We start from the raw sequence: 72,089 nt of genomic DNA, 5'->3' as shown, positions 1-72,089 counted from the left end.
GTACTTTGGCTATAAATTTTTATTAATCTAATGAAATTCTAGTTTATTTTTTAATTTAATTACAAATTTTCAGTAAATATTTATATTTTATTCCAGTCATTTGAACTCAATTCTTTCTAATATTTCTTATTAATTTTGACTTGTTAGGACGCTCCTTATGTTTCTTGTAATTTTTCTGGTTTACTTTATTAAGTAAACTCCAACAAATAGTTATTACAAATCAAATATAATATATCATATTACTTAAATATGCTTCAAAATGCATTCCATCAGCATCTATGTACTTTTCAGTACTTTCAGAAATTTAAAATCGGATATCTAACAAATGTATTAATGCTAACTTTAAAACATTAGGTATTAACGCGGTCTACTGGGTTTAGGTCAGGTGATCTTGACGGCCAACAAATTGACCTAGTTCGCCCGATCCAACGATTTGGAATAGATGTTCCTTTATACCTACACCAATATATGCTGTAGCATCATCATGCTGAATATACCTTTTTTCGTAAATTTACGTGGTCATCTAACAGAAAATCAAAGAAAAGATTTCGTAAAAAAAAGCGATTAAAGAATTATTAATAAGGCCATACCTAATATTGATGTTAATTATTGTTGGGAATAACCCTGGTTAATTTTAGATGTGAAGAGACATTCATTTTATTTATTAAAACTACCAGAACCATATCGCGAAAATTGAGCGAAAATTGAGCATCCTCCTATGACTAGAGTCATTTTTAAATGTTTTAATTTTATCCAGTATTCTTTTAAGCTCTTCAGGCATCTAAAATCATTTTAAGTGATACATATCGTAATTAAAATGCAGTTAAGTATTAACCCAATCCCAGACGAGTCATCTCACTATTACCAACCCTAGAGAAGCGCAATAAAATTAGACTAGACCATAATTAAATATTCGATTTTTAGAACATGTTCTGATGAGTGTAAACGTGGGGTGTGGCATTATCGGAATGAAAATTATTGGTCCTTATTTTTTTGATGGCACATTAACCGGTAATGTTTTTTTTTTGCATTTTTTAACAAATTCCTTGCCTATTTTATTGGAAGTAAGACGGATCATGTATTTCCAATTGGACGGGTGCCCAGCACATTTTTCCCGTTTGGTGCGGCATCATATAAATAATTACTTTCAAGGGCGCTGGATCGGAAGGGGGAGTCTATATCCTTGGCCGGCGAGGTCACCCGATTTAACATGCCTAGACTTTTACTACTAAAAGATATGGTGTACCAAACTCCACCTACAACAAGACAGGATATGAAAAACTGAATCCGTGGTGCAATAAATGAAATATCAGCTGCTGAAATCGAAACACCAGTTTCTATCCACGCAAAGAAGATTGGAAGCTTGTTTGGAATGTGATGAAAGGCAGTTTGAACACCTATCGAGGCATCAAATACCAAATATGATTGGTTTTAAAATCGGTCCTTTTCAGGACCATAATTTAAATATAAAAAGAAATTCGTTAATAAAATTATTCGCCTTAAGAAAGTCACATAAACTTCCAGTTATTCTGTGATACATAGGTATTATTAATTTATTATTTATCAATGGTCTCCATCTCACTACCACTAGTAAGTATTAAAATTTAATGTAAAATTCTCTTTACGTCTTCCGAGTTCAAAAAAGACTAATTTTTTTTAAATCTTGTCTCAACTTTGGAGTATATTTCAAAATTACAGACTACTCGTATTTCTTAAAAAAAAAAAAAAAAAAAAAAAAATTTGTAATGTGATCTGCGTAATGTATGTCTAGCCTTGATGATACTTCGATAGAAGCGAAACACTTGCAACTTGCAGCTTTTAAGGAAATTTTATATACATATGTTTAATGAGACCCTGACTGGGAGTTTTTTAGTTTTGGTCTATTGGAAAAAGAATTGATAATATGTTTCAACTAAGAAATAAATAACTAATTTTAATTTTATTTTTACAATTTCTTTAGTGCATTAAATTTTTCAACAAACCCAATTACTAAACACAGCAGGAAATTATTAGTCCAAGCGCCCAGATCAACAATTTCGATATCAAATTGCTTCTCGTCTTGATTTATGAATCCGTTTCTCGGTTTGATCAGTTAAGCTCTTTATGGACAAGATAATTAAATATAAAAATTACTTGTGTCTCCTTTATGGGTTTTTGATTTTACAAAATTAATTTAATCCAGCTCGACTATTAATCCGGTTTTTTTTTCTCGGTCTTTAACAAGAGCCAATTTTTCATATAAAAAGATTAGCAATGAGGCAGGTCGCCGGATATTTTACAAAATCCACACGAGATCGTGTGATTAGCCGCAACTCGGTCTACGCGATAAAAATCTTAAGAACGGCACGGACTAATTAGAAAGAAAAAATATTTACTTGTTAAATTAGTGTATCAGGTCCGCTATTACATATTTTAACTTATTTCGGGTAATTAATAAAAATAAAATATATTTTACGATGTGTGTTTTTAATAAAATAAAAAGGGCCTTTTATGGGATACTATTTTTGCCGTAAATCAAATTCTCACTGCTGCCCCATAAAATCTGTTAAATTCAGAGCGTAATGTATGCAAATGATATTCGACTGGAACGATAAAATTGCACAAAATGAGACGTAAAACGGTTTTATCATAAAAGTTCTTTTTCGCTTGAATATCAAATGAAATTATCAGATTTATATTTGATACGGACCGCGCAAATTGTTATGTAACTTCATCCAACTATTTTTTTCGTCACTATTGTAAGAAAATTATATGCTTTTTTATGTCTAAAGAATGTAGAAAAATTCGTTTTTTACAATTGATTTATAGCGACAAGGGTTTTTATTAGATACTTATAAAGGAGATCAGAAAAATTTAATTAGGTTATTTAGAACAGTTTGGAAGTATCCTTACACTATCCTGGAAAAAGCTTGTGTCATCAAACAGGTATTTTTGGCCATATTCCTCAAATGGTCTTTAATAGTACTGTTTAGTCTTGGGATAAAACTTTAGCTGACTTAATGAAGCTTTTAAAAGCCTTAAAATACTAAGTCAAATGCAACGTCTTTCTTCAGATGAATTTGGATAGAAAAATGTAAAAATTACACAGAACTGACATTGGAATTTTTAATCCTTTAGATCATGGTCAATAAATTAGATCAACATCCTGAAGTAATATATATATATATATATATATATATATATATATATATAACATAAACGATATTAATAGAAAGGTACCTAGCTTTTATGAAAACAAATTTTAATTATTATTATATCTTATTAGACTTTCACGCATTAAACATTTTTTAAAAATTCAGTACATATTGAACAATTACAATTTCATAATCAAAATAATTATCCATCAAATTTTATTTTTTATTAAGTAGATTGTTAAAGTACTTAATATTATATGGTAGATTAGAATCGCAGCCACTAGAATAGACGATATTAGTATTCTCTCCCTAAGATTATGGTTCCTTATAAAAACGTAATACCTTTGACTCTGGGTTTAAAAAAGGCCACCATTGCAGTACGATCCTGTCTAGTAACAGTAGATCTTTAAGATTTTAGCAAGGCGTTTAATACTTTCAGTGATAAAGTTTTATTAGTTATTTAACCTAATGTTATATAATAAGTAATGCTGTACAACTATTATATAAATTTCCTTAAGAGAGAAGTCTTGAATTGCTTTTCTTTCCTAGCACTACTAAACAGGTCGTGGCAGCACTTCATTTTAACTTGATAATATTTCTAACAAAGCAAAAATTCACAATCTCATAATTTATCCTACAAAATCGTAAAAAAAAATATTTTTGGTACATTTAGAGTATTTCTATTGCAGTTTATCTAATTACACATGAAAACACTTGTTTTATAACAATTCTTCGTTTATTTTTTAACTTCGTCCAGGATATAGGTCTTAGGAGGCCAAAATCTCGACTTATTGGCTGGTTTTTCAGACAAATCCTAGTCTTGATTCTTTAATATTCTCGGTATAAGATTTTCTATTGCAGTTGGTCCATTTATATATGAAGACACTCAGTTTATTATAACGTGGCGCTTATTTTTAAACTGCGTCAAGGATATAGGTCTTAGAAGGCCAAAATCTCAACACGAATCTGCGGTATCAGTACAATTGTGTTTTTCTATTCCAGTTTATTCAACTACGTATGAAAACACTCATGTTATAATAATTCTTTAATTACTTTTAAACTGTGTCTAGGATATAAGTCTTAGGAGAGACAATATCTCGACTTTCTGATCGATTTTTCGGACATATTCCTGTCTTAATTCCTTAATATCTTCGGTATTAATTTACAATTATGCTTTTCTATTGCAGTTGGTCCATTTACATATGAAAACACTCATTGTATAATAATTTTTCGCTTATTTTTCAACTACGTCCAGGATATAGGCGTTTCTGATTTATAGATGTCTTCGTTTTTTAAAAAAAATTCAAAATTTTAATAGGTCAGCTTGGAACCAAGAACAGTTAGGAAGAACTAAGGCCTTTGTATGAATCATAAACTTCGCTTTGTTGATCATGTAAATTAGTTCTTATAAAAATCATATATAAATCTTAAAGTTACTTCATCAACAACGACTTGTTTCAACAAAAACATTTTGTTATAAAATTCTTTAATATTATCCCATTTGACGATCATATTTGATCGTCTAAAATCCCCTTATAATTGCAGCGGTATTGAAGAGAATATAAAAACTGCAAATATCAGTCATGGTGATTGCCTCGGAACATGTGATTTGTTTATATTATAATGTGATATTGCTTAAATCTCCACCGAATTTATATATAAAAATTATTTTCAACCGATATATAACAGTTTATGGCATCGCCTGAAGGCTGCATTGACATGGCCTTTTATTATTCATGTTCTATTAGTATTTTCCTTATATATTATTGTAAATTTGAAAAATAATAAATTTTGTTTATTATTATTATTATTATTATTATTATTATATTCATAATATAAATAAAATATTTAAGGCTAAGCTAATAATCCAAGTGCATACTACTTTCCTGTTCGACCGATCCATTTCAAATCTTATTGTTAAATGTCTAAATAATTTTCCTGCAGTTGTACTTGCTATATCTTCGTTTTAATTAAAAGAAAAATGTAAGATGTATGGACATTTAAGACAGCTTATAAATGGCATCTTCAATTTTGCATATTTTCTTTTGGTTTTATTGTATAATAAGAATTAATTAAATGAAAGGATGTTAACGTAAGAATAATGAGAAGTTTTTACGAGCTAACAACCTGAACCTACCTTTTAATCTTGGGTTGACAATCTGCAATCTAAAATCTATGATTCTAAACTGTCCCAATAGAGATTATATTAATTATTTTATAGGATGAAGTGTATGTATAGTGTGACATTTTCTCCATTTTCGATTAATGTAGTTTAATTGATGTGATGGACAATTTGTGCTACTGCACCATGACGTTTTTTGACCTTCCTGTGATATGCTGAATGAATTCTGATGTTCTATTTTCAATCTTCAAGTGAAATAACATGTTTCGCAGATGACTGTAACTGGTCCGTCCACATTTAGTGACTAGCTACTTTTAGTGATACTAGCTACTTTTAGTGATTAAACCCGAATTAGAAGACCCAGAGCAGGCCTGCTGAAGCCGGATACAGACACCAGGATCTTTAAGGGCTGGTTTTCGACCTTTCCACTTTTAATTACAAAAATACAGTCCACTTTAAATCTCTCACTGAATTGTCTAAATCCACCTTGTGCTTAAATAAAAATATAAGTAACAATTTTAATTAAAAAAAAAAGAAAAGAAAATTTTTTCTTACTAGAACAGCCACATTGTCGTCCTTCGAGCCGGATTCGAACCAGCGACCTATGGAATGTAAAATAGGAGCGGTCCACCATTAAGAACAATTTACTCGTTCGGAAGGTAGCATCTGTTTGTCTGCAGACGGAACGTAAAACCAAGAACAAACATCCGTGTTTTCTTGTATGAGAGCAACTCGGTTACTTACAAATGTTTGCCATTTGTGCGGGGAAGATTTAAGCCAACTAAGAGCTATAGTGGAATCTGTATGGCAAAAAACTTGAGAAATGTTAAGTTTGCCAGAAAAGACTTTTAAAACAAAGGCTGAAAGCTGAGCGGTTAAAACTGCGGCACAATGTTCAGGTCGCGGTAAGGAAATTTTCTTTAATGGAGCAATTTTGGACTTAGAACAGACAAAATAAATAAAAATTTGAGTATTAGGGGAAAAACAACGAAAATACACAGCACGACAGAATCCCTTTTCACTCGCGTCGCCAAAACGATGAAGCTCACATCGAGAAGATTGCGATAAAACCATAGAACGACAAAGATTAAAATTATTTAAACTAGCAAGATCGGTAGCAAATTTATCCCAAAGCCGAAGAACGCCAGCAGGCGGTTCCTGATCCCAATGAAGTTTTAATGTCCAGATTCGTTGAATTATATGTTTAAGGAAAAATGTAACCGCGGACAAAAGACTTAAAGGATCAAAGAGTCGTGCCAAGTGAGATAAAAGATTTCGCTTGGTACAGTTTCTGTCAAAAATGTTAACTTTAAATTGAAAATTATCTGTTACAGTATTCCATTGCAATCCTAGGACCTTCAAAGATGCTTCATTTGCATTACAAAAATCAAAATTTACCGGATTTATGGCTACCTGATGAGGTAATAAATCATTAAGAAGTTCCGGGCAATTAGAAGACCATTTTTAAAGTTCAAACCCTCCCTTTAGCAACAAAGCTGTAAGTTCAGTTTTAAGGAGCAGCGCATATTCAAGCGATGACGTGGTCCTTCGAGCCGGATTTGTTGTTGTTAAGACATTAAATAAAATGGTTATAATAAAAGGAGAAAATTAAATTAAAATGAAATGGTAGTTTTAATTTGGAGAGAAAAGCAAATAAGTATTATAAAATGAAAAAAAAAATGGACGTTCACAAACTAAATGTGGACAAACCAGTAACATTTTGTACAAAGGAACAACTTGGAAAATTGTGAAAAAAAAGCAGAATATGACCAAATAAACGTTTTCAAGTGGTTTAGCCAACAAAACCTGAAGTTATTTTGAGAAAACTTTTCTTATGCTATTTGGATGCTACACCGATTCCTCGCCTGATTATAAAGCAATTAGTGTTATTTCTCCTAATAAATGAATTAACATTAACTTCACTAAAATAATTAAATATCTAGGAGTTCTACTTGATCCGCATTGAAATTAACATACTCATGTTAAGAATAAGGTTAGATCATGAAAGAACTAAGAAAGTACTTTAACTTCTCATATTTAAAAATACTATAACTAGCACTTATACAACTATATTAAACATACGCTATTTTGGTAAGGGGTGGTGCTTTAAAAACACACATCAAGCAACTAGAGATTGTGCAAAAATGGTTATTGAGGATAATCTTTGGTAAAAAACATACTTTTTCCTGCGGAAGAACTTGCAGCTATTCTACTTTGTTCAAATTATTACTCTGTATACTCATAAATTCCTGATAAGGCCTAACGTTTTGTGGGTCATTTGTTTATTTAGACATTTTTATTTTAAACTTTTTTTTACTATATTAGCTTGCCTAAACTTATTATTATTTTACTAATATTAAAACTGCATTATGTGGTCATTATTTTATAGGTTTTTATAGGCGCTAGTGCTGCTGCTGCTGCTGTTTCTGCTGCCGCTATGGGGGAAGTTAAAATCGACTACACAAGTCAGGGGGGGGCGCGAAGGGTAAAAACACGGACGATCGGGTGGATGTTTTGCAGGAAAATCGACAGCAACGGAGAAAGAAAAAAAATAGCAAAGAGGCAATTGGTATGCAGGACAGATCGGTCGGGGAGCGTAGAGAATAGAGGACCGGATCCGGATCAATACCACGCAAGAAGCCGGGGATACTACGGACAAAACAGACCCGAGGAATTTTTCTTTTGTGCTTTTGCTGATTGGGTCTTATTTTTTTTTTTTGTAAAAATGTTATTTTTTTTTAAAGGTTTGGATCGAGTTTTTTTTTTTTTAAAGCTGAACATTTATTATATATTTGGCATGTTATGAGCTTATTTTTTCCACTTTACCGTTTGGTTTATTTCAGTATTTTAATTTGTCCAGGGATTAGTTTTAAAGGTAATAATTTTTTGCCTAGTGACCTTAAAGAATCATGACTCCTAATGTCAAAAACTTTTGACACAATTCTCGTAAGGTAAAAAGCATGCTATTAGTCCACGCATGATAAATAAATGTCCAAGTATTAGTTTTGAAGATAATAATTTATTTGTCCAGTGACGTCCAAAAGTTCATTTTTCATATTCAAGGTAATTACTTACTTTAGGTCTGAAAATATCAGAGGCGGATGGGACAACCGTCATAAATTAAAAAACATTTTATTAGTGAAAGAATGCTTGACAAATGTTGATTTAGGTCCAAATCAATCCAAGCATTAGTTTTGAAGATAATGAACTTTTGGCTAAGTGATCTCCGAGAATTATTTATCATTTTCAAGGTAATCATTCACTTTGAAGTCGAATATCTAAGAAACTACTGGGACAATTGATAAGAAATAAAAAGCATGGTATTACTCAAATTATGGTTAATAAATGTAAGGTTGGGTTAAAATTAATCTAAACAGTAGTTTTGAAGGCAATGAACTTTTTGTCCAGTGACCTCCAAGAACTATTATTTATCATCTTCAATGCGATCATTTACTTTCAAGTCGAATAACTAAGAAACAATTAAAACAATTCGTAGAAAATAAAAAGCATGATATTAGGAGAAGCATGGCTAATAAATATTACGTTGTGTCTAAATTAGTTCAGACAGTAGCTTTGCAGACAATGCACTTTTGGTCCAGTGACCTCCACGAATTATTTATTATCTTTAAGGAATTCCCTCACTTTGAAATCAAATATCTAAGAAACTATTGAGACAATTCGTAGAAAATAAAAAGTATGATATTAAGAGGAGCAGGGCTAACAAATATTACATTGGGTCAAAACTAGTTGAAACAGCAGTTTTGCAGATAATGCACTTTTGGTCCAATGACCTCCATGAATTATTTATTATCTTTAAAGTAATCACTCACTTCGAAGTCGAATATCTAAGAAACTATTGAGACAATTAGTAGAAAATAAAAAGCACGATATTAACGACAGCATGATAATAGATATTACATTGAGTCCAAATTAGTTGAAACAGTAGTTTTGCAGACAATGCATTTTTGGTTCATTAAAGTCCATGAATTATTTATCATCTTCAAGGTAATCATTCACTTTGAAGTCGAATATCTAAGAAACTACAGGGACAATTTATAAGAAATAAAAATCACGATATTAATAAAAGTATGGCTAATAAATGTCACATTCGGTTCAAATTAGTCCAAGCAGTAGTTTTCAAAATTATGAATTATTTGTTCAGTGCCTCCCTGAATTTTTTTTTTAAAACATTAAAATAATTTTTTTATTTTTTTTAAGTCAAATAATAAATTTTTTATAAATAATTATAAGAATCATTAGTTAATAAGATAATTGTATTTTTTCTTATAATCTTAATATCTGTTACTGATTTAAAATTTTCAGTTTTTCTCGGGATATTGACAGAAATTCACAAGGATTTTGTTTGATATTTCTGGTGTTTTAGTTAACAATTTCTCACTGGATTATCCGAATTGAGTACCACATTTTAAATTAATTTACGATAAGACCTCATAAATAGCTATAACTCGATTATCACTCACAATATTAACGTATTTTTGAATACCCTACTTTAGTTCCAAAATTCCTCACACAAGGTTTAACGTCCCTTCTCCCAAAAGACAACCATAGAAAATTCAGCTAAATATAGTTAATTATACATAATATATAGATAATAACACCTATCAACATTGTGAAAATAATAATCTGCATGAAAGATAACCAAGGATGTAACTGTTAATCGATTCCACTATTACTGATACTTTTTTTGAATTTTTGTAGAAATTTGACTTAATTAAAAATTGGTAAAAATTACAATTATATATTTTTTTTATGTTGATTGATATTTTATTTTAATTTCTTGTAACTTGTCCCATAAAAGAACAAAACGTTGCTGAACAAGTACCATCCCCTTTCCCAATATAACCTTCACAATTTTATAAAAACAAGGATGCTACTGCAGAAAAATCAATATCTACGTAAAAAAAAATGAAAATCGTTCAATCGTTCAACCCCCCTTTCGGTCACGTACCGCAACGGGGATTTAAATTTCCCCGTAAAAAAAAAGAAAAAACTGAGGGTGCAATAAAACCTACGACCGCAACATATACCAGAAAAATGAAATCTTTTTAAGCCACCCTCATATTGCTTTTTACACTTCGTTTCGATTGCCCCATTGGGGCGGGGGAGGGAAATCCATTCGTGGAAATATGTGTTGATGCATTTTCCTACGTATAATGCAAACTTTTAAACAAACGATCTTAAGATGATTTAATAAAACTCCGGAAAATACAAAAAAAAAAAGTCGAAGGGTCATAAATGACCAGAGTCCAGGGAGTGTCAACGAGAGTGTAAACACTACCGGGGGGATGATTTTCAAGATGTTTGGGGTGATCGGAAAGGAATTTCTTACATCGGTTTATTACCCCGAGACTGACCCTCTCTTATTTCCGGATTTATCGACAATCATTCCTTAATGATGTTAGGAGACTTAAGTTTATTGAATTGGATAAGGAAGAGCAGTAAAGGGAGTTAGAGAATAAATTTTATTTTTATAGAATTTATATTTAAGAATTTTCGTAAATAATTTCTAATGGTTCAATTTGTGTCCTTATTATTAGACCTAAAAAACAATCTTTAAATGTCCCTTCATGTCGTACAGAACAATCCTGATAAAAAATGACTTCGTACCCCCAAATAACTTTTTTACGTCCAGATCTATCGCTTCTAAGCTGTTGACCAGTCATAAACAAGGCGATATCACGTCATCAATCAAAAGAAAATACCCCCGGATCGACCACCGTTGGCGTCGAGGGGAAACCGTAACGATTCAGTCCAGAAGTCGATGCAATTACATAAATCAACTTTGATGTATCGAATACAGCACGTGATAGTTTGGGATTTTTGACTTATATGATGGTAAGAGGATTCATTTATCAAAAAAAAAATGAAATATCAAGCAATTTAGTGAGACATAAAAAATATAGTTAAATCCTTTGCTATTCTACCATAGAATTCGGCACTTCTATCAATAGTCCAGACAAACGAATACCAGACGAGCAGGCTGGATTTATTCTAAGGACAGAAACTCGTGAACAATTCCTGATCAGATCATTAAAAATCAGGGAGTTTCTTTATAAATGCTCATGTATTTCGTGGACCGTAGGAATGCTTTTGACAAGGTAAAATGGTCGAAATTTTAGAACATTCTTACCTAGCATTCGATGCATCTTTCATTTTATCCCTCATTCCCTACAATATATATAGAATTAAAATGATTCTTGAAAAGTGGTACAACTTATAGTATGCGGATAATACCGTAATAGTACCAAAGACAAGCATGAACTCATTAATATAATGCAGCAATAAATCAAAGGAGAACAACAAGTCTCGGTCTCAAAAAAAATCTTTAATTTGTTAGAGTGGTGACACGTGTTTTGCTCCTAAGAGCATGATCAGACCTAAAAAATAATGTAAACAAAACGAAATAAAATTACAAAAAGACCTTAAAGTAAAACAAAAAAGTATACCTCAAGAAAGTGTGTGTTGTTCTCCTTTGATTCACTTATATCGGGGTCTCTTTGAGAATATGGACGACTTCTTTCAATAATGCAGCAATTACATGAACACAGTATATGGTAAGCACTGAAAATCAATAATTCAAAGACTAAAATAATAAGGGTTCACCGTGCTAATAACAACGGCCCTGACATTACAAATGTCGGTGATTATCAAGTGGTCAATCACTTTGAATATCTTGGATCAGTCATCATCAATATTTGAGATTGTGAAACTCACTTATAGGAGAAAGGACACTTCCATCATAGTGAATACTAAACCCAGGCTCTTATTTTACCTATAGTGTGCTTTAGAAATGTAGTGATATAGACATTAACAATAAATCAATTCTAAGACAACTGCCAATCAAAACAAGACTATCCACTTATTATGAAGCAGCAATATTGCATATACTTGGACCTATTTCCAGGAGATGAGAGACAATGGAAAAGCTGATGATACAAGGAAAAATGGGTAGAGCAAACAAAAAACTTGACTTGTAAGATGCAATACACTATGTCCAAGCTAAAGAATTCTGGTGGCAAACGATTGATGCAGTATATTATGCTACTACATCATTTACGATTAATATTTCCAACATTCTTACTCTATTAGTATATCTGGTACGGTTTGCCAGTTCAACATAGCATTCAGCACTCTTTTCTAATTTGTTTAGTTGTCACTATTCGAATGATTTATTTGAATTCATATTAAAAATATATTTGTCTAAGGCTATTTAGGACGTAAGTGCCTGATCTTCAACACATAGTCTTAATTAAAATATTCAAAATTAGGTACCTTCTATATATCCAAAATTAATTATTTATTGTAGGAATTTAAAAAATTATGCCTTTACTATTTAGAATAAAAAAATCTATTGCATTTCGCCCTAGGACTCAGCACTTCTTTTAACAATTGCAATTTTTTGACTTATAAGTAGTGGATCTGACATAGATGGTCATTCTAACAACTTTTTTTAATAGTACTTATCTTTGAAAATAGTAACTGAAATATGTACCATAGAACCTAAGACTTAAAAGCAAAAATCTAATTAAGTGTTTTTTCTATATATTTTCTGTTTTTTTTTTCTTTTTTTAAATAATTGATTCATCGGTTCAGGCAATGCTGCCTTCAATTTTTTTGGCTGGCATAACAAAATGTAGTATCGGAGTTCACAAAAAACAACGTTCAAGTACCGTAAACAAAAACAATTCTATAACTATAAATCGGTTGCCATTCCGCCATAGAGGTCAGTACTGCTTCAAAAAAGCACCTTAAAAAAAGGAACTTACGTATATAATCTAAAGCCCAAATCATATATAAAAATACTCAAGAATCTAGGGTCTAAAGTCGGTATTTACTTTGGGTAGTTTTACTATTTATTTATTTCTGGAAATAAAAAAGCCTACTTTGAATATCAATCAACAAATCCAATATTCTGACCTTTATTGGTTGATCTGATACTTTTTAACAGTCTAGCATCATATTCAGCACCAAATTTTGATTTGTTAAAATCATTTTAAAAGTAGGTTAAGGAAATAATAAATTTATAAAATCGAAATTAATTTGTAGTGGGTTTCCTATTTCAGTTAATTTTTTTCAAATTTTTAGCAATTGGTCTATTTTCAGGCAATGGCTTTCATTAAAAAAGAAATCTATTGACGAAATTAAAAAAAAAAGGTTTAACAAACTAAAATTTAAAAAAATCGTACAACTCTGACCCTGTTGTCATTCTGCCCTGGAATCCAGCACTTCTATCAACAGTTCCAATATTATGACGTCTATTGGTGTATCTAATACGGTTTGCCATTCCAACATCGTATTTAGCACTATTTTTAAATAAGTCTGGATGCCACTGTTATGTTTTACTTTAAGTCATCTTAAAAATATAGTCGTTTTAAAGCTATTTTAATAATAATAATAAAAGTATTTATTTGTACGAAACATCATTAGTTTAAATAAAGTAAAAAGCATAAAAAGGCGAGTTTTAGTTTGGTAAATCTTCGAGACGAATCATCTATTTTGCTGACCTAAGTCCATTTAGTTTTACATGACATTTTTTGTTCTAAGAAATTAATTCATCTGTTTCCATGAAATAGATGCAAACATCATCATTTTTTTTAAAGGATTTATTTATGGAATTAAAAAAAGCATTTCTTGACCATCATGCTATAGAATTGAACACTCCAATTAACAAGTTCATCATTTTCTCCTCTATTGGTGGATCTGATACGGTTTGCCATTCCAACATCGTATTCAGCACCTTTTTTCAATTCAATTTCCTTATCTGAAAATGGAGACGTAGGTACGTAATAACTAACTCATAATCCTAAACAAAATATTCAAATATGGTTACTTTATTAAACCAATAATTAAGAGTGGATTTTCTTTTTATTTTCAAGGCCATTAGTCGTTTATTTTCAATCAATGATACCATCAGTTTTCTATCTACTATTTATATAATTAACGGAATTAAAAAATGCTTCGTTCAACTATCTGGAATTAAAAAAATTCTTTACTTCCGAATCCATTGCCATTCCACCATAGAACTCAGCATTTCTTTCAACAAATTGAATATTCTGACCACTATGTCGCTCACCTTTTCCAGCTGGACTTATAATTCGACACAATATAGAATATAGAACCCAAATCTTAAATAAAAACATCTTAATTACTAAAATCAAAATTAACTTTAAATGATTTTTTAAATTATTTTCCATTTTATTTCTATTTTTAATATTTGATTTATTTGTTTCAAGGTAATATATAAGGTAATAATATATCATTTTTTTTGCTTTTTCAAAGAATTTATTTATGAAATTAAAAAAAAGCTTGTTTTGAATCTTTTACTATTCTGGCATAGAATTCAGCACCTTAATGCCCATGATGGGATTTTTCATTTGAATTCATTTTTAAAATGAATTTATCCAAAGCTATTTAATCTTTATCTGACAATGAAGACATATGTACTAACATGTACGTAGCGTCGTGTAATTCATAATAAAATAAAATATTTGAATGGCGTAATTCGTATGGAGCCATCAGTACTTTGGTAGTAGCTTTTAGAAATTTTGATAGCTTTTAAAAATTATTTTTCTATGGTTACCCATAAAAAAATAATTTTTTAATACCTATAGAAGAAGCCTAGTTTAACTATTTTGAATAAAATAAATCCAGTACTTTTGAATCTGTTGCCAATCCACCATAGAATTCGGCACTTTTTGCAGGAATTCTAATATTCTGACCTCTATTTGATGAATTTCACACGGCTTGGCCATTTCAACATCGCATTCAGTACCTCTTTCCAATTTAACTTATGTTTAACAATAAAATTTAAGTATGTAATCTATGACCCAAATCTTAAATGAGGAAACCCAAAATTCTAGTGTCTAAAACTAAAATTTACTTTGATGTTTTTTTTCGTAATTTAAGCAATGGAGACATAATATTTTTTTTTGCTTATTGAAAGAAATGTATTCCTTGAATTGGACAAAGCGTACTCTATATAAATCTTCTATCAACAATTCCAATATTTTGACCTCTATTTAGTGGAACTGACACCGCTTGTCATTCCAGCACCTTTTTTCCGATTTGTCTAGCTACCAATGATTAAGTGTCTTAATCTAAGGCTATTTAACCTATATTTAAAAATCGGAATATAAGGACGTAATCTACAACCCATAATCTTAAACAAAAATATCCAAGTATAGTTTAGTTCCTAAAATTACCTTCGAAACCTATATATTTTCCCTCATAGCCTGACGCCCTATAATTTCATTCGTCCATAAATTTCGAAAGTTGCCATCAATCAACCTTTTCCATGGTCGTAAAGAATTTTCCACCGTTTTTACGACCATCGATAAGGCGAAACTATATAATTCAGGAAATATTTATGCATTTACAGATATAAATAGTAGATATTTTTGGGAACGTGGCTGTTTTGATTTGCTGCCAGCAAAAAATGTCGTTTCGTTCGGAAGTATTTATTAGTTAAACGGGAAAGGGAAAGTTGATAAATTATCAAAGTACCGGTTTTCTTAAAATTTCCACAATACAGCATTAAACCACAGTGAAGTGTCTGATACCTTGAAGCTCTGACTTCATACTTTCCTCAAAGGACATACACTGTTCTCTCTTCTTTCACATTGACTTACGCCCACGATTTATTGCAGCTAATAACTTTAAAGAAAAATACCGTTCTTCAGACAAGTTCAAATAAAAAAAAAATACTTTTCCAATACTTTGCCTGCCCTTAATTGACACCGCGACTAATAACTCCCTTTCACATTAGTCACTCCTCCCGATGGGGCTTTTGGGCGCAAGAAGACTTACGACATCCCAGACGGCTACTTAAAGAGGCGCCCCCTTCCTCAGGCTCGTCGTGGCATTTATTTAAAACGTCATTTTACGGTCACTTTGGCACCCCCATCCGAAAGTTCAATTTAAAAAAACGCGTCTCCGAGATGCCGTGTCAGGAGCAGTCGGGGGGGCATTATTTAACTGTAGTCGAGCTTGACTTAAGTGACGGACTTTTTGGGGGATGGCGAATGCGTCTGGGATGTTCTCGAGACAGAGTGAGGGTAGTGATGCTTATAGAGTAACATCACATAATAGTGCATGTAAGTTCTTTCATTCGTTTTAGGAACGTAACAAACGATCTGTCCAGGAATCTTTTTCACGTGATTTTCTTATGCTAGGTAATATTTCTTTGATGTTGAGTAGTTGTGATGAAAAAACTTTATACTTCAAAATATTTTGCCATTCCGCCATGGAATTCAGCACTTGATTCAATCATTCTAACACTATGAGCTCTATAGTGTATCTGATACGACTCGTCATTCCAATATCTTCAAATTAATACCTGTTTTTAAATTACCGTGGTGGCATTTTTCCAACCCTTATTTACGTATGCACTGTCAAAATCGACGAAGAATTTATGTATACTAACTTATTTGGTATATTTTGCCATTCCGTCATTGCATTCAGCACCTCTTTCCAATGATATATTTTTCCAGACTGTCTACGTGGCTGTGTAAGTAGTCTGGCAAATATCCAGTGTTCCAATATTACGTAATAATAGGAAATAGAACCTACTAACTTATTTTAGCAGATATTTGTCATTATATTCAACGATTCTTTGAAAAATTAAATTTTTTTTTTGGTATTTCAGGGTGGTAGTACATACCACGGTATAGCCCCTGGACTAAAAAACAAACTGTAATTAAACATAATTTACTTATAGCAATACATAAAAGGCACAAAGACATCCACACGGTATTCATCTTATTACAACACTAAATGCCACCCAAATAAAACAAAACAAAACCGCTTTCCAAATACGCATTCAACACTCAAATAACACAAAGTTCTCATCTACCAAAATTTAATAAAATCACATCGCATAATATACATTCCAGGCGAGTGAATCTAAGAAACCTTAAACCTATATCTGGGACAATTTGAAATAATAATACTAATCAATTGGTGAAGGCGCATATTTCAACACAACAAATCCGCACCTCAGTGCGATTTGAAATAATTCTTAATAATTGGCGAAAGCGCCGGTCATATTTCAAATATTTCAAATTGGCTCGGACCCCCGTTTAAGGAATCGCCGAGACTTATTTTACTCTAAAACCTGAATCTGTCGACAACGTTGCCAATAGAACCGCATTCATCAGTAATCCAATTATTTTTCACGGTATTACCAGTGTGTTTTTAAGAATTTTATATTAAAAGAGTGTAAGATGCGGCAACGTTGTATCGTTTCGCTTCATGGCGTTTATTCATCGAAGTTTATTATAATTATGAACTTATACCGGGTGGTGCGTCGCGTCGCCGAGTGGAATATAGGCAATCCCATGTAAATTTTAAGGGGATTAATTATTTTCAGGCTTCCCTGTACATTTTACAGAAAAAATGTAAGATAACTTTTTAAAGAGACCAATCTGGCAGCACTCTTAACCCTGGAATGCTACACTTATTACCGACTCTGCATCTGCTACACAGGGGTACAACCGTACCCAAAATAAAACACGTCGTATTTTAGAAAAACGAAAAATTTATTCACTTATAGAAAAATAATAACTTAAATCGAGTCTCTAAGAACACTTTTAACGCACATCCATAATAAAATGTTCATGCGGCACACACTGAGCATATTTTTTTTTGATGTTGCAAACACACGAAGTTTTTGCATACAGTACAGCTTACTCTCGATTTTCGACCCTCTCTTCTGGGACAAAGCACACACCTACCCACTGTTGTTGTAAGCCTAGTAGGTACTTAAGTACCTTACATCTGAAGTGGTTATTTTGAGGACCCTACATATAGTTTCACGGAGTTCGCACCTCAAAGTTGGAGCTTCCAAACGACTCATCATGTGCGGTCTGACCAGGTCAAGGGCAAGCTTCTTGAGGTATTCTCTCCTGTGCTTTACAATTTCTTTATTCACTTCACCAGAGCCACGCAAAAGAATCATTGAATTATATCCCAGAATATCCAACAAATTATAAAACAGACATAATGGCCAGCGACGTGTTTTTCTACCAGTAGAATAAGTGTGGCACATCTGGTCTAAAGTATCCACTCCTCCTTTTGTAGAATTATAAAACTGAATAATTTCTGGTAACTTGATCGTTAATGGCTCATCACCTTTTTCGTGCATTGTCGAAAGCATAATTACTGCTTTTTTAGTACTCTTGGTTGGACAGTATGATAACAGTGTCAGATGTCCACTGTAGCAAAACATGGCAGAATTTTGATTCCTTTCTTTAAGTTCCAAAAACGACTCAGAAATTTCTTTTTTATTTCTTCTCACAGTACCAACAATAGTAATTTTCCTCTCCAAAAGATGTTTCGCGGTCTCAATAGAAGTAAACCAGTTATCCATAGTCAAGTAGCTATTTGTTCCTTGAATAGAACTGGTTAGCTTATTACAGTAATACTGAGCTACAGAAACATCAGTTGGTGTGGAACCTTCTCCTATATAAATTTCAGCATCAAGTGCAAAAGCTGTTTTGGCATCACAGGACAATACAATTTTGATTCCGTATTTATTGGGCTTTGAAGGGATGTACATTTTAAAAGGATATCGCTCTCTAAAACCAACCAATTGTTCATCAATTGTAATATATTCTGAAGGAGTATATAGGTTTTGACGACGATTGACCTCTCAAATACCTCTCGAAAAGCTGCAAGCTTATCAGTTTCTTTTCTTTCAGCTCTGGACTGCTTATCATCAAAGCGAAGACAGTCTATCAAAAACCTGAAACGTGCCTCGGGCATGGTAGCACGGAATATTGGAATTCCTGTGTCTTTATCAAATAGTTCCTTGGTCAAAACTCCGGCCATTTTCATAACACCGGCATAATAAAATAGCCCGAAAAGTGCTTGGAGTTCAATGCTGTTACAGGTGCATCAGTATCTTAGTCATCGTTCTTATTTGAATATTTCAATCGTTGAACTTGGATCTCGTTATTAGTATATTGGGTAATTTTATCGAAATTTTCTTCAGTGAAACATAATTTCCAAGCTTCAGTTCCCGATGTTATATGTTTTGCTTCGTTTTTGTTTCCAGGTAAATGCAAAACCAGATTTCGTTTTGGTGTACGATGAATTGCGCCTTTCTTACCTGACCACATAAACCCATTTTTACCCCTTAATTCGGTAGACACTGGTAAAATTTCCACTTAATTATGACTATTTTTTCGTCGATTGAATAATTCATACTTGTTTTCAAATATCGACTGTCACTGATTTATTGACACTTTTCCTCACGTCAGTGACAATATTCATTTTACTGGTGCCTGTTTGGCTTTACCTGAAGCGAAAATTTGCTAATTTTGCAATTACATTTAATTGAATAATTCTAGATTCGCTTATTAAAATTTTTTGAAACTTTGCACAAGGGTTTGCCAGATTGGTCTCTTCAAAAAGTTATGCTACATTTTTTCTATAAAAGAAGCCAAATAAGGAAGCCAATAATTGACCCCCTTAAAATTTACATAGGTTTTCCTATGTTCCGCTCGGCGACGCACCACCCTAGTCAAAGTCTAAGTCAAAGACAGCTTTATTATCATAACATAGTTGCTGACAAAGCCACTTATTAGAGAAAAAAATTAGTGTAGATATAAGATATAAATTATAAGAGAAATCAAGAAATACGAAAAACTTGAGAAAGTATGAAATACTAAAAATACATTTAAATGTGGACATAAGATATAAATTATAATACATATATTAGGAACCAAAAAATACAAAACTTTTGAGAGAGTACAGGTTGTTAATATTGCAACAACAAAAATTTAAGGGCCTATTCTTTTGGTCAAAATATTAAAAAAAAAACTTCCTTTAAACCTATATCCGAAAATACCTTGCTGCGGAGATACAGGGCGCTGAAATTTTAATTTAATTTTCAATCTTCCTAAATAATTTGAAAGTAAACGAGAATAACCATATGAAATTAGGTATAGGGAGGTGCAATTTTTTTTTATAACACTAGTCACTAGTAGAGGGCGCTTTGTAATACAGTTTGAGTCTTTAAATACAAGAATGAAAACAACTGTTTTATTTTTTCAATTGATTTCTGATACAATCAAAGGTTTTTTACAAAATACAAAAGTGATTAACATGACGTAAAACACAAAAATACGACATTTTATTGCAACATCGTATATTCAGTACCTTTTTTCTAATTTATCAGGGGGGTGTGTTTCCAGGTATTCCAAATCTTACTTATTTACGTATGCACTGTCAAAATCAATGAATAATTGGTATATATTGCCATTTTGCCATTTCTTTCAGCACTGCCTTGGTGTTTAATTTTGAATTTAATACCACTGTGATAAAAACAGAAAATATGCATCCATTAACTGCCTGCTCAGAAAAGAAGGCCCAAAGTTTATTTAAAAAAATTACTTACATTTCTAGTTAATCTATATACTCAATTATTTCTAGTTTTATATACAGGGTGTAAATAAATAGATGCGAAAAAATTCAGAGGCTAATTCTTGGGTAAATTTTAAGAAAAAAACTTTATTTGAACGTATGTCCTAAAAGTCCTAACTTTTGAGATACCGGGTGCTAAAGATTAAAGAAAAATATATGTTTTTTTTATAATACCTGTAAAAACCCTGTGTATATTCCAATAAAATTTGGTATGCATTTTCTATGCATCAAAAGGCATTTTCTGAGGCTCACTAATTTTTTTTATTTGTACCAGTGACGTTTGTGTAAGGTTTAAGCTAAATATTTTTGATGGAAAATATGGTACGCCACTTTTTTTTTTGTTTTTGTAATTCTCATTTATTTCTGAGCAAATTTGATCTCATGATTTTCTTTTGTCCGAGCTTGCGTATTCGATTAAAAAAATTAAATCCATCTACCTAAATGTATTAGGTGTTTATTATTAATGTTTAGATGTGATTCTCATTTTTGTTTTAAACCAAATGAAAGAAAAATAATGTTGAAAATGACCTCTCTCTGCTATTACGCAAGTCTATACGTCGCCGCATTTGTCGACGAATCCGATAAAAAATTCCGGGAGAATTTTGAATTACAGCATATGAATTAATGATTCGATTTCTTAAATCATTAATATTCAGTACCGGACACTGATACAAATTAAAAAAAAATAGGGAGCCTCAGAGAATGCTTTTTGATGCATAGAAAATGCATACCAAAAATTACTAAAATATCTACAGGGGTTTCACAGGTATTGTAAAAAAACATATATTTTTCTTCAATATTTACCACCCGGTATCTCCAAAGTTAGGACTTTTAGGACATACGTTCATTAAGAGGTTTTTTCTTAAAATTTACTTAAGAATCAGCCTCTGAATTTTTTCGCATCTATTTATTTACACTCTGTATAGTCTACATAAACTTTAGAATATGTTGCCATTCCACCACGGAATTCAGCACTTAGTGATTAATTCCAATACTTCGAGTTGTATTTAGAGAATCAGATACGACTCAACATTGTAAATTTAGTACCTATTTATAATTAACCATGGTGGCATATTTTTAGGTATTTCACACCATACCCACTGTCGAAATCAATAAAAAATGTATTTGATACATACTGTCATTTCGCCATTGCATTCAGCACTTCTTCCAAATGATATATTTCTTCCAGACTAATGACGTTCAGTGTTTCACCATTACGTAATAATAGAAAATAAAATCTACTTAAATTAATTTAGACATCTGTCTTAGCGACATAGAGAGCACCACTATAATAATAGCTACTGTCTTAAAGTTACCACCTAATTTTAGCACAAATTTTCATGTTCATTAGAGATCGTAGTCATGGCCAACAGTCTCTGGAAGACGTTGTTACTTTCCGTGGTGTCGCTCTCGATTCAAAATTTACCTGGCAGTCCCATGTTGTCAAGTTTCTTTTTGGACATCCTGGATTTGGGATACTATAGCCCCTATGACCACACTGCATGGCAACATAGTCCAGCACAAAATCAATGCACAAAATGCTGGTTAAATCTGGTGGACAGCTCGTAGACTACCATTGGTTAAGAGAGCCTAGGCTGATAATATTCTTGAGAGTATTAACTTAGAGGCTTTTGAGATATTTAAGTTGAATAGTTTATATTGAAATTTAGACTTTGTTTACAAGAAAAATTAATAAAAAATTGTCCAAAAAAAATCATTCATTCTCGAGAAGGAAAGGTGTGCCGACACTTTTTTCCTCTAGAATCAATGACTCTGCGACTCCCTTTTAAACGTCTATTACCCAAAGAATCCAATTATTTCCGCATCCACTATCGACCTTATACCGAAAGATCTCGTCCTTTTTGCCCAAAACAAAAACATCGAGAACGGTCGCTTATTCTGGTCACGTGCATCGCGAGAAAAATTGCGACTCCCCCTTGCCACCCTCGACCCCCCTTACAACCCTCCGGCGCTCTTAGATGAGGCCGGGGCACAAGGGAAGTGGTGGATATCGGAAAGCTATTGCAAGAAAAAGAAAACGTTTTTTTTTTGGGGATTTTATTCGGTTATATTAAATAAAATAGGATTTTAATTAAACAGTTTTTAGCATCAATCTATGACTAAAAAAAAGCTAGATCAGCACTATCATAAATCGTCGTGTTTATGTAAATTTCCATGCGAAAAAGTTCGGCAAAATGGACATTGATGTTCTGCAAATTACCATCGACTAACTGATGATACCCCGCTTGTTTGACAGCTATTTATTACGTTTTATCGACCTCGATACGTGGGGGGATGAAAAATGTTTTATTTTTGATGAAAGCTTTTCAAAAATTCTGATTTAAAATATTATATTTTAGAGTATAGAGATCATAATTATAAGAAAAAAATAGTACCATTTGTTAGAAAATCCTTAAATATTTAAAATAAACCCGAAGTAAATTATGACCTGTTCGAATCCCTTTCTCCTGTTGCATCCTAAGTCCCCGAGACTGATTATTCGAGTCCCAAAGAAAATTCGGGTCGGACATCCGCAAGAAAAATAAACGTCTCAGCCCGGGTAATCTTTCACCCCAATTTGTCTCCAATGCCCCTTTTCCATAGTCTGGACACGGTCCAGGGCGACACTCTATTACACTAATAGACCAATTGGTAGGGCAAGGGAAGAAGTAAGGCGATTTTATTGCCCTTATTTTGAATGCAGCTTTGTTAGGGCGGCTTTTTTTGTTTCTTCAATTCAAGTTTAAAACCCATAAATTATCGAACTCCTGGGACCCATATATTTTTGTTTTTAGGTAGCCATATTACCACAGATCTTGACATTTTTTATATTGCGCTACATCTTTTAAAAGGGCATTCAATTTTCTTTTAAAAGCAACCTAATTTTTGCAAACCCGAAGCTGAGACCGTCTAGATCAACCATTAAGTCGTAATTCCTTTATTTTCCAGCTTTATGGGGACGGTGCTTGGCCCTGTACTATTTATAATTTATGTAAATGGGTTATTTGGGATAATAAAAGAGGAGCAGGGACAGGCAAGACTTGGCTTGAAGCAAAAATTAAAGCTGAAACTGCACTTAAACATATAAAAGCCTGATTTGCTCAGCATTGTTTAACACTCAATATCAGAAAGTCAGTTTTCCTGAACTTTTCAGTTGGTAAGACTAATTCATCCCAAGTCACAAAGTTAAAAGTTCATCAGTATGAATGCCAACATATTGCTCAGTGCCAATGCCAACTTGAAGTTATTTCTGTTGATGAATACAAGTACCTTGGAGTGATACTGGACTCTAACCTAAAATGGCACATGTTCGGTATATATCAAACAAAATCAGGAAATTAATTTACAAGTTCTGTCAGTTGCGCAAGTTTATGAAGTTAAAAATGATGTATTCTGCTACTGTTGAGTCTATACTTGACTATTGCATCTTGGCATGGGGGGCTTCTTGTCAATATGTATTAGAGCCATTGATTATTACTCAAAAATACTTACTAAAGATCATTCATAATAAAAATAAGATGTACCAATTATTTAAAGATGCAAAATTATTTAAAGTAGTACCAATTATTTAAAGATATGAATGAATAAATAAAGTATAAGGATTCTTCATTATGAAATTCTAAATATACTAACCAAAATTCTATTAACTGTGTGGTAAACGTAGTGACCACCAGTTACGAGGCAACCCCTCCTGCCCTATTATAACTTATTTAATTATATTGGCCATATCCTAAAGGCATCAGGATAGCACCCCAAGGATGGGGCTACTTGGGGATCGGACGTGATCAAATCAAAGTGAAAGCAGGTCGGTTTTATTCCTTTATATCGGACCGTTATTATGTCATATTTTCTTTTTATATCTATGAAAAGAGGTTGGCGATAAAATACCTACTAGTATTTTAACAAGTCTTTAAAACCCTTGAAAAACTATCAAATTAAAGGCGCACACAACTAACAGAAAGGGTGTAATAGATGTGTCATACGAGGCAGAGGACGCAAAAACTGTTTGCCCGGGGGCGACACAGAAGCGGAATGAAAAGATAATGAAATTACACGTTTTTAAGCAGAGCCGGGGCCCCCCCTTGATTAGGGTATTGTGGTCGGACAAATTTCAACCCGGAGTCCCTGTAATTTTCGAATTTATTTCGGTAATTGGCTTTTTTGGGCGAGAGCGAGCGTGCGGATGGTTAATTTTTTTTTTAAATACCCCACAGGATTATGGGTAACCAGTGCGGTACGTTATAAAAAAATTACACTAGCCATAATAAGCCAAGTAGTACTAATGGAAGTGAGCACTAGTTCACATCTAATCACCATTCGAAAATATTGTGAGTAATTCAGTATTTTCACAGATGACATGGATCAAAAGACTCATTGGAAGTCTTGAATTAAATAGAGGAATGAAATTTAGTAGAGTCAAGGAGGACTTACATAATTCTATATAATATTTGTTATTCTACAAAATCTCATAGTCCAAGTTTGCTTGTCCTTCTATAAATTTCATGATTATTGAGCCTACGCCCTTGGACTACCCGTGATGATAATAGTGCAGGTGTGCCATTAATTTAAAAATTCATTAACGAAGGAAAGTTAGAGTTACACACCGATTATTTATAAGGTTATAGTCTATAGAATTCATTATATATTCATGTACTAAAATATAACGAAAGGACATTAGACCTACACATTCATCTTATAGTATAGGTGTCCCAGTACTAAATAATTAATTCACCAAAATTAGACACACAAACTACATAACTTTTCTTAATAATTTTTTACTCCATGTAATCCCTGAAGATGGATTTGATCTATGAAATATATCTCTAGGTCCTGAGGTGCAGACGTTCATCAGACAAAAACTTCTTAGGGCAATTTCATTGGTTTTTTAGAAAAAGTTAAAGGGTTTCCAAGGAAAGTCCACTTACTTAAGGAAGAGTTATTTTAGGGTTTACAGAGAGTGAAATCCTGTAGAAAGACTTCAGTCACTTTTTCTGAAAATTATTTGACCTTTCTTGGCTATTATTTTACTGGGGATGGATTTATGTTAAAAAGCACCCCAAGCCAAAGTTCTTTCAGTATAACCTCAAAAACTTTTGGTGGATTTTCTAGGAAAAACTAGAGGGTTGACACCTAAGAAGTAAATTGTAGAGAATTTAGTTGTTTTCCTGTTTCATACGTTATAGCGATAAAATGAGGAAACAACGACATATTAACAAAAATTTTAAATTACATAAACCATATTTATGTTACAGCCTTCTTAAGCCTATAAAGTTTTTTTTTTTTTTTTTTTTTTTTTTTTTTTTTTTTTAAGAGGTCTAAGAATTTTGCAAACAGACACTCTGAACACTCTGAACATCAAACAGGGTAGATCAGATCCCTGTCAAACATCCAGGGTAGTGTGGGGTTGGAGTTGGCCATGCCCTAATCCACTATAACCCATTCCTCTGGTCAAGTTTTCAGGGTTAAGGCACACGTGATTAATCAACAATGTAAGTGTTGACCTACAACACTTACATTATACAAATGCTTAGTCAAATTTTTCGGGAAAATGTGCACTGGGTAAGTGCTTTGTCAATATTTCAGGGGTATAAAGGTTACATTGGTTACATATTAAGTCAATTTGCTAAGATTATGTCTCTTGTCATAAATTTAACACTCCAATTCAGTAAAAGACAGATTATCAGTGAACATAGAAAAATTACAAGTTCTTAAATCTATTAATCATTCCAAAATATTTTGAGCAATTCAGTATTTTCATACGGGGTCATGATAAGTCTTTCTTTCTGTGTCTTAAATTAAATAGAAGAAAGAAATACGGTAAGTCAAAAAGGACTCAAATAATTCTATATATTCGTTATTTATAGATCTTGAAGCCTCATAATGAGTTCGGTAGCACTGGACATGAGCACTATTTATCTTCCCACTAATGCCACTCTTAACATCTCTTATCTAATTACATTTCCAGAATATATTGTTTTCCCAATTCCCTGGAAAAGGTCTTTAAATAGTTTTGATTAGATCCTATGTTAGTAACGATTATAATTTTCCTTTTTTCTTGCTTATTTAGTCTATTAACAGCCCAATAGCATATAAATTTTTTCCTATTTTTCCTAATTTTATTATTCCTAAGCCTGGAGATTTATACGCAAGCCAAATACATAAATAAATGATTCAAACAGCGTTATTAGAGAAAAAATGAAAATTCTAAGTCTCAGTCACAAAATATCTTTCTATATGTATTATTATGTATTATTGTATTATTATATGTATTAATAATATAGCGTTATTAGACATGAAGCTCTCTTGGAAAGCCCTAATGAGCCAAGTATTAATGAACCTGAGCACTTTTTGACTTTTCACTTCACCATCTATTCACCATTCCAAAACATTTTAAGTAATTCAGTATTTTCAGACATTATACGGATCAGAATAATCATGGAGAGTCACAATAAGTTTTTCTTTTTTTTATGTCTTAAATTAAATAGAAGAGGGAAATACAGTAGAGTCAAAAAGGACTCAAATAATTCTATATATTCGTTATTTCAAGAAATAGGAGCATCATAATAAGTCAGGTAGTATTGGGTATGAATGCAATTTGACTTTTCACTGATGCTACATTTAAAATCTCCTATATAATTGCATTTCCAGAATGTATTGTTTTCCTAATTCCCTGGCAAAGGTCTTTATATAGTTTTGGTTAAATCCCAATTTATCTAAAGCTACAATTTTCATTTTTTCTTGCTCGCTTAGTCAATTTTTCTAATTTTACCAATCCTAATCCTGGGTAATTATATGCATGCCAGTTACATAAATAAACGATTCAACAGCGTTATTAGACATGAAGCTCTCTTGGAAAGCCCTGATGAGCCAAGTATTTGTGAACGTGAGCACTATTTGACTTTTCACTTTAGCATTAATTCACCATTGTACAACATTTTAAATTAAATAGAATAAAGAAATTCAGTATAGTTAAGAGGGACTCAAGTAACTATAAATATTCGTTATTTATGGAACTTGGAGCATGATAATGAGTCAAGTAGTATTGGATATGAATGCTATTTGATTTTACACTCTTGCCATTTTTAAAATCTTCAAACTTATTACATTTCCAGAATATATTGTTTTCCCAATTCTCAGGAAAAGGCCTTTAAATAATTTTGATTAGATCCCAGGTTAGTCACAAGTATAATTTTCCTTTTGTCTTGCTTACTTAGTCTATTAACAGCCCAAAAACATAAATTTTTTTATTTTATACACCATTCCAAAATATTTTGACTAATTCAATATTTTCAGAACACGGATCAGAAGATTTGTGAAGAGTCATGATGAGTTTCTCTTTTTATGTCTTAAATTAAATAGAAAAAAGAAGCACAGTAGAGTCAAGAATGGCTGAAATAGTTTTATATATTCGTTATTTCTGTAACTTGGAGCATGATAATAAGTCAGGTAGTAATGGATATGAATGATACTTGATTTTACACTCTTGTTACTTTTAAAATCTTTTAACTTATTACATTTCCAGAATATTTTGTTTTCCCAATTCCCTGGAAAAAGTCTTTAAATAGGTTTGGTTGGATCCTAGTTTAGCCAGATTGTATATAGTTTTCCTTTTTCCTTGCCTACTTAGTCTATTGATTGCTCAATAGTTCTTCTCTATAAATACCAAACCGTGAGTCTAACTTATGTGCTACTATATAAGCTGATTTGATAGAAGTCTATAGTACTAGAATATTCAATATATAAATAAATTATATATGAAATAAGAAAATGTGTATGTATGTACGTATAATGGAAAAAAATCAGAGACCAATTAATTTAAAAAAAAGAGAACAAACTTCAGGCCAAATTACCAAGAAGAGTAAACATTTTTACCTACAAAAAATGTGTGAATTATTACTGGTCTAAGAATATTGGTATTTGTTTTATTTAGGAGCAAAAGCTAATTTATACGTAAAAATGAATATAACATATCATTGGAAGTTGTAAAATAAAAAAAAAACAAGCAAAATTAGACTTTTATTTTCCTATTTTTAAAGCTCTTAGTTTTTTACTTAGTAATAGAAGCTCGATAAAAAATATTTATCTTTGATATAACAGCAAATAAAAATTACCATATTACGTTTTTTTCAATAGTTATACAATATCTTAAGTAAGTCTAACATTTAGCCATTTTCATTAATTTAAGACATGAAACTTAAGTACTACTATTAACCTTTTACTAAAGTATTCACATATTAAAAATGTAAATTCAAAGATTTAAAAAAAAAATAAAAAAGGTTATAAAAACACTTACATACAAAAAATAATATGATGATGTCGAAATTCCCTTATCTGAAGGCCATTTAAGCCGGTGGTTGTGTAAGGTCGCCAAAGTGGTATTAGACATTGTGGTATTTTTTACCACAAATAAGTGGAAATTTAGTTTTTTTTATTATAACTCAATAAGTTTTCATTTTAATTAAGAAAAATTTCACTTAATTAAGTGTTCATTATCTAGGTTCAAAAATACACTTTTTAAATTAAAACTTTTAGAATAATAATATAAAATAAAACCATTGATATACTTTTTATACAATTTGAAGTATACACTTGAGTACTTTAAACTTAAAAAAATACCTGCTCAAATTCTGTAAAGAAAAAAAAACACGACTCTATTGCCGGGAATAAAAAAATCACTTGATGACCTCAAATAAAGAAATGATTTATTTGCCTGGAATAGGTGAATCGCTTAATCTTTTCTAATAAAAAAAAATACAACTCAACTGGCTGGAAGAGGAAAACCACGTAATCGCATCAAATAAAGAAAATAAATGCCCAAATATTCTATTAAAAAATAGAATTGAATCATGAGTCGAACTGTCTGGAATAAAATCAATTACCTCAAATAAAAAAAATAATCGCTTTAAAGGGCAGATTGGTGCTACAAATTTTACAGCAAATATCCAGATTAAAATCATTGTTATTTTTGATACCAGGAGATTTCGTTTGGCCTTCATTTTTATTCAAGGAAGTTCGTATGCATTCCGTCATTGATTTCAGCACCAACGGAATTCTAAGACGTCTTTTAAAGTTTAATCTTTGGTTTTTTGGAACATTTTAAAAATTTTCATTGAAAAATTCACGACTTAGTTACCTGGATCTTTTCAAAAACAAAAAAATATTCAACTACCCGCAATAGGAAAATTATTTAGCCTTCTTAATTCGACAAAAAATCATGACTTAACTGCTTGGAATAAAAAAAATCACCTAAACTTCTAAAATTTAAAAAGATAATTTCTTAAGTCTTTGAAATAGGAGAACGACTTGACTAACATTAAATAGAAGTCAGCATATTCAAAATATTGAAGAAAGTGCTGAATCCTATGGTGAAATAGCAAAAAATTCTTAATAACAGACTCTAAATTCGTTTTTTGTGTGACATAAGAAAATGGCTTTGCTTAAAAACAAACGAATTGTTCAAATCTAAAAAATTACTCAACTGCCTAGATAACGAACGTTCAAATAGAAAAATATTCGAGCTAAATATAAATCCTTTTTTTGTGTGATATAAGAAAATGGCTTTGCTTAAAACTAGACAAATTATTTAAATAAAAAAATATCATTTCTGAACTGCCTAGATCAGGAAAATCACTTGACCATTCAAATAGAAAAATATTTACTTGTAAAATTTTCCTTGGCCGCCTAAAGTTAAAAAAAAACAACAATTCAAGTGCCTAAACTAGGAAAATCACTGAATGATAATAAAACAATTCATTGACCACCACAAATCAACAAATAATTCATCCCTTGCTAAAACTTCAAAAACAAAAAAATTCTTGCTAATAAAATAATTCAACTGCTTAAAATTCACAAATAAATAATAGCTTGATAGCCTGAGGACATTAAAAAATATTTAAATTATAAATACTGGTTATAATTATTCAATTATTATTTTTTTCTAAAAAATACACCATTGCGCTCATTCCCCGATCCTAAATACCGTAGTTCCCAGTATATATACGATACGCACAAATATTTTTCAATAATCCACGCACTTTTATCGTTCCGGGTAATTGAAAATTAATAAATATATAATCTATAGATCGGCCATAGATAATATGTTGTGGAAATGAAACCGCGGGTAATTAGCTTTAAATTGCAGACTTTAGGCGTCCATGCAGCATAACATTAAGCAGTGGCTCCGTTGTCAACGTCGTCGCGTTATTCGATAGAAATAAAATCATTTAAATGGTCGATGGTACGTCTATGATATGACGAAGAAAAAAAAAATTGTAAGAGCGAGCAACAAACAGCAACACGAGCCAGAGATCACCATCAGTGAACAAAGAGGTCATGGCGTCGCCATATTTGTCTAATACCACTTTGGCGACCTTACACAACCACCGGCTTAAATGGCCTTCAGATAAGGGGATTTCGACATCATCATATTATTTTTTGTATGTAAGTGTTTTTATAACCTTTTTTCCCTTTTTTTTAAATCTTTGAATTTACATTTTTAATATGTGAATATTTTAGTAAAAGGTTAATAGTAGTAATTGAGTTTCATGTCTTAAATTAATGAAAATGGCTAAATGTTAGACTTACTTAAGATATTGTATAACTATTGAAAAAAACGTAATATGGTAATTTTTATTTGCTGTTATATCAAAGATAAATATTTTTTATCGAGCTTCTATTATTACTAATTAAAAAACTAAGAGCTTTAGAAACAGGAAAATAAAAGTCCAATTTTGCTTGTTTTTTTTTTATTTTACAACTTCCAATGATATGTTATATTCATTTTTAGGTATAAATTAGCTTTTGCTCCTAAATAAAAAAATACCAATATTCTTAAACCAGTAATATTTCACACATTTTTTGAGGGTAAAAATGTTTACTCTTCTTGGTAATTTGGCCTCAACTTTGTTCTCTTTTTTTTTATTTATTGGTCTCTGATTTTTTTCCATTATACGTACATACATACACATTTTCTTATTTCATATATAATTTATTTATATTTTGAATATTCTAGTACTATAGACTTCTATCAAATCAGCTTATATAGTAGCACACAAGTTAGACTCACTGTTTGGTATTTATAGAGAAAAACTATTGAGCAATCAATAGACTGCAATTTTCATATCGTTTTCCACGTTTTACTCGAGAACCGTAAGGTTATGTAAGAAAAGTATACATACAAAAACTATAGATTTTTTGATCACTTATAATTTTCATAATAAGCATTTTTTTCTCAGGCAATTATTCTCTGCAAAAATACTGTTTTTCAAAAATTCTACCATTACCCAACCCCCCCCCCCCCCCCCCACCCGCCATACACATTTACCAGTGTGACATTGTTTTCAAAAATCATTGTTTTTCAAAATAATAGGCATGAAAAACAGTTGGTGTCGTCGTTAATATCCAATTTAATAACAGTTTGTTTATTTAAATTAGACGTAATTATATATGTGTATATAATTAGTATAAAAACAGCGTTATTGGATTATATGGACGAGAAACAGTGATTTTTCAGAAGAATTTCATCAAATATTTGAGATGTAGTAATCGAGTTTAAAAACTTAATATATAAATCCCGTATAATTTTTTTCAAATGCCGAAATTTTGCTCGCTTTTGTAAACAGAATCGTATATAATATACGTATATTCTACAGTTAATAAATATACCTTGACCATTGTTGATAAATATACCAAAACTAAAAATTTAATGAAAAATCGTTAAATAAACATACATATATATAACGATCATATGTTGCTTGGGAAACATAATTTAAATTTAAATTGTTGCCTATTTGAGCCAACTGAGCATATATTCTCTTCTGGGCATAGGATTCAACTCTTTAATAATTTCAACATTCTGACCTCTGTTTAGTGATAAATGGTCAAGTTATTTTTTTTCAAACATTTGAAGAATTATTATTTTTTTAATTAGGGGTGGTCAAGTGATTTTTTTATTCCAGGTAATTGAGTCTAATGTTTTTTTTATTAGAGATAATTAAGTGCTTTTCCTATTCTAAGCAGTTAAGGAATATTTTTTTAAATTGGAACCATTCGTCTGTTTTTAGGTAACAAAGTACATTTTCTTGTATCCCATAAATTTTTTTTTTTTTAATGGAATCTTGTGCTATTCCGCCATTTGTTTTTTGGATTTTCTTTAATTTAAGGTTATCCAGTGATTTTTCTGTTACCTATGGATCTTGGCAAAAAGGTGCTATTCCATCATCATATTCAGCACACTTTTCCAATTCAAATAGGTGCAATAATGAATAGAAATATTTTAATAAAGCGATAAAACTGAGGCATCCAGTAATACTCGCACAACTTCTCTACATCACTTAATTCGAATACAATTTAAAACAAAGACCACGATACACTTTCGTCGAATTGTAGTGTAATAGAGCTGCAGCCGTCAATGGCATCCGGCACACGGTATCGCGGTGGAGATATCAAATTTCATTAAAAATTTAATATTGTTCCGGCAAAATGGAGAGATTTCGAGGAACGGGAATCCGGGCTGGATTCGACAACGTAACCTCAACAATCCCTCAGCCGTCGTGTTGCGGCAGATGTTACTGTTTTCGGGATGGCGTCCTCGCCGCGGTTGACGAACATTTTAACACGAAACGTCACCGCCAAATGTTACCGCCGAATGGAAAAAGAAAAAGGGAATAAGGGAAGTTTTTATTTTCGAAAGTTTGTCGACGATTATTTTTGTATTTACTGGAAGTTAGTAGTTTTTTTTTTATAAAGTTTTTCTCTAACCTACGCGGACTACAGAACATAGTAGTACCCTTATTGATCCAATTTTTATCAGCCCTCCCGATATCGTCACTTTCTGCGGTACATTATTGTCTACCAATAATTTGTCAGACCATGAGTTGGTATTCTTAGAAATTAATTTTAAAACATGTAAGCCGCCACCAAAATTCATTAAATATAGGTGTTATAAAAATTTCGATATACGCGCATTTGAACATGACTTACATGAAACAAATTGGTTTAAAATTTTGCAAACTCATAATGTCGACGAAATAATTAAAATACTTAATGAAACAATTTTAGCTCTTTTTGAAGTACATGTGCCATTAAGAGAGGTTAAAGTCTTTAAAAAACCGGCTCCGTGGCCTAATAACTAGGTCGTAATGGCACAAAATAAACGAAACTTAGCTTTACAACAATTTAAACAAAACCGCTCAAATGAAAATTGCCTCTTGTACAACCATAGTTAAAATAGTAGAAAAGGCTAAAAAACAATACATTGAATACATCTGTGCTCAAAATAATCCATCTAAAACCTGTAAATCTCTATCCAACATTGGCGTTACGACTTCCAAGAGCTACAACTTGCCTTCTCATCTATCCAACCCTGATTCTATAAATAATTATTTTCTACAGAATGTTTCTACCAAAGGTACTGAAAAAATCAAAAATCTCTTTTACAAAAATAATACATGGAACCAAAACTTATCTTTTAATTTTACTCTTTCCACTACAGCAGCTATCCATAAAGCTATACACTCAATAAAAACAAATGCGCAAGGTACGGATAATATACCTGTTTCCATGTTAAAGTTATGTAGGCCCTTCTTAGACACATATATTCTACATAATAGTCAATTGCTGTATTGAACAACAATATTTTCCCAATTCTTGGAAAACAGCAATTGGCAAACCATTAGCGAAAATTAGGAATCCTGCATCTTTATCAGATCTTCGAATTGTAAGTATTTTGCCAGCACTTTCAAAGGTATTTGAAAAAATCTTATACGATCAGATGTATGCGTTTGTGATCGATCATCATATTATTCCGGATAACCAATGTGGCTTCCTCAAAAACTCTAATACATCTACTGCCCTAGCATCGGTTACAAATAGCATTATCGAACTAAACGATAAGGAACTGGGTAGCCTTTTGATTTTATTAGACTATTCAAAAATCAATTCGTAATTCAATTTAGGGATGAGTCTGTAAACATTATTTCTTCTTTTTTGAGTGATCGATCCCAAAAAGTGTCGTACAATACACGTTGCTCTGAAACTATAAAAATTCGATCTGGTGTGCCCCAGGGATCAATTCTGTCTCCGCTACTTTTTATATTATATACTGCTGATATTCTTCAATCTACTAGTTACTGCACAGTCACTGCTTTCGCTGACGACACACAGCTTATATACAATTTTGACACATCTAACTATGTCGATGCGGCGCAGGTCAATCTGAAGAAAATCTAAGAAGACCGTTCCTCAGCCGAAAATAGTAGCCAACTATAATAAATATATGGGTGGTGTGGACAAATTAGATGGTCTTGTTGCGGCTTATAGATCAAGATTTCGACAAAGGAAAATGTATTGGCCACGAGTCTTATATTTATTAGATGTATCTGTTGTGAATACTTGGTTACTTATGCGAAAATTTAAAAAAATCATCCTGACTCTGTTAGTTTATTAATAATAATAATAATAATAATAAGACTTTTATTAATCACCAGAAAAATAAAAAATTACAATTCTGTAATAAACCAAATGCATATCACATCTTAAATAGTTCGTTCTTTACAAAGAGCACATTTAATGTGTATTGAAACAATTAAAAAATATCTATAGAACTTAAATTTTATACAAATACAAATAAAATTCCAGAAGGTGACTAATAGGCCATGTTTTCAGACTTCCAGGGAACAACCCCTGCGAGATTCCCTGAATTCTGTTGAGGCCTTATATATATTTAATAATTATAAATTATAAATGACACTTATAAATAATAAACAAAAGCATTTTCCCAGTTAAAGAAAAAAAGAAGAAAGTTAATACAACACGAATAAAAAGCATACTGATGGGATAAGGAGAGAATAGGAAAAGGAACTGGAATTGGACAAGGAAAAGGTTGGCACATATAAATAATTCGATTTTATAATTTAAAAATAAAAATAAAAAACAATTTTTTATTATAAATACTTAAGTGATTAATTTGTTATTGATTTATTAGAATTAGTTTAGTTTTCATCTTAAAAGTTTTTTCTGACATGGTAAAATCATTTATACAATATTTGTTAGTATAGTGTGCTATTAAGTAAGAAAACGATCTCTTAAAAAATTCTTTATTGTGTGAAGGAATAGTTAATAATTGATTTCTTCTAATATTCAAGTTGTGCACGTCAGTCCGATATCTAACTTTTCGATATAAATATGAAGGAATCCTTGACTTAAGAATTTTGAAAAAGAAGCAAATAAGATGCAAGACTCTACCATTGTACATATTTAACCACCCCGCAACCTTTAGCTTATGTGAAATATGTTCTCTCCTTCTTATGCCATATACAAACCTAAGACAGGAATTCTGAAGTTTTTGTATTCTATATGAGTCAGAAGAATCAAGGCAAGGGCCATAGATGGTGTCACAAAAATTTAATTGGGATAGTACCAATGTTTCACAAAGCATTTTTCTTATAGGCAAATTCAGGTAATCCCTTTGCGAAAAAATTATTTTTAGTGCGGAGTACCCACTTTTCATTTTAAGAGTAACATGATCCTTAAATCTTAGTTTGTAATCCATTAAAAATCCAAGATTCTTAGCAGAATTTTTAAGAGTTATGTTGTCATTATTAATGTAAAGTTGCAAGTTATTTAAAATATTTGTTCGTTTATTATCACTACAAAAAAGAATGGCTGTGGACTTATTGGGATTAACTTTTAAAAGTAACTTTCAACGATATATATATATATATATATATATATTGGCGTTTCAACGATACATATCGCTAAGTTTTTTGAAAAGTTTTGATGCAAAACCTCTGCAAGGAAAAACCAGAGTGCCTCGACCATTACATGACCTACGATTCGATAATATTGGGCATCTGATAGTCTTCAATGAAACCGACTACCGATGTGCCCTACGTGGAAAAAAAGTCAATTCATCTGCGAAAAGTGTAACATTGCATTGCATCCTAAAATTTGTTTCAAACTTTACCATGATAACTAAAATATAATGTAATTATATACAAAACATAATAAACATGTTATCTTACTTTAATTATTTTTTTTTCCTTTTGCCCAGCGTTCCTCTAAAGGGACGCCCTAAAATAAAGGCTTATAATGAATTAAAACTTAAAAAACATTTTTTTATGTTTATAAGACCCATAATAAAGTATTTTTTCTAATTATAATTTAAAAATAAAACAAAAACTTTGAGCACTAATGGGTTAACAAAAACTAAACCTTTCAATGAAAATGAATTTAGTAAAAATGTGGTATATGAAATTCCTTGTACTTGTGGTAAATTTTACATAGGTGAAACCTGTAGACCATTACCAAAAAGAATTAATGAACATAAATATTACATCAAATATTAATATGTTGCTGGCAAACGACATATGCTGCGTTCTCGATTTTGGTTACTGGATATATCGACCAGACACTACCTTCATTTTTGCACATATTAATTTTGCGACATTTCGGGTCCTAATAAGCAATAGGTTTGCTAGATTATAATAATAATAATAATAATAATAATAATAATAATAATAATAATAACCTGGAGCAGTCTAGCTTTATAAATACTCCACTGAACCAGATCAGGGTGTATTCGAAGTATATATAAACCAACATTACAACAACATGTTATATGTAAAGAAAGATTCCCAATTATAATGTACCACAAAAAAGTGTTCTTCTATAAAAAAACAGCAAATTTGATACGTATTAAACAGTAAGAGAATTATTTTGAATATTCATAAGAACAATTTTATATTTCCTCCTAAATTTATTTGCACGAAGGTCAACAAATTCTGCAGCTATTTTATTATAGCACTGAACAGCATTGTAAGACAACGACGCTGAAACATAGCACTCCTAAGGGACCGGCATGGTTAACTTATTTTTAGCTCTAACATTTACCCCATGTACATTTGCACCAAACAACAATCCATTCCTTATGGTCGCAGGTGCCTTTGGGCCTCTAATGATTTTTTTCAAAAAAGTGGAAAAGTGAAGGATTCTACGATTGCCCATTTTAAGCCAGTTAATTATTTTAAAATATTGCGAAATATAATCATACTTACGTAAGCCATAAACCAATCTGATACAGGCATTTTGAATTTTTTTATGCGCATTTTACAATCATTATCTAAGCAAAAACCATAAACATAATCACAGTAGTTAAAATTAGAGAGCAGCATGGCCTCACATAGGCTGCGTTTAAGACTTCTCAAGAATATCTCTATTGCCATGTAAGAGTTTTAAAGCTGCTATAATAAACTTAATTACATATTTTTATTAATATTTTGGTAACCAGTACTTAATAGATACTTACGCAAATATGTCGTCTTTTATAATATTATAATATAGAAGGATGTCACAATTTATTATATCACTTTATTTTCTTCTGTTAAAATTGACTAATCACTGGCAACATAGAATACTAAGCATGTTTATCAAGAAAATATCCCCTCTAACCCTTTTGTAGATGTTGCACTCGGTCCAAAGCAGTCAATATTAATTCTAGTATATTCAATATTCTAAGCTCCATATCTAAATAAACAATTTTATCAATAGCTAGCAGACGTCAATACAGTACACTTATTCGCAGAATTATTCAAACAGGTGACCCACTAATGAGGTATTTTGTAATATTTCAAAATAATTACAAAATACCTCAACATAAAACATCCAACTTTTAAAAATCTTTAAATTTTGTTGCAGTTCATTTATGGAATAAGCTTCCAAATAGCGTAAAACATTTATCTATGTAGAAATTTTCTAAGTATATAAAAAATCAATTGCTAGTTGACCAGATGAGCTGTTAATAAGTTGCTGATTATTTTAATTTGATTTGATTTAAAGACCTCAGTATCAAACTAGAAATATTACTATTTTTTTAAATATTTGTCTTTCAGATAAAGAGGCTCATTAATAGGCAGTTAATAGAGGCATATTTTATCTTCCTAACAGGACGATATAAAAATTGAAACTTAACACCACTGACTTAATAAAAAGAGTGCTAAATACAATGACGGTTGCCATTCCGTGATTTATGCTGAAAAAAGCTACAGGTTATTTTACGGTTTATTGGGCAACACATAGCGAGTATACTCAAACACCTGACCAAAACTTTTCCGAGAAGCCCCACCTATTTATATGTACGACGAGGCAAAAAAAAAATAAAAAGCTCAAAACGTCGAACAAAAGAATAATGATACGCCACGGTCATGAATGGGTCGCATTTACTCAGCAAAAGTATTTATTAAATTATATACAATGGACGCGGAGGCGTTAAGGATCGAGCACAGCACGCGCCTAAACATTCTTTTTTCTATTTATTCTTTAATATTTTTTTTAATGACACAACGATACCTGTTTGTGTATAAGGCGATTTTGCCAGTCACGCATAACTTTATAAGGGACGAACTACTGTTCTTCTTGAAATTCTTATTAAAATCAAATTACCCGAACGGCAAATACGGGAATCATTAACAGTCCTACTGACAGTCCTAACGACTCGATAAAGAACTGTCGGAAGGGTTGTTCCCGGGAATGCCTGCGGCCCTCTACGAAAGGGTTGGGACTTAATAAATTTCGATGCTTAATAAGGGATGAAATTAATTCTTTTTAAAGGCGTTCGGGTAAAACGTGTTCAGTTAGTTTACGCTCATGTCTTCATTTGGTAACTGGAGATGTTTGTTGCAGGGGTGCGCGACTTTTTTAAAAGGGTTTATAAAGTCAATTAGCAGGAAGTTCTTTGTACCCGAGAAGGATTTTAAGCACTTTTACTATTTCTAAGTGAATTGAACTTGATGGGTGAAATTTTGCAACGATTTTCCTTTAAAAGGGTAATGAAAATTAAAGTACAGACAGTGCGAGTGACCTAGGCCAAGTTCCGCAGACACACACACAGTTTTACGGCGCGATCGATGAAAATTCAAATTGTATTCAAATGAACCGTGTGACGTGTATAAGTCGGCTGCTCCTGCTGGCTTACCCTGCGAGCTCAATGAAATTTACAACTACTGTTTTATACATAAGCCCGTGTAGTATTCATTAAATAAATTAGAATTAAAATTTAGGCTCGGGTTTTGCATAAGGGTTCACTAGGTCAAGAAAACCCTTTGCAAGACCTCTGTTTTAAACAGATAAATGGCAAGTCGATGGTGCTATAGAAAAGTAGTACCGCAGGTTGCCCGCGTACCGACCAGATTTATGTCCCGTGGCGCGGCATTCGCATTCTTATAGTCTCAACACTGGTAGCTCGATCATTTCAGAACTGGTTAACTTATGTGGGCGATTTGTTACTTCATGTGCATGTTGAATTTAAGAAGTAACATTTACATAGGTACAGGGTGTCCCAAATTCGACCATTAGGATCTCGTAAACTAGAAGAGATACGAGGTCGGTTAAATTGAAGCAAAGTTGCGCAATTTGGTGCTCATTAAAACGCCCTTTTGAAATTTCAAAAATTCCGAATATTTCTGATGATATTTGGAAAAAACCGAATATTGGCGATTTCATTTTTATTTTTTTTACGACTCTATTTGAATAAATACAACAAAATAAATTACTTATTCTCATTGCTACTTTTTCTATATTACAAAATGATGTCGTCAGATTTTCAAAGCGACGTTTTGTATTTCAGCTGTCATCATCAAGTTTGTTTTTTTAATTACGGTCCTGGATTTTTTCTTACGGATTTTAAGAGCCCCTTATGTTCCTAAACCAACACTTATTCAAAAATTTTATAATAATGACAAAAAATTTAATGGGATTAAAATTAAACGCCTTTTTTTATAATAATGCATTAATAAAAAAAATTTAAACACTAACATAAAAAGAGGTTTAAAAATAATACAATCAAAGCAAATATTCAAATTTTTATTTATTTATTTTTTAGTAGTACAGCCCAACAGTATAAACCATTTACAGAGCTAAAGGTTACAACAATGTTTTAATCATTTTTAAGATATAGTAAAAACATACATAAACCAATATATTCTCCGTAACATCACAGTTTAAACTATATTTCAATAATTTATAGTAATAATTCCAAACTTATATAAAAATAAGCAACCACAAATTATTAACCCCAAAAAAGAATATATATTGATATATATATTATTATATATTGATAATATATATTGACCTCAAAATATCTAAAGTATGTCCAATTCATAAATCTGGTCCTAAAACCCAATTAAATAACTACAGGCCTATATCTATAATAAGTGTCTTTTCAAAAATTATCGAAACAGTGATTAAGAGGCGGATGATGTCATTTATAGAAAAATATATCTCATACGATTTATACCAATATGGGTTTCTTAAAAACAGCAGCACTTTAAGTGCTACTATAGATCTCCTTAATTATGTGTCAGCTAATTTAGATCAAGGCAAAATTGTCATAGCAGTTTTTGTCGATTTAAGAAAGGCATTTGACGTAGTTAATCATGACATCTTATTAAAAAAGCTGGAAGAAATGGGTTTTCGGGGATCTGCACTGTCTTTGATTGGGTCATACTTACTTAATAGAAGACAATATGTACATGTAAATAATAAAGAAAGTAATATCTTAACATTTTACTGTGGTGTCCCTCAGGGGTCAGTGTTGGGACCATTACTGTACTCACTGTATGTTCTGAGTTTACGGGTAGCAGGGTTAGACGCCCAATATTATACATTTGCGGACGATGCTGTATTATTGTATTCGGATAATGATTGTAATAGATTGGTTAATAGGGTAAATGATGATCTAACTAAATATAGTCAATGGTTACTACAAAATAATCTTAAAATAAATTTGGACAAAACCAAATATATCCTATTTAAACAGAAAAATAAGACAATAAATCAAGTTAGAATATGTCTAAATGGTGCGACTTTAGAAAATGTAAATAATATAAAATATTTGGGACTTACACTGGATGAGAATCTTAATTGGAACGCTCATATTGACTACTTAAAAAGTAAGATAATTCCCTTTACAGGAGCATTTTATAAATGTAAGCACTTCTTAAGTAACGCAGCTAAATATAAAATATATAATGCTTACTTTCTTTCAAACTTGCGGTACCTAATTCCATTGTGGGGAACCTGTTGTAAGTACAATTTTCAAAGAGTTGAAATTTTGCAGAGTAAAGTACTCAAGATTTTATTTAATCTTGATTATTTTATGCATGCGGGGGACATATTTGAAATATTGAAAATCCACTCAATTAGTCACATACTTAAAATAGAACAAGCAAAATTAATATTTAAAATAATTAATAAGCTACAAAAATCAAATTACACTATTGTTTATTCTAGTGAAATACGTGCACATAATCTAAGAAACAACAATATTCGACTAAGTAGTGCTAGAACAAACATTGCCCTTAGAAACCCAATCAACGCAGCGACACAAACCTATAATGATCTGTCTTATGAAATAAAACAAGAAGTTTCTTATTATAAATTTATTAGAATGGTTAAGCAATCCTTACACTATTAACAAAGTTGCTAATATGTAATTCTATGGCCACATTGTTACAATAACATATTTCTTTTAAATGTAACGTCGGTACCAATGCTAATATAAGCATTGCTTAGAAGTTTATTCATATATTGGACTTGTGTGTTTATTAAGTTTATGAAATAGGCAATATTATAAATATGTATTAAGAAAAAAAAAATGTAAAAAAAAAAATCAATTTTGTAACCAGATAATTGCTTTAATATATGAAGTGTTTTCAAAAAAAAATATTTGTATGCCTAAATCTCAATAACCGAGAATTGGTAATTGATCTTGGCTGACTCTACATTCAGCACTACAATACACTAAATCTAACAGCCTATTAGACTAATTTAATATATTACTTTTCCGAAAATCGATAAGAAATAATAAAATTTTTGACAACATATTTGAAAGAAAAAGTCAATATTTCCTCCAACTTGATTGTTGCCTGGAAACCGAAAATAACAGTAAGGAAATATTCATTTCTGTACTGTAAGGAAATGTTATTTCCATACAGTAAACTTTAGAACATAAATGCGAACAGGCTTTTTCGTAAACAATTTTATTTTTAAAACTTTCAGCACAAACAAGGTTAACATTATATTTTAAAATTATTACTTATTATTTGTTATATTTACTGTTATTTGACAATTAGTACAAGTATTGAAAACTGGAAGAACTTGGGAACTAATAGCATTATTTTGTTGAATATTTTCCAAACTAATAATTTTATTTGTATGACAATAACTATTACTATAAATGATCTTGATGTATTGGTTTTTGAATCCGGTATGGTAACTAAAAGTTTAGATAGTAGGTCTTGTATATCTTGTACAGTCATTTTAACCAGCTCGTCCATTCTGCAAGCTCCGGAAATTCCAAATATTACAGCTACCTACAACAATAAATAAGCATGTAAAGAATCCAAATATAATTTGAAGTTTTATAAGTTACCTTAATCATTAAATATTCCTTATCTGGAGCTTCCTGAATAAATTTGTTTATTTCTTCTTTAGTTAAAATCTTGGATTTTTTTGGCTTATAGGCATGTGCTTGTTGTTTCAGGAATGCCCGAAGTTTTGAATATTCAGATATATCCACATCATGTCTAATTGCAAGGGTTGCCTTCAGCATTGAATAATTGGCCCATAAAGTTGAAGAATTTATCTTGGAACCAAGCTCCAAGAAGTATGCCATTACAACATTTTCCGAGAAAGAAGTTACATTTTTATTCGTACGGTAGTCCATGAAGCGGCTGTATGCATAGTTATACTTATTTCTAGATTTTATTGGTAACAATTCCAATGATGCAGCATTCACTGCCTCCGTGAGTTCTGGGAGGGTTTCAGAAATGGAACAGTCATCATCACTCATCATTTTACACGTTACTTTGGCTTTTTAAAACGTTAAAGAATCAACACTTTGGAAAGACGCCACAAATAAACTTTTCACTCGTCAAGTTTGACAATTTAAAATTATGTACTTCGTTTCCGTAGCTACAAAACAATGTTTCATGGCTTCTTTTATTTAATGGAAAAATAATAATGTTGATTTGAAATTTTTAACATGATTAGTAATAATTTACCGTAATTTTAATGATTCCCGATTTTCGGAAAAATAGTATGTAGACCTCGTAGGAGGCCAGTCTCGGCTTGCGCCTCGACTGGCAATTTTTACGATCGCCCGGGAATGTTAAGCTTTTCCTACTAGGTATACAATATACTATTAACTCAAAAAATTACAAAAAATTAATTAACATAGGTGCTCTTTCTATCCCGCTGGCCTTGATTACTTACATAATTTGGCACATTAAAATCGCCAATTATTAAAAAGTTGCCATTTATGTCTAATTGTAATAGCATATCAAAGAATCTTTCAAATTTCTCATCGGTTATTTTTGAGATATATATAATATTAGTACAAATAGTGGTTTTAACATGGAGCGAGCGGCAGAGTTCGTTACAAACCTAATTAATATTGGTCTTACTCTATTACTATTTTCAGACCTTCCAATCCGAAAGGCCTCATCAATGTCATGGGATATAATAATAATATGTAGCATAGCCTGTGCAAATTCCGATAATATAGCATTAAGATCTTCATGAATAGCTTCCTTAATGCCAAACAGGACAAAGTTTTTGGAACGAATCTGATATTCTAATTGCTGAACTCTGTCTCTGAGTGCTTTATTCTCCTTCTCGAGTTTTTTAACAGCTTACATATTTTCGTTTAGTTTGGTGCCAAGGTCTTGTATTATTTCAGCTTTCATAGACTGCATATTTTGGGTTAGAAAAGCCAATAGGTGCTTATTTGTTAGATCTTCCATTTTGCACAATTATCGGGAATATAGTCCCAACACAGGTAAACAAATTCGCTACTGTAGAACTGTGTTTGCAGTCAATTATAATAATTAGGTTTAATGAAAATAACAGTTTATGCACCTACAGGGAGAGTGGTTAAGAAACTTTTTACCCGCAAATATTAACCACAACTTGTTCAGCTTGTTAAACTTGGAGCACACAATTCACGTGCATACACCTGCGATGATACGTTTAGAATCTATAAATATAATTATAGTAATCCGCCTGCTTGGATGAATTTTCGTGTCAGTTTGTGAATTTTATTTTAATAAAGACGATTTTGAAAAAATAGGGTTTAGGTCGGAGCTTCTAGCGGGCCAACGTACGGGTCCTTGGTTTCCAATCCATCCATCAGGGAACAATTCATTTAATAAATTTGTGACATCGTCCAATTATGGGGTGCACCGTCCTGTCCTGTTGCCATCATAGTTGACGTAATACATCCAAAGGTTCTTCCATTAAGGAATCCATTATATTGGTCCTTATTAATTCTGCATATCTTTCGGATGTTAGATTTCTTTCAAGAAAAAAACGGGCCGATAATTTTATTGTGCTACATTCCGACCCATATATTAAATGATTGTTGTCCCTGAGGTCTTACTTCTTGAGTCTGCCTTGGGTTTTTTATTGACCAATAGTGTTCGTTATAAAACTAAGAGACAGTTTTACCACTAATCAAAATTCTTTATTTTTACTCTCGACACGTGTTTCGCTAACGATGTTAGCATCTTCGGGAGAAGATTAAAACTAAGCACTGTAAAGAAAACGTTTTTAATCCTATATATAAAAATATATTTTTTGTCTTTCTCTTTAACACATGAGTCCTTATAGAAATATCCATTAATATAAAATTTTTGAATAAGCGCGATACATCGTTGGTTTAGGAACATAAGGGGCTCTTAAAATCCGTAATAAAAAATTGAAGGCCGTATTTAAAAAAAAACAAACTTGATGATGACAGCTCAAATACGAAACGTCGGCTTGAAAACCCGACGACACCATTTTGTTAAATAGAAAAAGTAGCAATGAGAATGAGTAATTTATTTTGTTATATCTATTCAAATAGAATCGTGAAAAAATAAAAATGAAATCGCCAATATTCGGTTTTTTCCAAACATCATCGGAAGTATTCGGAATTTTTGAAATTTCAAAAGGGCGTTTTAATGAGCACTAAATTGCGCAACTTTGTCTCAATTTAACCGACCTCCTATCTCTTCTAGTTAACGAGATCCCAATGGTGAAGCTCGAATTTGCGACACCCCGTACATAGAATATCAATTATTTGCTACGATCACGAAAGTGATTTGGGAACACATAATGATGCTGCTGTTGAAAGAGAAAAATTGGTGAGGAGGTATAGAAGGATTTCGTTGTTGTTTCTTGTCGCTATTTTTCTTGCAACCAGATGTCTTGCAGAAATAACAATCCACGCTTCTTTCTTGAGAATTACGTTAAGGAATATAACAGCACACCCGAATTTGGACACCTCTAACATATTGAGAATCATCTTCGATTCCAAGTTATCGAGTTCACATAAAAGTTTGAGAATTGCCAGGTTTTTTAAATGCTAGGCAAGCAATTCCCCTTTTAGAAAATATAAAGCATTTCAAACTTCCTTATAGGTTAGTTTCTGCTGTAACCAGGTAGAAAATCTTTAGTGTGTAGACCTACGCACATGAATCTTTGACGTCTCCGTGTAAAATGACCTGGGAATTATCTTTCAATTCATTGAGTTTATTTTTTTTTCTACGGATGAGTAGACTCAATAAATTGGGATCATACGTATAATTCTGATGGTGTTTGTATCTGCTTCAAATTCTTTATAAATTCCTTTATGAATGTCTATCTTGGTTTAATTGAAATCAAAATTAGTTAAAACGGCTAGAAGATCAGGATCAATAAAGTGGTTTGATGATTCTTTGAGAGTAATGAGAAATAAGTTTGAAGGTTAACTGCTGACGCTGTGTGGAACTACCACAATAACAATTCATCTCAAGCTATGGAAAGTCTTTAATAAAAGTACTTTAATTAAAGACTATAAAGAGGTTCCTGGCAAGCGGCATATGCTGCGTTCTAGATATTTGATGTCGATCAGACGCTAGGTTCACACATTTGAAAAAATATCTATAAAAAAATACAAAGTGGCAACATTGGGTACTTGCATTGTAAACATAGAGGTATTCTACATTGCCAAGTTGCTTTTTTTTCATCGACTTTTTTGTTAGGAATTTTTTTTTGTTCTGAAAAATTTGTTGATTAATTTTAATTAATAGTATTTTGTGTTTGGAATTATTATGAAATACGGTACAGTACTTTAGTGCAACCTAACCCAATTACAAGCAACATAGTTAAGCCTAATTCAACTAATCCCTTATATTATAAATTTATTAATTTCTATACACGTACCTTTGAATAAGGATATTTTAGCTTCTGTTGATCTATCTTAACAGAAATACTGACTAATGACAAATAAATAGATATATTTTCCTACTTGGTGCATCTCAAAGTACTTTACATACAATTCCTCCTAAACCCGCGAATTTTCAACAATATTAAAAAAAAATCCTTTTAATGTGTCCAAAATATACACATAAAATACAGTAAGTAATACAGAAATAATCCTATCAATTCTTCGAAAAAGGACAAATAAGGAAAGCATCGCGATTATAAAAAAACGATACACAGATACATGCAATACCACAAATATTATTATCAGCAATATAAAAGTGTCTAATACAAAAATCTTATACTTATATAAATTAAAACCTAAGTCTACATAAAACCTAAACCTAGATTTACAATAAAATAAAATAAAATAAAATAAAATTCTAAAAACTTTTTTGTATGAACACACAAAGTAATCAGTTCTCTTAAATTACTTAAAAAGCCAAAAGAAACCGTAGATGCACGCAATTTGTATTGTATTAATTAGAAATCTATAATAGATTTAATCAAAGCAATAACCTGTGACACACAGATCAATTCAATCACATACACATTCAATTAAAAAATAATAGAGGGATTCAATTTTTATTTTTTATAAAACAATTATTTGTACTTATAATGATGTATCAAGAAATACATAAAAAAATATACAACACAAGATATTTCCTTGTTTGGTCAATAAGTTACTTTTAACACTCTTTATAAATGTAAATGTATAAGTAATTGAATGATTTTTTGGAAATTCGCAGTTTTATGTTGCGGAATTAAGAAACTATTTATATGCCCTGTATCACGGTTATAAGCAACTTCGGTCATTTTTTTTAGCTGCTACCCAGTAAATCTTCCCGGCTGTCAAATAAGGCAATCAACGGCAACCGAGTTAAAGATAATAAACTATGATACGAGAGATGTATGTTGCAGGAAGGCCTTGGAGATTCAAGGTCCTCACGATTAGCCTTCGGGCTTTCTGTAAATACCAGTCTAAGAATGATATTGTTAAGTTATTTACTAGACAATGAGTTATTTTAAAACATTGACTCGATGAAATTGTTTATGTGAGATCGGATCTTTCTTGGAGATTGTTATCTCGTGCAAGGGCTTTTTTTTTTTGCTTGTATTATAGTAACGGCAAGTGTTGTATATCGAGGTCGTGTGCTGAAAAGGATTTTTTTGCAGAAAGAAAACTAGGGGTGTGTTCTTTATGCTTTAAACGATTTATTCAAGTGTTTGGGCTTCGCACACTTTCTGAAGAGAATGCCATAAGGCCTACACATTTTTCAAATACTGGCACAATTTAGGTTTTCGTGATATTTTGGGTAAGAGTTGTAGGCTATTATGATTTATGAATATTCAGCATGAAAATTACCATTTTGTGAAGAAACTAAAAACTCCATATTATTAATTTTTTCAGTATGGACAATCTTAGCAAAAAACCTAAAGTAGCCATTAAAAAATACTGAAAACTAAAAATATTAAATAGAAAAAGCCCATTTACAGTCAAAATAAGAAAGGTTTGAGAAATTAAGCAAAATTAATTTTACTTTTATAAAATGTCTTATTATTTACCAAGATTCTGGTAGATTTTTTTGTAGACCTCTTTAAATGCCTGGAATAATGTAATAATTTCAATAACTAAATACAAATTAATAATTTAGATTAAAAAAATAACCTAAAATATTAAAGAAAATTAGGCCATTAAACAACTCTTAGCATAGTGCATCTTTTAGGTGATAAAAATTTGAAATGAGTGTAACAAACGAATTTATTCCTGGTTCCAACTGCTAGAAATTGGGACACAGGTACAACTCTAGACAAAAACACTCAACTACTCAAAATTAAAATAAAATATTTATCACTTAATTCATTAAAATATTTATTGGGTCTGGAATTTCTGGAATAATTAAATGTAATTATCAAGCAATTGCCTGGAAAAATAAAAGCGACTGAAAAACAATTATACAAAAGATCCTAGAAATTAAACAAAAAATCCGTTTGTTATTTGTTTACTTATTCTTCGATATTTCTTAATTGCTTGAAATACTAGTAAATTTAATCATTTGACTATTTTAAATGAAAAAGCATCCATTACTTAAGTACCTCTATAATTAAAATAATAAAATTACGATCTAAAATTTAAACTAAAAAAATTTGTTAAAAAATTATAAAATTATTTAGGACTCAACTGACAAGGATCACAAAATTCACTAATAGAAGTATAACTATTTGCAAATAAAAAATATAAATGTTAGTTCCCAACTACCTCTAAAATCGAAATAATAAAAATTATTAATTAATATTAAAGCAATAAATTATTCCAAGTTTTCCTGCATGGAATAATAGAGTTGTGTTAAATACACTTAAGCCCATCTAATTTAATATTAAAATTTACTTAATTATTTAAATAAAAAAGAAATTAAAATAAATGAGTTTAATTACTTTTATGGCCTAAAATATTAATAATATTGAAAGCACTTAACTAATTGATAAAAAGAATTTAATTTTCTCGCTGCTTCTAAGTTTAATATACTGACTATTTAATAAGTTTAATTTCCTAGACTATTGATACAAATGGAACAATTTAAAACGAAGCTATTTAATTGCCTAAAAATAAAAATTATATTTTAACTGCTTTTAAAATTATGTCCAAATAATAAAAATACTGAAAAATTGAAAAGATAAATCCCTTTTTTATTTGCCTAACTTTTCTTGGTTTAACTGACAGCTCTCAATTGCCAAGAATCCTAAAAATATAACCACTTAACAACCCTAAAATAAAAAACGACCTTAACTCAAATAAAATAATGAAATTAATATGTAAAAATGAACACTAGTCTTTGGCTCAACTGCCTGGAATTGGCTTATTAAATTAAAACTGTTTCAAATATCTATTAGTTAACTGCTTCCAAAAATGACTTAATTTTACAGCCTGGACTGATGATACTTCTATGCTGTTATGTACTCAGTCAACTTAAAATCTGGGATAATAAAGAAGTAAATACTAAATTGGCAAAGTACACAATTACTCATCTAATTTAATAATAAAAAGAAAATGATGCTTTTAAGATCAAAATAGTAGCCCAAAATAAATAATTTGATTCAACTACTTGAAACGTTGATATAGATTCAGCTACTTGTGATGAAACAAGTAGTAAATGGATGTAGTAATGGATTATCATGAAACAAACTAGGGGTTTCTAAGAAAATTACTAGTGGGCCATCATAAATTGAATATAAATTAAATTATAATGAAAGAAACTAGAGGTTTCTGAAACCAAAACTAGTAGGTTATCTTCGTAGTTAAAATATAAACTGTTTACTATAAAGCGAACTAGGAATTTCTAAAGAAAAATAAGTAGGTTATTTTATCTTAAGGTAAAAGAATCTTATCATGAAAAAACTAGGGGTTTCTAAAAAAGTTACTATAGTAGATTATCATTTATTAAACGTAATTCAAATTATTATTTTGAATTTATTTAGGAACCTCTAGTTTTTTCATAATGGACATTTTTTAGCTTAAGATAAATAAACAGTTTATATTTTAACTACGTAAATAACCTACTACTTTTTAGAAGCCCCTAGTTTATTTTAGGGGTTTCTACTGGTATACCAAGAGGTTTTTTTTTCGAATTTTTAAGATATACAGGGTGTTCCATTAATATTTTTTTATGTATTAATCTAATTTTATTAGGTTTTTTTAAATTATCTCATAGAGGGAGCCCCCAGCCACATTTTTTTACGCTCTGTATAATTTTATCTTTTATTTTAAATATGCATTCTGCAAGCATTTTTGCTTACAAAAGGTATACCTTAAAAATGTCTCTAGGATTACTCTTTTTCTAGATATTTACATTTAAAGATTTTAAAGACATCCATGAAAACCATATTTTAAACTCTTTAAATTGCTATATTACATTTTAAATGATAATAAAAATATAAAACCTAAATAGTTACTTAAAAATAAAAATTATCAATATTTGCCAGTAATTGTTCCACATGGCCTCCTTTTGTCTCAAGACATTTTAAAATTATTTTACTAAAAACCGCAGAATCTTAAAAAATAATTGCTCATTTCGAAATGACCCAGCAGCGGCTTGAATTTTTTCTAATAATTGTTCCCTTGTGTTTATTTGATTTTCGTAAACAATGGATTTCATGTATCCCCATACGCAAAAATCCAATGGGTTGAAATCTTTAACTTAAAGAAGAAAAATATTAATTTTTTCTTGAGCACATTGCAAGTTTTAAGTCCAAATATCTCGAGAACGGTAAATCCTAGCGACATTTTTTAAGTATACCTTTTTTAAGGAAAAACACTTGCAGAATAGAAATTTATAAAAAAACATTACATTATACAAAGTGTAAAAAAGTTATGGAGGTAAAGAAGACTAAAATAAGGCTGGTGGCGCCCTCTATGAGATGATTTAAAAAAATTTTAAGTTTTATATTTGATATATAAAGAAACCCCTACAGACCAAATTTCATTAAAAACAAAGAACAAAAGCTTAAGTTATGAGCAAAATAAAAAAAACTTAATGTTTATCACTCTGTATCTTGGTTGCATTTCATTTTCGGACTAGGAAAGTTTAACCTAACTTCATTATTTTTATGAGAAGAAATCTGCTGTTAAAATATTTACCATTATTAATGGGACACCCTGTATAAAAGTGTATCAGGAAAAATACTGGGGATTTTTTAAAAAAATTCTTAGAGGGCTCTTGTACTCGATGACAAAACAAAGTGAAGTGAAACAAACTATTGAAAAACTAGTGGATCATCATAAATTGAACTTAATTCAGAATGTGTATAATAAAGCAAACTAGGGGTTTCTGAAAAAAAAAACTAGTAGTTTATCTTCGTAGCTAAAATATAAACTGTTTATTATAAAACAAACTAGAGGTTTCTAAAAAAATGTTAGAATCATGAAAAAACTAGATGTTTGTAAAAAAAAATATTAATAGGTAATCATTCAGTTTACGTAATTCAAATTATAATTTCGAATTTATTTAGAAACCTCTAGTTCCTTCACGATGAACTTTTTTTAGCTTAAGGTAAAATAAGCTATTATAATTTTTCTAGAAACCCTTAGTTTGCTTTATTATACATTTTGAATTGTTCAATTGACCTATTCGTCACTTTTTTACAAACCCCTAGTTTTCTTTATAATTATTTGTAGGGGTTTCTAAAAATATAACTAGAGATTTTCTTCGTAGTTTTAATATATACATATAATAATAAAATTTAATTATTCCAGGAACTCCAGACCCAATAAATACTTTAAATATTTTATTTTATTTTTGAGTAGATAAGTATTTTTGTCTTGAGTTGTACCTGTGTTCCAATTTCTAGCAGTTAGAATAAGGAATAAACTTTTTAGTTACACTCATTTTAAATTTTTATTACCTAAAAGATGGACTTTGCTAAGAGTTGTTTAATGGACTAATTTTCTTCAATATTTTAGGTTATTTTATTAATCTCAATGAATAATTTGTATTTAGTTATTGAAATTATTATATTATTCCAGTCATTTAAAGAGGTCTAAAAACAAATCTACCAGAATCTTAAAAATAATAAGACATTTTATGAAAGGAAAATCAATTTTACTTAATTTGTCAAACCTTTCTTATTTTGACTGTAAATGTGCTTTTTTATTTAAAATTTTTGGTTTTCAGTATTTTTTATAGCTACTTCAGGTTTTTTATTAAAATTCTCCTTACTGAAAAAAAAAAATAATATTTTTTTTAAAAAAAGGTTCTAAAAAAAACTAGTAGTTTATCTTCGTAGTTAAAATATAACCTGTTTATTATAAAGCCAACTAGAGGTAAAAAAAATATTAATAGGTAATCATTTATTGAACGTAATTCAAATTATAATTTCGAATTTATTTAGAAACCTCTAGTTCCTTCATCATGAACTTTTTTTAGCTTAACATAAAATAAGCTATTACCATTTTTTTTGAAACCCCTAGTTAGCTTTATAAAAAACGGTTTATATTTAAACTACGAAGATAACCCAGTAGTTTTTTTTCAGGAACCCCTAGTTTTCTTTTTTATACAATTTAAATTGTCCAATTTATGATAACCTACTAGTAATTTTTTTACAAAGCCCTAGTTTCCTTTATAATGATTCAAATCTACAAATATGAAGAAAATGCATCAGAGAATTAAAGGCTTAGAAAACCAAACAAACTAAGTAAAGATTCCTACAGGAATTAAATTGGTTTTTGAGTCGTTTTTAAATTGCAAACTACTTTTTCTAAACTGTATATAAACAAAATATATACTGATTAATAACTGACATCAATAACGTTATATTACCGTTAGGTTTATAAATACACTTAAAATCACACCTAAATATGTTTATATGCGACACACAATGCAAACTATACAAAGCAACATAATTTTCTATTTTTGTTAACCGACTTTACAATAGAATACGACTCTTCTCGCTAGTTTAATCTTAAAATCTTTTACCCTCTTTTGTCTGAAACAAGAGGAGGCAAAAGGCCACTTATCGGCCATCAAAGAATCCCTTAGGTCTAAGAAAAACTGACAAAGGCTAAAGATAAAAGGTTAAAAAGTCAAATGTTGGGGGTTTATCGCGATAAAGACAATTTTTACAGACACAGAACTGCCCTTTGCCACTTTTCAGCCCTACGATAAGATTGACAAATAAAACGCGAGCATTTCGCCGTATTTTTACGTCCCTGCGGGGTGTTTTATTTATTTTAACAAACTTCTTTATACAGACCAATGGCGTGAAGGATGCACATATTAAAAAGTTTTTGCCCTTTAGTAATTACGAGTTTTTATTTTTACAGTTATTAAAAATGACATATTGAGAAGGTAGGCGACATGCTGGTAATGTCGCCTCGAGGCTGTTTAAGACGACGAGCAGAAATTACTCGTTTTTTAGGCTCGTCTGGTAATTGACTTAAAAATGAACGATTATTTTTATTTTATTATATTGCGAATAAGTTGAGAGTAATGAGGGAAAAAGTAATAAAGGAGACTAGTCAAACATGAGCTTTTACTAGAGACATCTAAAAATTATTAAAAAAATTAATTATGAAGTACCTTGCATCTTATGCGTATAGTTTCATTACCTCTGGTAGTTAAGCCTTTGGTTGGTGGTTTAATTGCATTTTAAATTAAAAAAAATTCTGAAGGGTTTGGTTTTGTTAATATTGAAAGTGGGAAATGGCTTATGTCATTGTCGGTCCCTATTCCAGTATTCTGGCTGCATTATTTTTTTATTTAGAAGCAATTAGATTGTAGATCTTTTTTATTCTCAGGTATTGGAACTACCTCATTCATTTTAAGTCATTTTATTTAATTTCCAAGTAGTATTTGCATATATTTCAGTAGTGGTATTCATTTTGTTACTCCAAGCAATTGATCCAAGAATGATTAATTAATTAATTTTTAAGAAATTTCAATATAACACGTGTTATAACTCATTTAATTTTAATAAATTTTGAGGCAATTCATTGATCAATTTTCAATACCGAAACGTTTATTTCCTAATTTATTTATGTATAACCACTTGAGTTCCAGTATTTTAACTAATTATTAGTTTATCTATCTAATCATTTTTTTGTTCCAGGCTATTGCGTTGGGAATCTTTCTAAAATTTAAAATTTTCTATGATAATCTTAAAAATCCAAAGAAAACAAAAAATTACTCTAAAATATCTAATTAAGACTTCAAAATTATTGGAATTTCAAGAACAGAAGAAATCCCAAAACAAAACTATGATTAGACTTTAAATTCCCGGGTCTACATTGAAAATCAAACGATTTCTGTGGAATAGGAAAAACTGGCTTCAAATGCCTGGAACAAAATTTAAAATTATCTTAAATAACGGGAATGAGACTTGGAATTTAGAAAATGCAATACAAGTTAAAAAAAATGCCCTTAAATGCCTAGAACTAAATTGAGAATCAGTCCAAAAATTTGTAATTCCTAAAGAATGAAATTTAAAATCAATCGAACTATATGAAATAACACGTGAAATTATTGGAATTCTAAGAACATCCAAAAAAACTAATGAATTATTTCAAATCCCTGGCTTAAAATTAAAACTTACTCAAAATATCTAAAATAAGTCTTGGAATCTCGAGAACACAAGAAAATTCCTAAAAATCCTAAAGAACTAAGCAATGGCTTCAAATTCCTAAAATAACATTTAAACATACTCAAAAAATATGGAATAATACTTGGAATAATTGGAATCTTTAGAAAACTTAAAATTATCTAAAATCATTAAAAAAATAGCGTCAATTGCCTGTAATTAAATTTAAAACTAGTTCAAATATTTGGAATTAGACTTGGAATTCCAAGAATATAAGAAAAGTTCCAAAAATCTTAATAAAAACGGAAAAATTATTGCCTACAAACAAACTGAAAGTTCCTATATATCTAGATAAATATCTGGATAAGCAAAGTTAGTTAAAATATTCTTCCAGGCAGTTGAGTTGTGAATGTTGTTCTGAAATTAAAATATTTTTCCAGGCAATTGAGTTGTAACCTGTCAGTGTAATTTTTTTTCTGGAAGATGGTTAAATGTACTCAAGTTTCTTAAAGTAGTTAAGATATTCCTCCAGGTAGTCGAGCTGTAACCTATCACTGTAATTTGTTTGCTCTAAATTGAGTAAATCCACTCAAGTGCCTTGAAGTAGTTAAGATATTCTTCCAGACAGTTGAGTTGCACTGAGATACTTAAATGCACTAAAAAATTCCTGGTAATTGCGTTGGGAATCTTATTGTTTCAGGTAATTAATTCTTTCAAATAATTGAGTTGTAACCTGTCAGTGTAATTTTTTTTCTAGAAGATGGTTAAATGCACTCAAGTGCCTTGAAGTAATTAAGATATTCTTCCAAGCGGTTGAGTTGCATTGAATTGCTTAAATGCACTCAAAAAATCCGGATAGCTGAGTTGGGAATCTTGTTCTGAAATTAAAATGTTCTTTCAGGCAATTGGGTTGTAACCTGTAAGTGTATTATTTTTCTGGAAGATGGTTAAATACATTCAAGGGCCATAAAGTAATTAAGATATTCTTCCAGGCAATTGAGTTGGGAATCTTGTTCAAGGACCATAAAGCATTAAGATAATCTTACTCTGAAATTAAAAAAAAATTCCCGGCAATTGAGTTGTATCCTGTAAGTGTTTTTTTTTTCTGAAAGATGGTTAAATACATTCAAGTGCTTTAAAGTAGTTAAGATATTCTTCCAGACAGTTGCGTTGCACTGAGATGCTTAAGTGCACTCATAAAGCCCAGGTACCTGTGTTGGGAATCTTGTTCTGAAATTAAAATATTCATCCAGGCAATTGAATTGTAACCTGTAAGTATTTTCTTTTTCTGAAAGATGGTTAAATGCATTCAAGTGCCTTAAAGTAGTTAAGATTTTCTTCCAGGCAATTGAGTTGGGAATCTTTCTAAAATTTAAAATTTTCTATGATAATCTTAAAAATCCAAAGAAAACAAAAAATTACTCTAAAATATCTAATTAAGACTTCAAAATTATTGGAATTTCAAGAACAGAAGAAATCCCAAAACAAAACTATGATTAGACTTTAAATTCCCGGGTCTACATTGAAAATCAAACGATTTCTGTGGAATAGGAAAAACTGGCTTCAAATGCCTGGAACAAAATTTAAAATTACCTTAAATAACGGGAATAGGACTTGAAATTTAGAAAATGCAATACAAGTTAAAAAAAATGCCCTTAAATGCCTAGAACTAAATTAAGAATCAGTCCAAAAATTTGTAATTCCTAAAGAATGAAATTTAAAATCAATCGAACTATATAAAATAACACGTGAAATTATTGGAATTCTAAGAACATCCAAAGTCCAAAAAAACTAATGAATTATTTCAAATCCCTGGCATAAAATTAAAACTTACTCAAAATATCTAAAATAAGTCTTGGAATCTCGAGAACACAAGAAAATTCCTGAAAATCCTAAAGAACTAAGCAACGGCTTCAAATTCCTAAAATAACATTTAAACATACTCAAAAAATATGGAATAATACTTGGAATAATTGGAATCTTTAGAAAACTTAAAATTATCTAAAATCATTAAAAAAATAGCGTAAATTGCCTGTAATTAAATTTAAAACTAGTTCAAATATTTGGAATTAGACTTGGAATTCCAAGAATATAAGAAAAGTTCCAAAAATCCTAAAGAAAAACGGAAAAATGGTTGCCTACAAACAAACTGAAAGTTCCTATATATCTAGATAAATATCTGTATAAGCAAACAAGAAGTTTCAAAATAAACTAGGAAATGGCTTCTGTGGAATAGAAGTTGAAATTAATAGAATTGCTAAAATCCACTAGAAATAGAAAATGGCTTCGAATCTTAAATAGCGGAAATAAGATGTAGAATTCATAGAATATAACACAAGCCCTAAAAAGCCTAAAAAAATTAAGAATAATACATAGAATTATTGGAATTTCAAGTACACAAGTCCCAAAAATTTGAAGATTCTAAAATTTAAACATTCTTCCAGGCAATTGAGTTACAACCTGTCACTGTAATTTATTTTCTGGAAGATGGTTAAATACTTAAATGCCTTGAAGTATTTAAGATATTCTTCCAGGCAATTGAGTTGTAACCTCTGTCACTGTAGTTTGTTTTTTCTGAAATGGGTAAATGCACTCAAGTGCCTTGAAGTAGTTAAGATATTCTTCCAGGCAGTTGAGTTAAGAATCTTGTTTTGAAATTAAAATACTCTTCCAGGCAATTAAGTTGTAACCTGTAAGTATTTTTTTTTCTGGAAGATGGTTAAATGCATTCAAGTGCTTTAAAGTATTAAAGATATTTCTCCAGGCAGTTGAGTTGCATTGAATGCACTCAAAAAATCAAGGTAGTTACGTTGGGAATCTTGTTGTTTCAGGTAATTCATTCTTTCAAATAATTGAGTTGTAACCTGTCAGTGTAATTTTTTTTTCTGGAAGATGGTTAAATGCACTTAAGTGCCTTGAAGTAATTAAGATATTCTTCCAAGCAGTTGAATTGTAACCTGTTTTCTTCTTCTTAGTCATGTCTTCATTCCTGAAGAGTTGTGACGTCATGCCTATGAACACTGATGGGTCGATTGTCTCCACTGTTGTCGATCTTCTGCTACTCTTATATTTGTCTGCAAGGCTTGCCCTGTAATTTCTTTAATTTGGTCTATCCACCGTGATGGGGATCTTCCTCTTGATCTTTTACCTTCTATGCCTGCCTATCTTCCTTTGCCCTGCACGATAAGTTTTTCTAGATTGTCTTGGTCTCTCCTGGTGATGTGTCCGAAGTAACCCAGAATGCGGCGTCGGCAGCTGGAGGCCAATCGATCGGTGATTCCTAATTCGTTTAATATCGACACATTGGTCCGGTGTGCAGTCCAGGGTATGCGAAGCATCTTCCGCCAGCACCACATTTCAAAAGCATCTATTCGGTGCCTGTCGCTCGACTTTATTGTCCAGGATTCGGAACCATACGAAAATATCGAAAACACTAGGGTGTTTACCAGGGCTCTTTTCGTGTTTCTGGTTATGGATCTGTCTTTCCACATCTTGGATAAGTTTGACATTGCTGTCCTCGCTAATGCTATCCGCCTTCTTATTTCTGTTTCACACCCTCCCTTGCTGTAGATGAATTCATCTACTTCAATTCTATTTTGCAGATTTCTTAACTGTATGGTGTTACTCCTGTCATTGTAACCTGTAAGTGTTTTTTTTTCTGGAAGATGGTTAAATGCATTCAAGTGCCTTAAAGTATTAAAGATATTCTTCCAGGTAGTTGAGTTGTAACCTCTCTCAATGTAATTTGTTTTCTCTGAAATGGATAAATGCACTCAAGTAACTTAAAGTAGTTAAGATATTCTTCCAGGCAGTTGAGTTACACTGAGTTACTGAAATGCACTCAAAAAACCCGGGTAGCTGAGTTGGGAATCTTGTTCTGAAATTAAAATATTCTTCCAGGTAATTGAGTTGTAACCTGTCAGTGTTTTTTTTTTCTAGAAGATGGTTAAATGCACTCAATTAACTTAAAGTAATTAAGATATTCTTCCAGGCAGTTGCGTTGTAACCTGTCACTGTAATTTGTTTTCTCTGAAATGGGTAAATGCACTCAAGTGCCTTGAAGTATTTAAGATATTCTTCCAGGTAGTTGAGTTGTAACCTGTCGCTGTAATTTGTTTTCTTTAACATGGGTAAATGCACTCAAGTGCCTTGAAGTAGTTACGATATTCTTCCAGGCAAGTGAGTTACACTGAAATACTGAAATGCACTCAAAAAACCCAGGTAGCTGAGTTGGGAATCTTGTTCTGAAATTAAAATATTCTTCCAGACAATTGAGTTGTGACCTGTCAGTGTAATTTTTTCTATAGAAGATGGTTAAATGCACTTAAGTGCCTTGAAATATTTAAGATATTCTTCCAGGCAATTGAGTTGTAACCTCTGTCACTGTAATTTATTTTCTCTGAAATGGTTAAGTGCACTCAGGTGCCTTGAAGTAGTTAAAATATTCTTCCAGGCAGTTGAATTGCACTGAGATACTCAAATGCACTAAAAATATCCAGGTAGCTGAGTTGGGAATCTTGCTCTGAAATTAAAATATTCTTCCAGGCAATTGAGTTGTAATCCGTCAGTGTAATTTTTTTTCTAGAAGATGGTTAAATGCATTCAAGTGCCTTAAAGTAATTAAGATATTCTTCCAGGCAGTTGAGTTGTAACCTGTCGCTGTAATTTGTTTTCTCTAAAATGGGTAAATGTACTCAAGTGACTTGAAGTAGTTACAATATTCTTTCAGGCAGTTGAGTTGGGAATCTTATTTTGAAATTAAAATATTCTTCCAGGCAATTGAGTTGTAATCTGTCGCTGTAATTTATTTTCTCTAACATGAGTAAATGCACGCAAGTGCCTTGAAGTAGTTAAGATATTTTTCCAGGCAGTTGAGTTGCACTGAGATACTTAAATGCACTTAAAAAATCAAGGTAGATTAATTGGGAATAGGTTTTAAATTTCAATATTTATATTATTTCAATTATGTGCACAGGGTAGTAGTAGATGTTTTTTCAATATATATCTGGTTGACTGGTTGTAATTTGTCATTATTCTAGGTGATTTATTCTTATACGTCAACACTTGGGTTAATATTTAATTTTTAATTAATCACTTTTAATTTTCAAATTATCAAAAGACTTTTGGTATCTTGGAGGCTGCTGAGTGAAGATATTCTTTACTTCTAATAAATATTCCTAATATAATTCATAAAAACATCAAACTTTATCACAAATTAGAAGTGACTGAAAAATTGAACTTAAATCAACTGTACCATGTTCTACGTTCCCAAAGATTTTTGAAGAATGATTGTGCTTTAGGTGCTGATCCATGACATCCATCCATATTTATCAGCGTTTTATTTCGTACAAGTAAACTCTCTAAAGGTCTTCAAGTAGCAATTGTAAAATCAATTTATAAAGCTGGAGATAAATCTCATGTTGGCAAATATCGACCCATTAGTATTATTAGAAAAAATACTTAAAGGATTTATTAATTGTTTTTTTTTTAACATCAATAATATCTTATCGGAATACAATTCCGGTTTCGGAGCGGTATTACAAATAATTTAGTTTATGGCAAAAATTTCCTTGCTGTGTTTTTGGATCTGGCTAAGGCGTTTGACACAGTTCCTCATGATTTGATTCTACCTACAAGTATAAGAATCTTATGAAGTTAGGTGTAGAGCGCTATAGGCTTTTGTGAATTATCTTAATGACAGAACACAGTCAGTTAGTTTGGGAAACATAATTAGCATTTTCCTTCCAATTAGGATGGATTCCTCAGGGCACTGTTGTAGCATCATTTCCAATTCCCTCTCAAGCCCAAATCAGTAGTTTTTTTTTCGTTGATATAATTAAAACTTACTTTATTCTGATATAGGTCTGTGCTACACTCCTTTGGCATTTTCTTTATAATAAAACTCAACCCTGATATTTTACAATGTAATAAACCAAGAAGTAAACAAGTGCCAAAGCACATCTCATGTATGTAAGTATCCATTACACGTATACGGCTATTAATAGAACAAATTGTTTATTGCACATAAAAGAAAAATTCTCGGTATGTCCATAAACGATTTGTAGGACACCGGTTGGAATTCAAGTATAAAACATTTTACTCTTGGTCAGAGTGTTTATTAAGTAATTGCGCCCGTACGCGTGTACTGAACAAAATCTAATTACAATAAAACCACTCTTTCACCATTTCATCTCACGCTAATACCCCAACATTACCCCATTTTGGGGGTAGCGTGTAGCGACGACCCCAAATCCATCATAATATCGATATCCCTCCCCCTATCCTCCTTTAGATAGGGCTGACTCACACAAGCACGGCCATACATATTCATGAGGTCCTGCTTTCCCTTTCCTGCCTTGTTCCCGGATGCATTGTTTCGACAGATAGCGTTAAATCTGAACTAATAGCTGATACAGAGCGTTTTCAGTTTTTCGCAAAATTTCTTCGTTTTAATCCAACCTAATCTCTCTCAATTGAAACTAAAATAGAGGACGACGTGTCGACGTTAAATTAGACAAAAAAGGGGGCGCAAGGAGCCCGAGGGCTTTAAACTCGAAGGGAAACTTTTGACTGGAAACCGCTACATTGTGGCTGACAGCTGCCACGCCAACGTTAACGAAGTTGACGTTTTGATGACGCATGATCGGGTTTTTTTTATGCGAAGAGAAGGATGCCAATTTTAAATTATCTGCCAATAAATTGGTATAGAGCAGGGCTTGTTAAACTTTTGTCATTCACGACCCCATACAAATATAAAAGAAAAACAAATTAATATTTTTTAATGATTTATTTATTAGGTAACAATATACATATACATTTACATACAGTGCATCCCAAAAGTTATGTCTAAATTCATTTAAAATTCAGGGGTGTGTTCAAAAAAAAAACGCTCGAACCCGTCGATTTTTATTTCAAGTTGCGCTTTTTTGTACGTGCAGTCTGTGTATACAGGGTTGCTCAAAAATAAATTACGACCATCAACTTAATTTTTTCAAATAAAAGCACCTTTTTTTATTTCATCGTTGAATTTCGCGTGGAATTCTACGTATGTTTCATGCATCATGTCCTATACCTAGTCAACAGTTATCAAAAAAAAGACGAGTCATGCAACAAATAAAAAGAGAACAAAAATTACTAAAAAAAAAGAAAAAAAAAGATAAAAAGATAAAAAAAGAACTAAAATGGCAATATCCAAGGCGATCAATAAAGTCTCGTTGCACATTTTCAATCATTTCCGAAGTTATGGCGCGCACTTCTTGGCGAATTCTCTCTTTCAAGTCGTCTAGATTATTTGGCCTATTAACAAATACTTTCGACTTGAGATATCCCCACAAAAAAAAAGTCTATTGGTGTTAGGTTAGGCGACCTAGCAGGCCATTCGATGGGTCCTCTGCTTCCTATCCATCGATTGGAAAAGGTTTCAGCATAGTGCAGAGGAGAGCCATCTTGAGGGAAAATTAGTTCTTCGTCAGGATAGTGTGGGTCCAATGAATTTGGAAATAAAGAAAATAATGGATTTGGAAGGAGGACCCATCGACGGTCAGACCGCTTGAATATATTCAAGTAGTTGCGTGGTAAGTATTAAATTAAAATATAAGTAAAAAATTTAATGAGATGGATGTGCCTGTTTTTTTAATGCTTAACAAATTAAATCTTGGTGGAATGTTTGAAACTACTGGACGTAAGACCTCTAAAACATTTTTTAGCGGTGAACGATATTGGGATTTAATATGTGTTAAAGCTGCGAAAGTAACTTCACATAAATATGTAGTGTTGAATGGCAGAAGTACACTTAACGCCATATCAACGATTGTGGGATATTCAGTTCTAGTTCCGATGATTAGATAGCTTTTGAATCCAAACTATTTTTTGGAAAGCAATATTTAATATAAAATATGTACGGAACTGTATTTCTAGCGCTTTTAAGTGATCTACAATAATTTTTGCAATAAAAATTTTACAATGAATTTTAAAATCGATTCGATTATAAAATTGTCGACATTGGAAAACATATCGAACGAATTTTTTTCGACCCTATTTTTCCAAATGTTGATCTATTTAATAAAACTTTCAATTTAATCATTTGAAGTAAATATATCGCAATTTTTTTCTTGAAGAGACAAGTTGAGATCGTTTAACTTCGCAAAAATATCTGACAAATAACACAACTTGGATAACCATAAGTCATTTTGAAAAAAAGCAGCAAGTTTTGTTCGGTTAAAAATATTTTGATTTCGTCCTTTAATAACAATAATTCTTAAACTTTGACCTCTTGACAACCATCTTACTTCTGCATGTAATAACAAAATTGTGTAGTTGGAATCCGTATCTTTACAGAGATTTGAAAGATCATAAATGCAAGCACATCATTTAATTCTGGTGCTAATTTTTTTGCTGCGAGAGCCTCTCGGTGAATAAGGCAGTGAGTAAAAGTGATATGATCATAATGAGCAGCCTAAAAAAATGAAAAACCTTCTGCTTTTAAAAATTCGTCAACTTTACAATATATGTCTTTCCCTGTAGTATAGTCTTCCATAGATCGACAAAATAATAATTCTTCCTCCACGCTTTCTTTATAAACATACCTGACATTTACTGACAACTGAGCCAATTTAGTAATATCAGTTGTTGCATCCAACCAAATTGAAAATCTTGGGCTGTTTTTATTTCTTGTAATAAGTTGTACTAATTGATCCTTGTTACTATCAAAAATTCTATTCGAGACAATGTCGGAATTTTTCAAATATCATCGCCATATTTTCTTCCATGTAGTATTTCTACCATTTTAATAGCAGCAGGTAACACAAGATCTTCTCCAATGATGAACGGCTTTTTATTTTTAGCAATACAGTATGTAATTTCATATGACGATGCTCTATACTATAGAGCATTGGGATATGTGAAGAGTTTACACTGGAGAAAGAGTTTATAGAGCAGCCAAAGCTTAAGGACTCTTTAGTAATCTCACGATTCCAGGCAGTTGATTAAGATTAATAAAAATAGTATACTTATTTCACCAAAAGGCTTTTTTTTACTTTAAACGCGTGTTTTGTCCACTATATTATCATTTACTAAAAAAGTTTAATAATATTAGTAAATTTCATTATGTCCATTATGTATGTTATTTTCTAGGCAGTTATCAAAAACGACATATGACAAGTTATTTAACGTATTTTTTTCATGTAGTTTCCTAGAGATGAATTGTTTCATTGCTCTAAAATTCGAGGTTTTAGAACATTGAAGAGTGGAATCAGTACACAACAAATTTATTGAGTTCAACATGTGCTCAAGGGGGGCTTTGTTTACAAACATATTTACCGATACTGTGTTGTTATGTTTACATATGCTTCTAAAAAAGGACATTTTCAGCTATATATTAAGACATAGATGTAACTTATTCTGAGAGTAAGTATAACATCTTTAAACCACCAAAAAACTCATTATATTCATATTCCTAACGCTTCTAAAAAATGTGGTATAGTAACACCGTAAGCCGATCTTTTCACAAGTAACTTTCACATCGATACTTTCATAACATCACATTATAGGGGAACCGTCTTCATAAACGTAGAATAGGGATTTTAGAAATAAACCTAAATAAAAACTGGAATGCCAATGTGTGTGTGAAGTATGAGTAAGTAGAACTTTAAATCTAAATATTTTTTTAAATACTTCACTATTAATTGACTAAAAAAAAGAAAATTGGATGTTTGTCCATAGTTTTATTAACAGAACTTAATTCATGTTTCACTATTGCCTTGTCAGAAAAATGGCATAATGGCTATGTATACCTATCTATAGTTATTACGTATTTTCAATAAAGGCATTTCAGGTAGAATAGTTTTCGATCTATGTAACAATACTGTCCCTCTAAAGAAGGCAAGGTGCTGACTTCTTATATTATCTGATGTGATATAAAAAAGTGCAAGCAAACAAACTGCCCATAGAGGTAGGAAAAAAATTTAATAATTAAATTTATGTTATTTATTGGGTGTTTTAACTATTTTTATATTTTAGGCAGTCAAGTAATTAAACTCGCATGTAGGTAAATAATCCAGACTTTATGTAGCATTCCTAGATATAATTTCAGTAGTTTTATATCATTTCAATAGTTTGATTTGTTCAGGCAGTAGGCCTATATACTCTTCTCTGTTATGCCAACGAGTTGTATTAAACTTTTTAATATTTAAAATTTCTAAGCTGGTAAATATGTTTGTAGCTTTTTAATTTAGAATATTCAATTATTGAGCAGGTGCATACTTTTATTCTTCTTAATATTGCAAGAAATTAAACCATATAGCTATAATTTTTTTTATTTAAGGTTTCTTATAGAAATCAGTTAATATATATTCATATATAGTTGAGCTAAGCTATGAAGTTTCATAAATCCTAAATTCCAGATAAATATTTATTCTTTCTACATTAAATTTAACGAAATTTTTGTCTAGAAAATCTTTAGATGTTTTAGTGATTTTATTATTTTAATTTCAAAGCAGTTAACAAATTAATTAATTTTAAGGCCTCACTCGATGTGTGTTCATTATTCGATCGATTTAAAAGGTTGAAGGGGCTATAATAAATTGATGTTTTTTCACTGTATCTATTTAAACTACATCAGAAAAACACAATTTTCGAATGAAAGGTTCATATAGAAAAGATGGGACAAGTTTTGTTTCCAAGTCAAGAATAAATTTTTTTTTATAGCAGCATATTAAAAAAAAAATAGATAGTTGAACTTATAGTAGGCAGTTCAGTTGAAGACTTTTAGGAAAAAAATTTTTTTAACTATTAACACAAGTTTTGCCAACTTTGTCATCATCTTCATGGAGAGATCTAAGTGTTTCTTAATATTTCTTAGTGTTTTCTAGGCAGATCAGTTGACTATTCCAGGAACTTGCATGATTCTTTAATTTCAGGCACGTATAGCAATGTATTTAGTAAGTCGAATATTTTTCTTAGAAGTGACATCTTCAATTAAATTTAATTAAGTTTTTCATTCCAGACAGTTAAAACTTGGTTTTGCCTCTGATTTTAGACATTAAGACTATCAATTTGGAAAATCAAATAACTGTTTTATTCCAGGCAGTTAAAACCTAATTTTTCCTTTAATTTTACAACAAATTTGTAATTTAAGTAATTTTATTTATTTGATTCTAGGCAGTGTAGTTATTAATTTAGTAGGTGAAATAATTTTTTTATTCCAGGCAGTTGAAACTTACATGTTTCTTTAATTTCAGGCACCAAAGCAATGTATTTAGTGGGTCAAATAATTTTCTTATAACTGGCATCTTCACTCGAGCCTTTAATCTGGAAACTCTTTGTTGGTCTCTTAAATCTCTTTAGTGGTTCGACTGTATATTTATCGTTTCCAATAATAAGTCAACATGTTTTGAGAAAAATTGTTTTTTTCTAGCTTACCTATAGAAACCGCAAAGAATTTTGCTTTCAGCTTAATCTCTCATTTTTCGAAAAACTGGACAATACAGGTGACCTAAAGTATGTTAAGCAAAAAATTATTTTTTCAATAAACTGACTTAGAATCCGCATTTTTTATTACAGGTAACTGATACTTGAATTCCCGGCAGTCAGGCTGTTAATTTGGTAGGTCAAATCATTTTTCTTATTCCAGGCACTCATACTTTGATTTTTCCCTTAATTTCAGAAATCCAAGTTATTAGTTTGTCAAATCGATTAGGTTTTTCATTCCAGGCACGTAAGTAATTTTTTTATTTAATTCTAGGCAGTGTAGTTATTAATTTAGTAGGTTAAATAATTTTCTTATTCCAGGCAGTTGAAACTTGCACGTTTCTTTAATTTCAGGCACTGAAGCAATGTATATAGTGAGTCAAATAATTTTCTTGCTTTCAGCTTAATCTTTAATTTTTCGAAAAACTTGACAATACAAGTGACCTAAAGTATGTTAAGCAAAAAATTATTTTTATAATAAACTGACTTAGAACTCGCAGCTTTTTCATGATTTTAATCGAAAACTAAACATTTTCTAGAAAATTCATTAAAATGTCCCACCTTGTATCTTTCTAGGCGAATAACGGCCTAAAGTTTAAACGCCCTACCCGTACACAGTATAACTGTAAAGCAATTTCCCAAGTTGTCTTGTACGGACCCCGTTATCGATTTTAGGACACCCAGACGGGGAGGCGCATCTAATTAAAACTCCGGACACGTTCGCTCACGATTCCGCTGACACTGTTCCGGGAGCATCCCGGAGGATAAACCACCTTCGCCACTCTTTTATGGCACTCCGGATTATTAGCCCTGCTAACGGTTTCTTGGAATTGCTTTCGGAATACTTCGCAAAAAAAAACCTCCTTTCATGAAACAATGCCCTTAAAATCGTAAATTTTTTAACGAATTTTAAAGGAATTGCATCTTGTTTTTAGGAGAACTTCCTATACCTAAACTATAACTCTCAGGAGATTCGAACAAATTTTGAGCATCTCCCGTGACACCTCCGGCCATAAATTTATCTCTCCATCGATCAAAATTTAAAACGCATTTCATTGGGAATTAAGAAGTGTCATATTTCCGATTGGTGTCGAAATTAAAGCTTTGAAATGAAAATGAAGCGGTCTAAGGGAGGGTGCATCAAAGCTAGAAGGGTTAGGGACTCCCTGGGAGTCCCTAATCTAATTTAAGTTTAAATCTATTTTTAATAGTGTACTTGGATGGATATTTTATGAATTAAATCAATGGTTCCAAGGATATGAACTAACTGTAAATAACTACCTAAATATTATCAATATTCAAGTATGTCTATGTACACATAATACAATCTACCACATTTAGCAAAAGTCAGTTGAGTATTATTTAAATTTAAATAATAACTTTAGTCTTTGTAGGATTATGTTAGGCTGAGTATTGCCAAATAATTGGATTAACGTTAATTTAACTGCTCAGCAGCTTCATCTGGATTAAACCCAAATAACAATCATCTATTATTAGCATATGCTTGAATGTGTAAATATATTGGAGAAAACACATCTGCAGTATAAGTAATAGACATTAAAAGGGAGCCTTAGGGCTCCCCTAAAATAATGCTCTCCACCCATCTTAATTATCTGCTTTTCACCTGACAAATATGATTTAAAAAACAGAAAAATAAATATTCACTTAAACGCAATTAATAGCATACCAATAAATAGAAACATAAGTGTGCAGTCTATGCAAATATAAAATCGATTAATGCGTGCCTAAATATGGGATACTCTGGTACCCAGTATTAGTATCGCATTGGAACTTTTATGTCTGGGCTAAATTAATTTATATCATGATCAATCCTAAATTGTAGTGCTGAGCTTCTTCTATGATCTTCTGAGTACAATTCCTATGGTTCTAATAAACCTTATGAATAATAAAACTTTGATTATTGTGTAGACATCTTTCAACTTCATCTGGCTACCTATATTGCTAATGTACTTGATTGTATCGATACATCAATCAATAACAGTCATCAGCCATCAATACATCATCAATAATTGCAGTATTAAACTCCACATTAGATAATATATTATTTTAGTATCATTCATAGATTTAATTTTATAAATATATTGCAGAAATACCTATTTATTTCTTCAGGGCTTAACAATTCAGGAAGAACTTCACTAAGAACCTAGGCATTCAGGTTCCTTAATGTTTGCGAAGCTTTTCGTAAATAAAACCTTTTGTTTTCTACATATAACGGTTATTTAGAGCAATTATTTTGAAACATTTTCTAGTTTTGAAGTCTCTGCAGTGTTATTCAAGTTATTTTTAAATCTAACCTTATCTTTAATAAACATTTTACTACATACGTGGCATATGGCTAAATCACTCAAATGGACCTCAAAGGAGAAAAATGTTAGTGTAATATATGTTAATGTAGCAAAATATTAACAGATGATCACTTACCACATCTGAATCAATTGTACCACTTTGACTCTGGCTGATGTGTCCCTCAGGTAGGTTGGTTCATCTATTATCTAACAAACGTGATAACCACCAAAGAATTAATTTATATCTAAGTTACCAAAAATTGAAAAGTACTCATCTATAGGCAACATTTCTGGTAATATTCTATCCAAGTTTTTGACAACATCTACCTCTAGGAATAATTTCTGATTCAGATTAATACGTACTCAATAATCTTTAAAACCATCTGGTGATGCTAAATTTATAAATCTTAAATAATCACAATTTATTAAACTTTTTATGTAGTAGCATACATCGCCACTTCTACCATAATCTTTTCCATAAAAATTGTATCCTTGAGCACCAATGACTTAAGTTGGAGTAGTTGATAGTTGATTTCTTTTCTAATTCCTGGCAGTAAAGGCATTAATTTAGTAGGTCAAATAATTTTCTTATTCCAAACGTGATTTTCTTTTAATTTTAGGTACTGAAGCCATGAATTTGATCAGAAGATTTTTTTTTATTCCAGGCCGTTAAAACTTAATTTTGTCTTTAATTTCAGGAAATAAATCCCCGAATTTGGAAATTCAAGTAATTTCTTACTAGGTCAAATAATTATCTTATTCCAGGCAATTGAAACTTGTTTTTTCTTTTAATTTCAGGCACTAAAACCATGAATTTTTGAATTTAGGAAGTCAAGTAATTTTTTTATTTTAGAAACTTGCTACTTGATAAATTTTTCTTTTAATTTCAGGCACCAAATTCATTAATTTGTTAGTTCGAGAGTTTTTTTTATTTCCGTTAGTTAATACTTGATTTCTTCTCAATTTCAGACAGTAATGCCATTAATTTAGTAGGTCAAACTATTTTTTTATCGCAAGCACTGGAACCTGGATTTTTCTTATAATTTCAGAAACCTAAGTCATTAATTTGTCAATTATATTAACTTTTTCATTTCAGGCAGTTGAAACCTGATTTTACATTAATTTCAGGTACTGAAGCTATGAATTTGGAAAGTCAACTAATTTTCTTATTTCAGGCATTTATCTTATTCAGTTGATTCTTAATTTTTTTTCCTAATTCCAGGTAGTAAACTTAATAATTTTTGTAAGTCTAATAATTTTTCCCTTAATTTTAAATACTGTAATCATGAATTTCGGAAGTCAAGAAATTTTTTTATTACATGCAGTTGATACTTGATTTCTTCTTTAATTCTAGGCAGCAAAGGTAATTATTTAAGAAGTCAAACAGTTTTCTTCTTACAGACGATTTAATTTTTCCTTTAATTTCAGGCACTGATGTCATCCATTTGTTAATTTAAGTGAACATTTGTTTCAGGCAGTTGAAACTTGATTTTTTCTTGAATTTCAGACACTGAAGACATTAGTTTGATATTATGTCAAATAATTTTCTAATTCCAGGTAGCTAAAACTTGATTTTTATTATATTTCAGGCAGTAAATATAAGGAATTTGTAAAGGCAAATATTTTTTTTATTTCAGGCAGTTAAAAGTTAATTTTTCTTTAATTTCAGGCAACGAAGCCACGAATTTGAAAATTCGCGTATTTTTTTAGTAAGTCAAATAGTTTTCTTATTAAAGGCAGTGAAAGCTTAATTTTTCCTTTAGTTTCAAGCACTAAAATTATGAGTTTGGAAATTTAGGAATTCAAGTAATTTTTTTATTCCAGGTAGTTGATACTCTGTATTTTCGTTGTACCTTGATTGTTTCCTGCATTTTAGGTACCGAATCTATTAATTTGTTAATTCGAGTAATTTTGTTTATATTCTAGACAACTAAAACCTAATTTTTCCCTTAATTTCAGATATTTGGTAATGCAAGTATTTTTTTATTCCAGGTAATTAATACTTGATTTCCAGGCAGTCAGGCTGTTAATTTGGTAGGTCAAATCATTTTTCTTATTCCAGGCACTCATACCTAGATTTTTTCCTTAATTTCAGAAATTCAAGTTATTAGTTTGTCAATTCAAATAAGTTTTTTATTCCAGGCAGTTGAATCCTGGTTTTGCCTTTAATTTTAGACACTAGAACTATGAATTTCAAAAGTTAAATAATTTTTTAATTTCAGGCGGTTTCCTTTAATTTTAGATAATAAAGCAACAAATTTGTAATTCAAGTAATTTTTTTATTTCAGTCTAGGCAGTGAAGGTAATAATTTAGTAGGTGAAATAATTTTCTTATTCCAGGCAGTTAAAACTTGAATGTTTCTTTAATTTCAGGCACTAAATCAATGTATTTAGTGGGTCAAATAATTTTCTTATTAGTGACAGTTGTAACTTAAATTTTTCCTTAATTTTAGGTGCCGAAGTTATTAATTTGTTAATTCGGGCACGTTTTTTTTATTCCAGGCAGTTGAAACTTGATGCTTCCTTAATTTTAGATACTGAAGCCATAAATTGGTCAGTCAAGTAACTTTTTATTTCCAGATAGCTTAAACTTAATTTTCCTCCTTAACTGCAAGCAATTAAGCCATGAAATTGGTAATTTAAGTATATTTTTTTATTACAGGCACTTGAAACTTGATTTTCTTTCAGTTTCAGGCAAGAAGACCACGAATTTATTAATTCAAGTATTTTTTAGTAGGTCAAGTAATTTTTCTATTTCATACAGTTGAAACTTGATTTTTTCCTAACTTCCAGACACTGAAAACATGAATTTGATATTAATTTTTTTCTTCCAGGCAGCTGGAACTTAATTTTTCCATTAATTTTAAGTACTAAACTCATAAACTTCGGATGTCAAGTAATTTTTTTATTCCAGGCAATTAAAACTTTAATGTTCCCTTAATTTCAGGCACTGATATAGTTGTTCAATAAATTTTCTTATTAGTGGCAGTTGTAACTTAGATTTTTTTTTATTTTAGGCGCCGAAGTCATTTATTTGTTAATTCGGGTGAGTTTTTTTATTCCAGGCAGTTAAAAAAGTAAAGTTTTTATTCCAGGCAGTTGATTCTTGATTTTTTCTCTAAGTTCAGCTAGTAAACTTAGTAATATAGTAGGTTAAATAATTTTCTTATTTCAGGCAGTTGAAACTTAGTATTTCTCTGAATTTTAAGTAATAAAATCACGAATTTTGGAAGCCAAGTAATTTTTTTATTAGAGGCAGTTAATACTTGA

At 30.9% G+C, this 72,089-nt stretch overlaps 1 protein-coding gene and 1 long non-coding RNA gene across 2 annotated transcripts; both read right to left on the bottom strand.

The window, feature by feature from the left end:
- Positions 1-42,736: 42,736 nt before the first annotated feature.
- LOC126740331 (uncharacterized) lies at positions 42,737-43,639 on the bottom strand. Its single transcript, XM_050446306.1, has 2 exons — positions 43,127-43,639; positions 42,737-43,067 (listed from the first exon to the last, which is right to left on the bottom strand). The coding sequence occupies exons 1-2, from the start codon at positions 43,547-43,549 to the stop codon at positions 42,813-42,815; spliced, it is 678 nt and encodes a 225-aa protein (XP_050302263.1). The 5' UTR covers positions 43,550-43,639; the 3' UTR covers positions 42,737-42,812.
- Positions 43,640-60,502: 16,863 nt separating this feature from the next.
- Positions 60,503-61,644, bottom strand: LOC126740333 (uncharacterized). Its single transcript, XR_007661867.1, has 2 exons — positions 61,355-61,644; positions 60,503-60,677 (listed from the first exon to the last, which is right to left on the bottom strand). It is a non-coding gene; the product is annotated as an uncharacterized LOC126740333 (long non-coding RNA).
- Positions 61,645-72,089: the final 10,445 nt, after the last annotated feature.

This window comes from Anthonomus grandis, chromosome 9, assembly GCF_022605725.1.
Source record: "Anthonomus grandis grandis chromosome 9, icAntGran1.3, whole genome shotgun sequence".
NCBI classification, from domain to species: Eukaryota; Metazoa; Arthropoda; class Insecta; order Coleoptera; family Curculionidae; genus Anthonomus; species Anthonomus grandis.
The sequence above is the reverse complement of the archived record's forward strand: the minus strand, read 5'-3'. Positions and strand labels throughout refer to the sequence as shown.

What these genes read in the sequence shown, in the direction of transcription:
- LOC126740331 (XM_050446306.1), bottom strand. Translation starts at nt 43,549, where the DNA reads ATGATGAGTGATGATGACTGTTCCATTTCTGAAACCCTCCCAGAACTC. An exon ending in AGGAATATTTAATGATTAAG is followed by an intron (nt 43,068 to 43,126) that starts GTAACTTATAAA and finishes TTATTGTTGTAG; the next exon opens with GTAGCTGTAATATTTGGAAT.